Source organism: Chenopodium album, chromosome 13, assembly GCF_948465745.1.
Source record: "Chenopodium album chromosome 13, dcCheAlbu1.1, whole genome shotgun sequence".
In the NCBI taxonomy this organism is placed as follows: Eukaryota; Viridiplantae; Streptophyta; class Magnoliopsida; order Caryophyllales; family Amaranthaceae; genus Chenopodium; species Chenopodium album.
In genome coordinates this window covers 5,298,610-5,359,557 of record NC_137846.1, presented here as the reverse complement: position 1 = coordinate 5,359,557, position 60,948 = coordinate 5,298,610, and the positions used below count along the sequence as shown (strand labels likewise).

Below are 60,948 nucleotides of genomic sequence, written 5' to 3'. Positions count from 1 at the left end.
AAATATCCACGAATTTCTCATGTTGGCCTCGTCATATAATGTTATTTTTGGTTTGTGATCTTATAATCATGATGATTGGTACACTACTTTAGTAGTTGGTAGACATGTTGAAAATATTTTAGAACATAAAAACTCATTGAAACACAATATTTAAATAAACTTTGATACATAGAATCATAGTTTGCAAAATTGATACTTTTTTTTTAGTAGGTAAGGATAACACACCTATTGAACAAAAATCTCTAACATATTTACTTGGCTTAGGTTAAGGAGCAAGACTTCTGGGTAATTGACAAAAGGGTAAAATAATCTTCATCTCCAAGTTACTTATAGTATTTTAAGGTAAAATCTCTATTCCTTACCAATAGGCCAAATATTATTTGGTATAGAATTATCTTTTGCAAAATCCACACAACAACTTGAAAGTTGAAGCATTTTACATATTGATGTCAAAAAAAAAAATAAAAAAAATAGTAATAATAATAATAAAAGAAAAATCCCATTTATTCCATTTGTGAAAAAAATGTGAAATGAATACATAAATTACCTCAATTTTGAAAGTCAATCTCTTTCTATTCCTCAAAAAAGTCAATCTCCTTCTAAAACGAAAAACGAGTCTCCTCACTCATCAGTTTTATTAGGCTTATCTTTTCTATGACTCTTACCATGGAAGCTCCATAGAACCAGAAAACGCTTCATCACTCTCTAATGGCGGCAACTACTTTTATTCAATTCACTCGGATTACGCGCCATTTTCCTGCTGTATCTTCCATACCCACTTCGTTTCTGTCTTCTTCACTCTTCAAACCTCGCCATCTCTCTTTTCGCTCCAAGTCACTCCGCTATTGTCCCCCTTTATCCTTCAATTCCACCAGGAAATTCACTGTTTCAGCGTCTAGTTATGTCGGTGAGTTGTCAATTTCTCTCTCCTCCGTTCCCCTGATACCTAAATGTTCAATTTTCTTCATTTTTGTTTGGGTTTTCATAACGGCATTTTAGCGAACAGTTGGTGTTCATGTTGGGGTTGTTGAGTAGCTGTCGAAAGATTGTATTTTGACTAACAATTCTGGCCTCACACATCTGGGATTTTTCTGGGTTTTTGAATTATGTACTTTGTTGTTTGATTTGGGCATTTCTACGAATTGTTTTGAGTTTATACAGGATTAATGGCAAAATGGTTTAGTATTTATGTATGAACTTAAGCTGAAATTTGATCATTATTATTGGATCTTTTTGGAAATCTGGACTATGCAACTGGTGTTTTGGACTTAGATTTCATGTTGGGAGTTCAATGGAACTTTCATGACTAGGAAGTGAATATAAGTGTTTAGGAACTTAGTTGGCGGCTCGTATTGTGATTTCTTTGTGTGCAAAATGGCACACCCCTGGTTGCAATCTGCATAATTATTACAACCAAGATCAGAATATACCGTGCCTGTCCAATGTTATTGCCAATATTGATGAGTACATCGCAGGAATTCCGATTTTGCACCAAATTTTAATTTCTTTTGTGTGCTCATTGGATAATTTGATCAATATTGATGAGTTACATTTGCTTTTAAAATCAGGTTCTGATTGGTCGATAACTAAAAGAAGTGACCTATCTGGGCAAGCACTTTATCATAGTTAGCTAATTTGATTATCCTACTTGTAGCTGTGGTATAATTGCTCTTATTCTCATACATTCTTATGTTAGGAGACTTTCATCATATTATGACATAAAAATGACATATTTTTCCAGCTTGACTTGACTGTCTAAAAATAATCCCATTATGACTGCCTAATTGGGAGTACATTGATTGAGTACTGGTTTATTATCTTATTTTATTTTTTTATTTTAATCCTGATTCCTTGACTTGGGTGTTCCTGTGAAGCAGCCCATGAAACATACGATGTCATTGTGGTTGGAGGTGGACATGCTGGATGTGAAGCTGCTCTTGCCTCTGCTCGCGTAGGGGCAAAGACTCTACTTCTCACGCTAAACATTGACAGAATTGCATGGCAGGTAAATCTTCTGACACACATAGGATATATCTCTTACTTCTTGGTGTTACTCAACCTCGCCACGGAGAATAAGTAGTTATACAGAAAGTAGATTTTCAATTTGTTTGCCTGTTTAGTCCATTTTCCATCAACTAGTCTCTGTCTTAGTTTTCCATGATTCCATATTTGGAAATTGGAAGTAGCTAGATATTGAAGATACACGACTTTATTCCATTGTAGCATTGAAATTGAAACATAATAATCTCCATATTTTTTTGGAAAATGATTGTAAATCCATTACTCTTGCACCCCGCTTACATTGCATGCTCATAAGCAACCAAATCATGAAAAAGGAAAGCAATAAGTGTACTTAATTGAACATCTTGATGAGAAATGGATTTAAGAATGATTTTAGGTGTAAATGCTATTCAAATACGTATATATCTCTTGTCATATTCTTCCCAGTGCATTTGTATGTTGAAAATTTATTCTCATATAGTCAGGGGGAAACACATTGGTGATGGAGATCAGTATGCCAAATTGCTATGATTATGTTTATTTGAATTAGTGTCTTAAAGATATTTCAGTCTTTTTTCTTCAGACTGGTGTTGATCTTGACTTTGTATAACCTTTCATTGGCTCCCATTTCTTAAACTAGTGATTATTGAGAAGGCTGAGATTGTTGCTTCAGTGTTTTGTTTTCCACTCCCTGTTCACTATACTTTATCTTATTTGGTCAGCAGTAAAGCTAACCAAGAATTTGCATGCAGCCATGCAATCCGGCAGTTGGCGGGCCTGCAAAATCACAACTTGTACATGAAGTGGATGCCCTTGGTGGTGAGATAGGAAAGATTGCTGATAGGTAATATTTGTTTTGAACAGAAATTTAATGGGGGTCTGAGAAAGGGAGACACCACACACTGTTTGCTATTTGATTAAAGACGAAAAACTGATGATGTGATGAAAAACTGTTTACTATGTCCATGACTGCTTTTCTTGCTAATTCCAGCCTATTTGAAATCATATAATGTTTTCATATTAGAAAGAATTTATTGTAATCATACGGTGACAGCTTTATTTTGGGGGAGCCTGTTGTGCTATCTCGTTATATTTTTTTGAGGCATATGTTGTATCTGAATTTCTGTGCTACATCTGTGCTTCTGAAGTTTTGAATTTTGTTGGAAATTGTTTATATGAGTTATCTATCTGTACCATTATCTTTGATGAAGTTTTATGGCTTTTGCTTTACAAAGAGTTTGATGCCTATCTTTTTTTTTGGTTAAAATTTTAGGTGCTATCTGCAAAAACGTGTGCTTAACACATCCAGAGGCCCAGCAGTTCGAGCACTGCGCGCACAAACTGATAAGAGGGAATATGCTATGGAGATGAGGAATGTTGTTGAAAAGTATGCTACTGCTACTAACCTATTCTAAAGGACTTTTTAATTTGCCAGAATATGATGGATTGTGACAACTGAGGACTATGTATTGCCTTTTTTTAAAACTCTTTTTTTTTTTTTTTTTTTTTTTTTTTTTTTTTTTTTTTTTTGTTTGTTTTAAAGTTAGTTACAGAGTACTCTGTATTAACTTATCATTGTGGTTTGTTTAAAATTTAATTCAACCGTCTTTCCTCAGTTGGGATGTTGTCACTTTGATTTATAGAAGTCTGGCTTCTGGCAGAAGATGCAGCTTATAGAATTGTTTTATCCCTCCCCAAGGCTTTTGTTAGAATAATTTGTTGTTCCAGCCAAGTTATAGAGCGTGCATCAATATTGAATAAATTTTGAAAAGTAGATAGGAAATACTCCTCCTGTCTCATTTTACTTGTTACATTTGCTTTTGGCAGAGTTTTTAGGAAGTGAAAACTTTGAGAGAATAAAGGGTGAATTTGTGTGGGTCCTAAGGGCCTGTTCTCATACGATTATTTTCAGTTCAGCTCGACTCAGTTCAGCTCTAATAAGTTTAGTTCAGTTCAGCTCAGCTCAGCTCCTAATTTCCTTCTCTTATAAAATATTCAATTCAGTTCAGCTCAGCTCACTCTGCTCTAATAAGTTAAGTTCAGTTCAGTTCAGAGTTCAGTCTATGAGAACAGGCCCTAACTTTAGATATAATGTAGATTAAAAAAGCTTGCCAAAAATGGGTATTTAGCAAGTAATTTTAGACATTCATATAAGAAATATTTAGGAAGTAAAAAGACATGGAGAGAATAATGCTTTCTAATTGGTATCTCATAGAACATTGGAAGATACGTGCGTAGTTTATGGAGAACATGTAAATATCACATGATTTTTTTTTTTGTGTTGATATTCAATTTAGTTGTATGGTTCCTTATGGCAATTCCTGTTATCAACTAATCATTTTACTTTTGCAGTACGGACAATCTCTCGATTAGAGAGGCTATGGTGACAGAAATCATTGTTGGGAGGAATGATAATGTTGAAGGAGTCCGGACTTTCTTTGGAATGAACTTTTATGCACCTTCTGTTGTTCTTACTACTGGGACATTCATGAGCGGCAAAATATGGGTTGGAAGAACCTCCATGGATGCAGGAAGAGCTGGCGAGTCAGCCTCTGTTGGACTCACTGAAAATCTTCAACATCTTGGATTTGAAACTGATAGGTTGAAAACAGGGACTCCTGCACGTGTAGACACTCGTACTGTAGACTTTTCCAAATTGGAACCCCAACATGGAGATGAAGAGGTTCTGTCATTAAATCTTATGTGTACGTTTAACTGTTGAAGTTTTTGGATGGAAATTTTGATCAACTTTTTTTATTTTTTGGCTCTGATTTGTATGGCATCATGTATATGCAAATCTTGGTAAAGTCTACTTCTATTGTTACAATTGGCACAGGATGAAATTGTACTGATTCTGTAATGGTGATTGAGCAGGTCGGCTGGTTCACCTTTGACCCTGAGCTTCATATTGAAAGAGAACAGATGTGCTGTTATCTGACACGTACAACAAAAAGCACACACACGCTGATCAAGGAAAACCTGCATGAAACTCCAACATATGGTGGGTGGGTCGATGCTAAAGGGCCTAGATATTGCCCTTCTATTGAGGATAAGGTAAATTTTACAACCTAACATTTTCATGCACCACTGCACTCTTATTATTTTACCCCTCTGAAGGAAAAAGTTATCAAGCAAGCACAATTTTCAGAAATGGAAGTTAGTCAATAGATTTAATCTCTTAATCCCTAAATGTTAATGTACAGATCTTCACCTTTATTTTCTTTCTTTTTATGTGAATTGAAACTTTTTAATTTCACAAAGCTTTAGGTAATTTAAGTGTCAGTAAGCTTCTAACTGATGTAGTGAGATTTGCTGAGAATGCTAGAATTGAGATAGTGGCTTTGGTAGCATGCTAATGTTATAGTTGAGCCCTAAAAAGACATCAAGGTCATTCTAGGCAAAGTATGTATTTTTTTTCTTTTTAGCAAAAGTTGTTATTACTTATATGTTGTCTAGAGATATCTTAACAAGAAATACGGTAGTCAGAGGGATCTCACAACTCACAAGAACCACCGATGAAATGGCTTGCTTTGGTACTCCCTTATCTTTGATTTTCTGTATAGTAGGATGTTTGTAGTGTCTACGCCGCATAAAGCCATAAACCCAGTGTCTTGTGCTATTCTTCTGTTTATGGAGGGGAGACTGGTGCATGGATGAAGCCGATGAACTCAGTCTAATCCTGCAAGGAAGTAGTTTTTTTTTTTTTTTTTTTTTTTTTTTTTTTTTTTTTTTTTTTGGGGTACTGTTTCTATAAAGATTTCACCTTATATTCATTCTCTCTGAAATCTTCTTGTATCACTGTTTGGTGCTTCAGATTGTTAGGTTTCAAGACAAGGAGTCACATCAAATTTTTCTTGAACCAGAGGGCCGAACTGTGCCTGAGCTTTATGTACAGGTATTCCGTGTTCTGTTCATGGTTCTGTATTTATTATTTTAACATTATCTTGCTTAGTTGATTGGTTCCTCAGCTGACAGAAATAGTTTAATGCAAGTTCTCTAATTACTTTTTTCTTAATTTTAATCTTATTTTTCTATTATGTTTTTGATCAGCCTTCTCTTCTTTTGAATGGTAATAACGTCATACCTTCTCCCCTGAATTGAAAATACAACGTCAAATTAACATTTGTTTGCAGGGATTCTCAACTGGTTTACCTGAGAGGCTGCAGCTACCGTTGCTGCGAACATTACCTGGACTTCAAAACTGTACGATGCTGAGGCCAGCTTATGCTGTGGAATATGATTATTTGCCTGCTCACCAGTGCTCTAGATCTCTGATGACCAAAAAGATTCAAGGTCTTTTCTTCTCTGGTCAGATTAATGGAACAACCGGCTACGAGGAAGCTGCTGCACAGGTTTAACTTCCCCACGCCCTTATCTTTTCTCTCATTCTATATTACATCAAAGAAGAGTTATATTTATATAAGACTACATGATATCCATAGGAATGGATTGTAATTCCCTGCTCATGTCAGACAAAAGACTCCTTTAAAAGTATCATCAGGAAAAAGCATGATGACAAAGAAGCTAAAAAAACCTCTCTGTTTTCTAGCTTACTGATTTATTTTATAGGACATAGGTATTGTTATTTTCTGGTACAAGTATACTGAAAAGTAGCTGGGAGAATCCTTTGATAATACTCCGTAAGGAGTATTAGCATGTGCAAAAATAATAATATATGATAATTACTCAAAAGAAATATTACTCACATTTAACCCCTTGCACGTCATGGGCCACCAATCTGGCTATCAGGATAAATCCAAGTTCCCTAAAACTGAGCTGTATGTTGTTTACCTTTCTGAAGGGCATCATTTCTGGAGTTAATGCTGCAAGGCATGCTGATGGAAAATCCCTTGTTGTTCTTGAGAGAGAAAGTAGCTATATTGGCACTTTAATTGATGACTTAATCACCAAAGATCTCCGAGAACCTTATCGAGTGTTAACAAGGTACTAGCATTTTAGACTTTCATACATATTGTTTCTAGAAGTCCTAGGAAAGAAATGGGAAATTTTCCTTTTTTCTTCAATTGATTTCTTGATTTCCATGCTCCTTTCAGTCGTTCAGAACACCGATTACTTCTTCGATCTGATAATGCTGATAGCCGTCTTACACCGCTGGGCTATGAAATTGGTTTGATTGATGATAGACGCTGGAAACTATACCAAGATAAGCAATCACGAATTGCGGAGGAGAAAAAACGGCTGAAAACTGTCAGGATTTCCGGTAAGCTTTCTTCTGTCCTTTTTTTTTTTTCTTCTTTTTTTTCTTTTTTTTCTTGAGGGCAGGAAGTTGTGGGTCAAAGTATTCAAAGTAATGGCAAGAGTTTTTTTTAGACATACTTCTCTTGGCATGCTGCATTGCAGTTTCTGAAAGGACTTGTGAACCTTTTAAACAGTTTGACTTGCTATGAGAAAAAGGCATATATAGGAGTTTGTTAAACTGATGCTCACATTTTGAATTGGAGTGTCTTCTCATTTTTTCGGTGCAACACTGACCAGTAGATTTGTCCTCATTTTCTGTAGTAGTGGTTGTTTTTTCTTGTTTCAAATAAATACTTTCCTTTGTTCTACTCTTTTGAGTAACTATGTTTTGCTGATTTCTATTTTGATTTAAAAAGCAGAACTTCTTAATATTAAGAAAAGTTAATATAGAAAAGGTGCTAACTTGGATAATAGAGAGGGTGAGGTTGCCACCTTCCTGGTTATCTCTAAGTTTCTGGTACTTTCTATGTGTGTAGGCGGTGATCTGGCTGCTGATGTTACCCTTTTATCTAATCAACCGGTGAAGGATTCATCAACCTTGGAGAGTCTTCTTAAAAAGCCACATATAGAGTATAGAGTTCTGGATAAGCATGGCTTTGGGAATCAATGCCTATCCAAAATGGAGAAAGAATGCGTAGAAATTGATATTAAATATGAGGGATTCATTATCAGACAGCAACAGCAGCTGCAGCAGGTGAATTCTTGTGTGCTCTTGGCATGTTTGTCTTAACTCTTTATAACCCATGTCTGCTTTATCTGGCTCACATGTCCTCAAGTATGAAATCCCTTCCATTGTCATCCTTGATTTGATCTTTGCTCTATTGTAGATGGTTCATCAACAACACAAACCACTTCCAGTCAATTTAGATTATTACTCAATGACCACTTTGTCTAGGGAGGCACGAGAGAAACTCTCTAAGGTATATACTCTCTTATATGTATAATCTGCAGCATCCGAGAGGGTCAATTCTTTATTATTTAACATCTCTTTGATAATTTTGTGCTTTTTGAACCCTGGAGATGCTTTTCTTGTGTACTTAGTACCCAGCTTATCTCATGGACACAAAACTTGGCAAATTCCATCTCTTTTAACATTGCATTCCTCTAGTGTTGATCAGTGACCTTGTAGTTTGCAATAGAGTATGGGGTGGCATCGTTTAAACATTGATATTGTCAGTTACGTGATTAAATTATTCGCCCTGAATAATCAATTGCATATCATTACCCTCTGTCCCTCCCAATCCCCTCTCTCCCAATTCCCCAAAGGGAAAAAATAAAATAAAAATATGTAGATGTTTTCTCTGCAGTCTGCAATTTATGTTTTGGCCTCACTTTTCAACAATAAAAAAGAAAAATAAAATTATGATGTATGATCTGTAATGTAATTTCTATTGAGGTATATCAATGTTTATTTTCTAATAAATTTTAGCTTCCGATGATAAGACTACTAGAGTTCTTTGAAAGCTTTATTAGATACCCAAATAGCTTAGTTTATTAGATCAAGTCATTTCCGCTTACCATCCCAGTGAATGTTAACTTGAGATGTAACTGGAACTCATTAACAACAGGTTGGTTTGGTGAACATATTAAACCTGTCTATGTTGCAGTAACTTTAAGGTTGTAGGATACCCCTTGTGGCATACTACATTTTGGAATTTTGAAATAAAATAATTGAATTTTGTGAAGCTTTTCCTATATCACCATAGGCTGGAGGCAGGGTCTAGAGAGAGAGAGAGAGAGAGAAGGAATGTTAATGGGTTTTGTGACCATCATGTTTTCTCATCTTGCTTTTTCATGCAGAATGTTATTACAAGTCCTTATATTCAGCAAGATTTGAGCCATGTGTCTGAAATGTTAGTTTTCTTTTTCCTCCTTGCAGGTAAGGCCACAGACCATTGGCCAGGCAAGCAGAGTTGGTGGGGTAAGCCCTGCTGACATCACTGCTCTGATGATCATTCTGGAAACAAACCGAAGGCAAGTTCAGGAACAGAGGAGGCGCCAGATGATGTCTTCTGTCTTAGTTGAGCCTGAGAAGGAAGAATCTTCAGTGGTAGAGGCAATCAGCTCTTAGTATGTGAATCTATATGTTGGAAATGTAACTCTTGGTTATCATGTGGGCACAAGTCTATGTTGCGGTGCTTCAGCATGGTGGGTTGTATGATAAACTATTCCAATTCTTGCCTCTTGGACTGAAATCCATGATGGAAGCTCTTTGGACCTTCATTTCTCTGAAGCAACTGGCTCGGATCAGAGTAAATTCAACACCGGCAAGCAAGAAGAGAAGCTAAAGCATATACAAGGTGATGTGTCTTTTTTATCTAATCCCGAATTAGCTTTGCAATTGCCAATTTTGTTACTCAACTTAGCTGTGATACACTGATGCTAGTATAGTAATATTATATGTTGCTTTGAAGCTGAAGTGCTTATACAGATAGTTCAGCAATTTTTTCCTCTTTGACAACTTAGTTGTAAATACGAACTATTTATTCAGATAATATCCAATTTTGTTCTTCTGAATTGATTTTAGGCTTCTCTTTGTACATTATTGAAACTGCAGATACAATTCAGGCTTTTATATTTTTCTCTCCTGTTAATTTTTATTTTTTTTTAAAAAATTTGGTTAATACCTTGATAACTAAATTTAATTTGTTTCCCACAATAATCTATTTTTTTAATAGACATAAATTTGACGTGACCCAAATAGGCCAGCTCCCGAACCATTAGTTTCCTCTTACGAATATGACCAAAAACGACTTGATTTCCACCTCTAATGTTGGAAATATAGTGGATTGGGCCTAGTAAGGATAGTGGGCTTATTGAAGCTTATCTAATTGGTGGTTGTTATCCAATTAATAAAATTTAAAAATTGGAAACTGGAAACTGCTGTGCTGTGTGATGACCCCATGATGACAAATAAAATAGTTGGCAAAAACTCAAAAACTGATGTTTAATCAAGGCATAAGTCAACAAGCTTTGGTTGGATTGATTTGCTAATCTCTTAATGATCACACCAATTTCTGCCCATATCGTGTTGCCATGTACCCCCATCAACCTCCATTCCATTAAATTATTCATTTTTCCTTCTCTTTCTCCCTCTTTCCTCCTCATTTTCCCTTTGTTTCATACTCTGTACAATGACATTGTTGTTCAACAGATGGGACATGGAATACCTAGAGATGTAGCTTTTATTTTCCACCCCCTGTCCTAAAGTCTAATTATTTTCTTCGCGTAATCCTCGAAAGCTTCCAATGGCAATATCAGAGGATTCGAAGGCCGGGATTTGTTATATATGGGTCATCTCTTCCCTTCTTTTGATCTTCACAGTCTCAGGTGCAGTCTTCTTGGTGCTGTACATGATCCAGCCTGCATACCTCGATACTTCTTTGTACCCCGTTATTGGCGGGTCTCTAGTTTGCTTCCCTTGGTTCTTTTGGTTCCTCACATTGGTTTATCGGATTGTTTCTCGTGCTTGTGGGTTTAGGATGTCTTGTTTTGGTTCCTCTGGTGCTGATGATCACCCTGATGATGCTGTTCCTTCTGGTGTGTCGGCTAGGAATAGTAACGGGGATGGTGTTAGTCCTATTCCAATTGTTAGTACAGGTATTAGTAATGGTGTCGTCGATGGTGGAAATGGTAGCAATGTTGATTTAGAAAATGGGAGTGGGAACGAGAATGAAAACAGAGCGTCTGGGGTGGTTGTACAGCCAGGAAGTCCTAGACGGGTTCATTTTGGAGGGGTAGTAGTTTTAGGTGAGGATGATGGAGGTGTCCCTGAAATCCAGGAAAGTCCTAAATCATTGTCGTCGTTGTCATCATCTTCTTCTTCTCCATTGACGGACAGCAATGAGAGCGAAAAACCTCTGAAATTATACATGGCTTCTTGATCTAAGAAGCTTAAAGAACGATAATTTCATGTTATTGACCATCTGGTTAAAGATCCACATACATTTTGTGAAAGAAGATGCAATACGATCACATGATTCACATCTTCTGAGTTGGCAAGATTTTCTAGTCAAATTAAAGAAGGGAAAATTTGCTGTCAAATTTTACAAAAAAGGAGCATTGGATTTAGTACAATTGAGGGGTGGGAAGAAAGGAAAATTTTGACTCAGAATTTACAAAAAATATACTTCATTGCATACAAGATTAAATTTATACTTCATTGTATATAGATTTGTAAGATGATAGTCACTTTGGCTAATCACATCCATCTACTTGTTTGTATCAGTAGATTTGTATTCCGTAAGAGAGATTCATATACTTGACTACCCGAAAGGTAGTACGAGCTCTATATTTTGATTAGGGTAATATACGAGTATTTTGTTATTGCATTAGGTATTTTGTTCATGTTAATTTCTGTATATTTTCTAGACTCGTAAGCACTCTGTGTTGCCCTCATATTAGTTTTTACGGCTAAAGAAAGGAGCGGTTTTTGAATTAGAAATCTCAATTTTAAATATGGAGTGATTTTTTTAAAAGAGAAATCATCGAAGGAGATATGAAATTGAAATGAAAATAATTTTTGAACTCAAATCTAGATTCTAGAAATTTAGCCAGTCTTCCAAGTTCAAACACAAGTGCGTGTGATTTTACTTGCAATCATATTGAAGTTCATGGTTTATGAGAATGTGAAACAACCAGCACAATTTCAAACATTTTTATATTTTGGTAAATATGTCAATCTCACAAAGTCACAATAGCTCATTAAAAAAAAAAAAAAAAAAAAAAAAAAACAACTATACAAGTATTAATTGTATTATTGCCTTGTAAAACATATTTGTTTTTTTTTAACCTCTATCCCATTCTTTTTATTTGGCTTATACTCCCTCCGTCATTGTTTTTTATGGCTAATTTTTAGTCCCAAATTGATAATTCCATTTGCTTTTTTCAAGTATCATTAATATCAATTTTTTACCAAAATTTCCTCCAATTTGCAACAATATTTGTACAAATTTAACTTTCTCATGTAAATTTGTTTTTCCACATACTTTTATTACTTTCTCTCTCTACTTTTTTGCATACTCAATGTAAATTTATCTTTATAATGTACTTTTACTACTTTTATTTATATTTATTAATTTCCGTGAAAAATGCCCATAAGTGATTATCAATAAGAGACGGAGGGAATGTATGTTTTTGTACAGTTTTCAAATGTATATATTTTAACATTCGTATTTTATTGTGAAAAATTTTAAAAATTGATATTTTAAAGAAAATAAGGTTTCTCCGAGATATTATTTTTAGGAACCACATATTATGAGAATTCACCTTCAAAGAAACAATAAATATAAACACATGCCTTCTCACACCTATAATAAAATTTTCATTCTCACATTTCAAACCCTTCGTTGAAACATGAAAAGATTAAATAAAAACACTTGATGATCTCATTGTTAATGTCATACACATTTCTTCCACAACCTCCTAACCATACTATTTAATTTCATACTCAATTTCCATTTATCGACAAACAGAAAAAATAAGGGTCTTTCTCTTCAGCTTAAAGCTTGTTCTCTTCAGCTTACTTTCAGTTCAATTCAGTTCCGTTCCTAATTTTCTTTTCTCATAAAATATTCAGTTCAATTCAGCTCCAATCAGTTCAGTTCAGTAAATTAGAACAAGCCCTTGATTTCAGTACAGTTCAGCTCCAATTAGTTCAGTTCCTAATTTCCTTCTCTCAAAAACAATTCATTTCAGCTCTATTCAGTTCAGTTCAATTCAATTCAGTTTCAATCAGTTCAGTTCAGTTCAGTTCAATTCAGTTCAGTATTCAGAACAGAGAATCTAAAGTTCAACAAGGCGTATTCTATCCTTTCATGTCCCAAAAAAAAAAAACCATAGTATTTTAGAAAATATAATTAATTTTTTCCAAAAAAAAAATAAATTAGAACGGTTGCCATAAATAAAATAAAAGATAAAGTGACGTCAACTCTAGCTGAGAAAGTCAACGATTTAAGCATTCCCACTCCGTATATAAATTCTTGTACTAGTTCACTAGTTGTATAAACAACATAAACCTTAAAAAAACAAAAATCAGTAGAAAAAAGGGAATGGCAGGGTTATTTGACAAGCAAGCAGATTTGTATGTACAAGGAAGGCCAAATTACCCAAAAGAATGGTATTCTTTGTTGGCTGATCGAACTTCTCACCATTCTTTGGCTTGGGATGTTGGTACGGCAATGGTCAAGCTGCTATCTCTGTAATGTCTCTCTTTCTCTTTCTTTCTTCTCTATGTTACATTCTTTTTTTACTCGTATATTAATATAGTTAGGTCTGTCTAATTCGTGTTAGATTTTACTTGTAATGGTTATGACGTAGTCGAGATTTAATCTGTTGTGTAGTACATTCGTTTACTTGATTCTTATGGTGTAGATCAGTAGATCTAGAATTGTTATAAATTATTCTTAAATTAAATTAGTAAGGTAAGATACCGAGAATCCCAGATATTAGGCATGCATGTCTTTAGTGAGGCATTAGCTAATTGTCATTTGTCAAGTAGTCAAAAAACTTTCAATGCATGTCTTAATATATATCTTTTATTTTAATACAATGTATGTCCATTTTCATTTACATGTTCTTTGCTTTATAATCCTTTTCCTTATAATTCGTGTAATTAATAGATGTTAAATTTAGCAATTCAAAAAAAAAAAAAGGAAAAAAGGAAAAGTGTTAAGTTTAGATGAAAACGGATATACTCCAGTTGTAATTGGAGAGCCTTGTGGGATCAAATTCCATTAAAGATACTTTGGGTGGGAATTCCTTACCTTGTGACCTTATTCCCCAATTTAGTGAGAGGTTTCGGTTCATTAGAACATTTCTTTTTATCTAAAATATGGAGTAACATTTATAGTTTCAAAATTTTCAATAATTAGCTTGTACAATTAGACAATTACAACTTCATTTTAAGAATAGGCTTTTTAATTAAGCTTTACTTTTTACCATTTGTGAAGGTTGCCGAATATTACAATCAAGTGATCGCAACAGACATAAGTGAACCCCAAATCAATCGGGCCATCCATCATCCTCGGGTCAAGTACATTCACACACCAACCTCTTTAAGTAACAATGACCTCATCTCCTTAATTGGACCGGAAGGCTCAGTCAATTTAATCACGGTAGCCCAAGCGGTCCATTGGTTCGATCTTCCTAACTTTTACTCTATAGTGAACCGGTTATTAAAAAAACCTGGAGAAATATTCACGGTTTGGGGTTACAAGGATGTCACAGTGAGCCCCACATTTGATTCAATTATGAACCAATTTCATAAGACGACCCTACCATATTGGGACCCGAAACTACGATACGTGTTAGATGGGTATAAAACGCTGTCATTTCCCTTCGAAGATGTTGGGCTTGGGAGTGAGGGGCGTCCTATGGAATTGGACATACCTAAAACGATGTCGTTTGAGGGGTTCTTGGTGATGTTGAAGTCTTGGTCAGCTATTACAACGGCTAAAGAAAAAGGGGTGGATTTGTTGAATGAGAGTGTGGTTAATGACTTAATGACTGCATGGGGTGGGTCCCAGCTGGTTAAACCTGTGGTTTGTAAGGTTTTCATGATTGCTGGCAAAGTTTGGGGTTAATTTCATATTCGTAAATCTTATGGTGAAAACTGGTACAACACTAATCCAGAGTCCGTATAATGTTTTAGTGTTGTAGAAAATAAGCTTGTTCTTTTATAGTGTATTACGAGCATTGTGTACTTTCTTGTATCTTGAATAACATGCAATTAATCAATTCTACCTACTCTTGAGTCTTGACTCATGTTGGAAACAAGTAAATATGAGTTATTTTTTACTAGACCTATTCTTGACTCGTGTGGGAAACAAGTAAATATGAGTTATTTTTTACTAGACCTATTCTCGACTCATGTGGGAAACAAGTAAATTAGTAAATACTTCATCTGTTTTTTTTTAGGTGACACCTTTTTATTATCACGCTTGTCAACACATGTTTTTAACGATTAATATCTCTAATTATCAAAATAGTAAAATTATAAAAAGTGAATATTAATAAAATATACATTGAAATGATTCAAACAAGATCCCGCATGATTATGTTTTATCGTATCTATAAACCACAAAAGCTAGTCAAAACGTGCTGTGTGAATAGTGTAGAGTCAAACTGTATCAACTAAAAAAAACGGAGGAAGTATGAGTCATGCATATTTTGGGCCTTTTGGCGGAATGTGCTCCACCCGGATAGTGGTTCCAAGGCCGAAGGAGAATCCATAGGTGATGGGCTTGGATGCCTTGAGTAGTTGGGCTTGACTAGATCCGATCCATGCCTTAGCCCTACTTCCTACATTGGTGAATAATAAACAATGAGATAATACCTACAATTAAGCATTGAATTTTTATTTTTTTATTTTTATATTTTTTTTTGACAAAAGCATTAAATATATTAATAAGAAAAAAAAAAACACTGAATTTTTACAAATTAACAGAAGATTATTCTAGAAGATGAGGACACTAGACAAATTGATAGAAGATTGTGTTTAAGAGTGTTTACATTGCCATGCTAAACATGCAAATTCAATCGTGCAATTATATTATTTTCTTTTCTTTTTTTTTTTTTTTTTTTTTTTTTTTTTTTTTTTTTTATGAAAAGCAATTATATTATTTTCTGATAAGAACATATATTGTTTTAAAGGTAAAATAAAGGTAAAAGACAGAAAATATACTTCATATTATAATAAAGTATCAAGGACCAACTAATTATGAACGTTCACCTTTATTTAAAGATAATTGAGAATAAAAACACGTTTAAAATAAAAAGTAAAGATGTTTTCTTAGCAAATATTATTATTATCCTGATTCTCACAATGTAAATCTTTTTATTGGATACAAATTTTTTTTTTTAGCGTGCTGTTTCATATCTATTATGTTTTTTATTGGGTTATTACTACAAGGGGTAGCTTAATTGTCAAGTTTATAGAATTTTCCCTATCTAAGGATAATTTTAGTCATTTTTATTACAATGTGCTATAATTCCTTAGACTAAGTTGATTAACCAACTTTATATCAACGGATAAATACGTTTATTCTTTAAAAAAAAAAAAAAAACACATTAACCAATTATCTCTTCTTCTATAAATATGTGTTCTGACCATAAGAAACACACATTGTTGTACATAATATAAATACACGTAATAACTCTCTTGCTACCATGGCTATTTACCTTCATCTGATTCTAATTTTCTAGAAGAACCATTATGCGTCCCTAACGATTGTCGAAAACATGTTTTTGTCGTTCCCTTTACAAGAAAAAATAGCTTACAATGGCGATACATTATTAAAGGGGCCAAGGTTTAATTTCTCGACCTTCTGCACAAAAATAGCAATACTCAACCATTACGCTACAACATTTTATTTGTAATTATTAGAAATCATAGTACTTATAATCAACAACTCATATATGTTTAATATATGTTTAGGGCGGCGGGCCCTTACCCGCCCTAACTAAGATCCGCCCATGTCACCATCCTTTTCCATACCGCCTAAGTCATCCAATAGGTTTAATAATGATAAAGCTAATTATATTAAGAAAAGAACTGCGAGGAGGAGTGAGCTTTTGTTTTTATCAAAATTTCCTAGAAAACCAAGAAGTATAGGTTTTACAATTAAAGGATGGGCGAAAAAAAGAACTTCATGGGGCGGTCTTCCCTACTATAATAAGCTCGATAAAGCTATATTAGAATTAATATCAATCCTAGCTAAGCAAACAACCTCCGTGAAGGACCTATTGAATCTATAGTTTTAAAAATAAAATATTAATTTTTATATGTAACAGCTAATTAACCGTTAATTTAGTAAACGCTTATACCTAAATTATCTATCTTCATAGGCTCACAATTTATTGACAGCTAACAGCTAGCCTCACAACTATATTTTTTCGAACACGCCATAAACATATGCATTCTCACACCTATGATAAAACTTCCATTCTCACATTTCAAACGCTTTGTTGGAAAGATTAAATAAATACAAGTAAAAACACTTGATGATCTCACTGTTAATGTCATACACGTTTCTTCCACAACCTTCTAACCATACTATTTCATACTCAATTTCCATTTATTTATGGACAAATATAAATAATGGTAAAACTTTCTAAACTAGAGAAAAAAAATAAGGCCAACAATTAAAAGGATTGATAGACGTGTCGTGTACTCGTGTAGTCATGTTATTAACATCGTATTCTACCCTTCCATGTCCGAAAAAACATAAAAAATCATACACTGTAATTAGTAATTTTGGAAAATATAATAAATTCTATCTAAAATAAACAAAATAAACGGTTGCCATAAATAAAATAAAAGATAAAGTAACGTGGATAAATCTCCACCGTCGGGATCAACTCTAGCTGATAAAGTCAACGATTTAAGCACTCCCACTTCGTATATATAGTAGTAGAGTTGTATATAACAGCATAAACCTTAAGAAAACAAAATTGAAAAAAAAAAAAAGGGAAAGAAAGAAAAAAATGGCAGGGTTATTTGATAAACAAGCTGATTTATATGTAGAAGGAAGGCCAAATTACCCAAAAGAATGGTATTCTTTGTTGGCTGATCGCACTTCTCACCACTCTTTGGCTTGGGATGTTGGTACCGGCAATGGTCAAGCTGCTTTCTCTGTAATGTCTCTCTTTCTCTTTCTTTCTTCTCTATGTCACATTCTTTTTTTTAATTTGTATTTTACTATAGTTGGGTCTATCTAATTCGTGTTAGATCGTACTTGTAAGGGATATGAGTCGTATAGGGTTATGATGTAGTCAGGTTTTAATCTATTGCGTATTACATTCGTTTTCTTGATTCTTATGGTTTAGATCTAGGATTCTTATAAATTATTGTTGAATTAAATTAGTAAGATATGATACTGAAAAATTAGGCACGTCTTTATAGAGACATTGGCTGATTGTCATTTGTCAAGTACCTTCAATGCATGTCTTAATTTTTTTTTTTTTTTTTTAAAAAGTTCAATGTATGTCCGATTTCATATTTACCTGTTCTTTGCTTTAATCCAATTCCTTAATATTCGTGTAATTAGTAGATGTTTGGTATTAAATGAAAACGGATGTACTCCGTTTGTAATTGGAGAGGTTTGCGGGATCAAATTCCATTAGAGACACTTCGGGTGGGAATCCGTAACCTTGTGACCTTTTCCCCAATTCAGTGAGAGATTTCGGCCTGTTAGGACCCTTCTTCTTATCTAAATAACATTTATTGTTTCAAATTTTTTAATTATTAGCTTGTATAATTAAACAATTTCAACTTCATTAAGAATAGGCTTTTTAATTACCTCCTTTTACCATTTGTGAAGGTTGCCGAATATTACAATCAAGTGATAGCAACAGACATAAGTGAACCCCAAATCAACCGGGCCATCCAGCATCCTCGGGTCAAGTACATCCACACACCAACCTCTTTAAGTAACAATGACCTCATCTCCTTAATTGGACCGGAAGGCTCGGTCGATTTAATCACGGTAGCCCAAGCGGTCTATTGGTTCGATCTTCCTAACTTTTACTCTATAGTGAACCGGTTATTAAAAAAACGCGGAGGAATATTCGCGGTTTGGTGTTACAATGATGTCATAGTGAGCCCTACATTCGATCCAATTATGGACCGATTTCATAAGACGACCCTACCATATTGGGACCCTAAGATTCAATACGTGTTTGATGGGTATAAAACGCTGCCGTTTCCCTTTGAAGATGTTGGGCTAGGGAGTGAGGGGCGTCCTATGGAATTGGACATACCTAAAACGATGTCGTTTGAGGGGTTCTTGGGGATGTTGAAGTCTTGGTCAGCTATTACAATGGCTAAAGAAAAAGGGGTGGATTTGTTGAATGAGAGTGTGGTTAATGTCTTAATGACTGCATGGGGTGGGTCCAAGTTGGTAAAACCTGTGGTTTACAAGGCTTTCATGATTGCAGGCAAACTTCGGGGTTAATTTCATATGCGTAAATATTATGTTGAAATCGTTGTAATGACAACTGGTACAACACTAATACATACAGTAGTCCGTATAGTGTTTTAATATAATATTAGTGTATTACGAGCATTATTGTACTTTTTTATATCTTGAATAACATGCAGTTCATCAATTCTACCTAGGAAACTTAATCAAAAATAACTAGACCTATTCTTGAATCATGTAGGAAACAAGTAAATATGAGTTATGCCGATTTTGGGCCTTTTGGCGGACTGTGCTCCACCCGGATCGCGGTTCCAAGGCCGAAGGAGAATCCATTGGTGATGGGCTTGGATGCCTTGAGTGGTTGGGCTTGACTAGATCCAATCCACGCCTGAGCCTACTTCCTACATTGGTGAAAAATAAACAATGAGATAAATATGTACAATTAAGTATTAAATACATTAATAATAAAATAAAAACTAAATTTTTACAAATTAACAGAAGATTATTCTAGAAGATGAGGACACTAGACAAATTGATAGAAGATTGTTTTAAGAGTGTTTACATTTGCCATGCTAAACGTGCAAATTCATTCGTGCAATTATATTATTTTCTGATAAGAACATATATTGTTTTAATTTTATCATAAACTAAAATAAAATAAAGGTAAAAGACAGAAAATATGCTTCGTATTAATATATTAAAGTAAAGTATTAAGGACCAACTAATTATGAAAGTTTTTTTAAATTTATTAATTTATTAAAAAAATTATGAAAGTTTTTCCCGTTCAAAAAAAAAAAAAAAAAAAAAAGAATTATGAAAGTTTTCCTTTAAAGATAATTAAGAATAAAAAAAAACACGTTTAAAATAAAAAGTAAAGATGTTTTTTTAGCAATTATTATTATTATTATTATTATTATTATTATCCTGAATTCCTGATTCTCACAATGTAAATCTTTTTATTGGATATAATTTTTTTACGTGATGTTTCATATCTATTATGTTTTTTATTGGGTTATTACTACAACTACAAGGGGTAGCTTAATTGTCAAGTTTATAGACTTTTCCGTATTTAAGGATAATTTTACTCATTTTACAATGTGCTATAATTCCATCCTTAGTTTAAATTAATTAACCAACTTTATATCTGATAGAGTATAAAACATATTCCTGAAGCTAATGGTTGAGGCCCAGGAATATGTTATATACTCTATCAATATCAACGGATAAATAATGTTTATTCTCTTATTAAAAAAAAAAAACATTAACCGATTATTCTCTTCCACTATAAATATGTTTTCTGACCATAAAAAAAACATACATACACGTCATAACTCTCTTGCTAGCATGGCTATTACTAAACAAGATCTACTCTATCAAGATGATGGTTTTGACCCTGCAAACTACTATTTTTCGGGTTTTGAAAGGTTTGAAGAAATATCATTAGTAACTAATTATTTACCTTCTTCCGAATCCAATTTTCTAGAAGAACCATTATGCGTCCCTAACGATTGTTTATGGGATTTACCAACATATAACCCGACTAATCTCGAAAAATCGATAACATTGCCTAGTTTTCAAGACGAAAACATGTTTTTGTCGTTCCCTTTACAAGAGCAAAGTGATTTCTTATTCTCATCACCATCCTTTTCCATATCGCCCAAGTCATCCAATAGGTTTAATAATGATGAAACTAATTATATTAAGAAAAGAACTACGAGGAGGATTGAGCTTTTGTTTTTATCAAAATTTCCTAGAAAATCAAGAAGTAAAGGTTTTAAATTCAAAGGATGGGCCAAAAAAAGAACTTCATGGGGTGGTCTTCCTTACTATAATAAGCTCGATAAATCTATACTAGAATTAATATCAGTCCTAAGCAAACAACCTCGGAGTTGCCTTCATTGTCAAGCTACGAAAACTCCACAATGGCGTGAAGGACCTATGGGGCGAGGAACATTGTGTAATGCTTGTGGAGTTCGGTTTAAAAAGGCGGGTACGTTACTGCCTGAATATCGGCCGGTTGCAAGCCCGTCTTTTAATAGGGTGCTACATTCAAATTATCACAAGAAAGTGGTTAGCATGAGAACCACCAAGGAACAGTTTGGTTGAAAATTTGAACTTTAATCTTTTTTTTTTTTTTTTTTTTAACGATAATAACAAATACATTCTAATTTATTATTTTGATTAGTTTTTATGGTAATAGCAAATACATTCTAATTTATTCTTTTTGTATTGGTTAATTAATTAATTAATTATGATAAATTTGTTTGTTTACAAGTGAGGTTTTAATTTATGGGATTTTACCTATCTACTATAGATGGATATAGCCGTAATTTATGGGATTTTATTTCCTTAATTATGAAGTTGTAATTAATGGGATTTTATTTCCTTAATAAAATTTCTTAAATTATTATTTGATTTTGACAATAGGTAGTTGAAATTTTCATGAATTTTAATTGACATAGAAAGTAACCAAACAATTATACAAGTTTTAAAGCCCCATGATTCTCCATATTTTCCATTTTATTTTATCAACCATACAAAGGGGAGAATTATTATTACTCGTACTACGTATATTTTTTTTTGTTTTTTTTTTTGAACGGGACTCGTACTACGTATATGTTATTCAAGAAACGATAAACTTTTTGGGCGACTCTAAAAAAGTGACAATTTTGGCTATTTTGCCATAAAAAGAAGACCAAATTATGTATAGTCCTGTACTCCTGTTCGTCAACCCACACAAAAGCGCTACCCGTCAAATTTTTGTTTTAAATTTGCAAAGTGATTTCATATACTGATATATGTACATATTTCCCAGAATTCCAGATTACAGTGTAAACCCACAAAATTAGTGCAAATTGCTTTGACTCCCACAATTTGCCTCCAAGTTCGGACACCAAAATGGGGCTCAGCTAAGTTGGCACTAATTTTATCTAAAGATTTGATTGTATTGTTATAAATCCAATAATCCATGTGGGTATAGAATAAAGGTTTAATCTTTATAATATTGGTGATGTTTGAAGCATGCCCAGATATTCAGTTTTGGAATTTAGCTAGAAAATGGCTGTTGATTTGGTATGCCCACCACCTGTTTGATCTTATTCCTCAGTGAATCTTCATACATTTGCTCAATTGCTATGATTTAATAAATTAATTTATGGTGTTGCTGTAAATCCAGTAAAGGAGCTATGTATGATTATGGAGAAATACGTCTATGTTAATATTCGATATTAATCAATCTCAAACACATGAACAATAAAAATTAAAACTGAATTAGATAGTGGTTTTGAGTTTGTTGGTTTTTGTTTATATGTGATATTCATGAGATTGATCAGTATCGGATATTATCTTAGACTTTGTTCGTGTCTCGTATGATCACATCAAGTTATCAACAAGGTGAAGCTTGTTTTTTGCTTGAATGTTCTTGTGGTGATCACAGCATAATCATCAGTGCTTAAACTTTTTAAAGGTGAAGCTTTTATATAGAGGGAAAAAAAAAGAAGATGTGTAAAGAAGAAGCTCAATTAAAATGCACTAGCTAAGGAATTGAATAAGACTACTAGACTAGTACTAATAAATAAATTAAAAGTAAAGACAGCATTTTTTATGAGTGGGTTTCGTATTCATATTCTTGGCCACCAATAATCCAATTAGTCTTCTAGTGAGTGAGTGCTGCCATATCATATGCCTTTGTGATTTCTTTCTCTCTTTATTAGGGTGACTTTACAGTCTCCTAGATTGGTACATAACACAAACACTTGCCTAATTTAATCTTTTTCATACAGACTTTTGTTTAAATAAAAGATTTCTTACTTTGATTTTGGTATGATATGTGGGTCCCTTGCACTATCCCATAATCATTTTTTCATCATCATCATCATTCTCATATAGTCATATTCACTTATTGTTGATCATGGTTGCCTATTTCTGCTTCTGTTTTTTGGTGAGAGGTTTCAAGAGTCATGGCTGGACCAAGTAAGTTAATCCTTTTTTCTATTACGTTATAATCATATGTTTTGTCTACATCATTGCCCTTTGTAGCTTGTTGTATACCAACAAATCTACATGTTTCTTCTGATTTTGTTGTACTTGCTCCTCTGAGTCATACTGTAATTGTGGGTTCTGCTTGTTCTGGGAAGATATCAGTGTGTTTATTATAGTGTCTGTCTTTCAATTCATTAAGCAGTTGTATTTTATGTAGTCCCCCCCTGAACTTTAACTGAATTGCTATATTTAGAAGAAGATATTTATGCACTTTCTACTTAGGACAAGTTGCCTTATGTTGATCAAACTGTTATTAAATTGCAGCTGTAGTAGCAGACAAGAATTTAGTCTTCACATTTGCTCATCCTTCTTTTACTTTTATATATATATATATATATATCTCATCTATGTATGTTCCTGTTCTACAACTGATAGTGTAGTTCTGCATAATAGCCTGTTTAAGTCTTCTGTTGATGGTATATACTATATATGATTCCACGTTGTACTCTCTGGCCTACTGAAGGTGAAAAAACTCTGTTTGATTGTTTTCAGACAAACGAGGGAGTTGTCGATTCAATATACATGTTTCTAAGAACATTTTGACAAGGATTGTACTTAACTGGTTCTTCTTCGTCTTGCTGCTAAGAAATGGTTCTCCAACTTCAGCTCCTGATGTTGAAGGTATATGTCTACAACTTTTCCTTGTATTTATTCTATGTGCGACTTGGGGATTGAGAGTAGTCGTATTATTGACTTCTTCACTAAACCATTCAAAGGATATTTGGAGCTATCAATTTATTGCTCCATAAGATCAGAAAATTTTGACAATCATTACTGATAATAATCTTTGGTATTAATCGTTTCCCCACATCAACGATGGATGCACTTGTTTACTAAGTCTATGCCCCTTGTTTGTCTGAACTTTAGAAACAGTAAGTCAGTAATACATCTTTAAAAAGTTAGCTGAAATCCTTTTTCTCAAACCAGCTTTTATTGTTAAGCATCTCAAAGATTCCATTTTGACTGCTTAGTGATCCTTTATATTTCAGTGGTTGACAAGTTGGCAATACAGATCACTATCCTCTTGTTTATTGTTATTGCTTATTTAGTTATGTGTCTTCCTATTACTCACCAAATGGAAAAGATATGCTTAAAGATAAGAGGAATTCATTCTCTATGATATACTGCTTAGACATTCTTTGGATATTGTTCATTGTCAATAACTAATTTTACTATAATCAAGTTGTTATTTAGATGAAATAACTAAGCACGGTGAATTTTAGTATGGAACATGCTTGACATTTTTTTCAGAATTATAAGAAACTTAATGCAAGTAGAAAGATGATGGATGCAAGAGAGATATTACCAAAAATCCTCCAAGATTTAATATAGGAGGTGAAAGACCTCAACTCCTAAGGGGGTTTTGATTTACAAAACTCACTAGGCTAACAACTCTATTAAAATTTATAACACTGTGCTTGGATAGCGAGACTAGAGGAAAAAAGAAAAGAAGAGAAAAGGAGGGATGCATCATTCTTTGTTTGGATATATAGGGGGAATGGGAAGGATCTGTTTTCCTTCTTTTAATAAACCAAATCCCTCGAAACATTGGAGTAATATGGAAGGAAAATGGAAAGTCGCCTTTTCCCTCCCCTCACCCCTTTCCCTTCCCTCTTTTTCCTTGCCCTCCTCTTCCCTTCACTATTGTTATCCAAACATAGTTAAGTAACTTGAGCCTTTATTGAGTTTCTATATCAACTCATGTTTCCAACTACTCCCTCTTATAATTGCAGCTAGCGAAGCTTATCATACACATAGAAGTTACTCAAATTCTTGCATGTATTCATCAAACCCTTACAAAATCTCCATGAAAAGAGTTCACTCAAATCCCTAAACAACTCTCAAATCTTATAATCTAATAAGTATGTTTTTTCTAATATGTTGAACAATAAACACAAACTATTAAGGAACTTGGTGTGTTTGGTTGGTCTTTTGGAATGGAATAAAATCCATTTCAATGTTTGGTTGAGCATTATTTTGCTACGGATTCTCATACTTCCTCCATTTCTTTTTAGTTGCTACACTTTCTTATTTTGGAAATTGTTAATTAGTTGTAGTACTTTTCATTTTTTACATTTCTTTCTCTTTATCTCTCCTACCCACATGGTCCCTCTTATTTTTCTCTCAATCTCTCACCTCTTAAAAAAAACGGAGTAAGTACTAGGTATCTAACTCCAGTCTAACTCCTTACAATCTCGTACCTACCTCCACCCCTAAGATTCTAAATCCATTCCAAAATCACACCAACCAAGTTTGACAAAGTATGGGGTTCCCAATCCATACGACCATGGTATGGATTCTCAATCCATTCCATTCCAATATCACAACCTAAGATTCTAAATCCATTCCAATGTCACAGTCACACCAAACAAGTTTGGCAAGAATATGGGGTACCCAATCCATACCACCATGGTATGGGTTCTCAATACTTTCCATTCCGATTTTTTGAACCAAACGACGTCTAAAGGGAATCGACTAAAAAAGCGTAGAGTAAAGTTGTACAATTATGTCTTTTGTATTGCTTAGACTCTTTTGGGACGACAACTAAAGTCATACACCTTTGGAATGAATGAAAATGTTTTTTTTTTTTTTTTTTTTTTTTTTTTTTTTTTTTTTTTTTTATCGTGCTTCAAAGCCAAACATACTTACCCTATAATATCTATACACAAGTAACTAAGCATGATCTTCATGAAAACAGATCATGATCTCATAATTTTTCTCCATTAAAACAATGTATTACAAATTGAATGTACAAAATCTTTTTTGTAAGCAAAACAGTTTGAAAACCAAAAATAAAAGATATTAAAATCCTAAGAGCAACTTGAATGGTTGCTATTGGGAATTGCTTGCAATTTTTATAACTTTCAAGCTACTAACCAAACTGTTGGAGGATAATTCAGTAACTAGCTTGGCCAAACTAATTAGCTTGTAAATATATTGTCCCTAATCATAATATAAATGAATTTAGCATTTTTTTTTAAGAAATTAAATGAAAACTAGCTAACTGATGCAACAAAAATTAGCTAGAAAATTTATAGATAACGAAAATGATGCGAAATTCAAAATAAAAGATAAATGATAAGATAGCTAACCATAGAAATTGATCTAACGTAATCCAAACTAGATTTGACCTCGTATGATGCACAATTTTTTATATATATCATTTTTGTAGATTTGTTGTGATATTTTAATCTTTTAACATTAGTTTTGCTATGCTAATTTTTATGTTATTTTACCTGAATTTAACATAAATTAGGTAAAAAAAATTGCTAGAGTTTTGGATTTTTTGATTAATTTTATTTTATTTTTACTTTTTTTGAACTATCTCCATTATTTTTCTTGGTAGTTAAATAAAAAAAAATTCACAATTTTTTGTTATGGCCTGCTGTACCGTGCGGCAGGGGTTACTCGAGTTACTCGGTCAGGGGTTACTCGAGTTGTCCGGGTTACCAAGTTATTCAGTTAAGGGTTACTTGAGTTACTCCTGACTGAGTAACCCTAATCCCTCGAGTAATTCCTGACCGGACCCCTCGAGTAACCCCTAATCGAACTCCTTAAGTAACCCCTAACCTAATCACTCGAGTAACCCCTGACCGAACTCCTTAAATAACCCCTAACCGAGTAATTTGAGTAACTCCTAATAGAGAAATTCGAGTAACCCATAACCGAGTAACCCTTAAGCGAGTAACTCCAGTAACACTTGATCGAATAACCTCTGATCGAGTAAACCCTCAAGTAACCTTTGACCGAGTGAACCCCTCGAATATCCCATGTCCAAACCCCTCAAGTAACTTCTCACCGAGTAACTCGAGTAACCCCTAACTTAATAACTCGGGTAACATCTGACAAAATAACTCGGGTACACCAAAAAGTTGCTGTAAAAAATTAATATTTTATTATTTGGATAAAACCATTAATATCAAAAGATAATTTTTAGTTTTTAAAATAATTTAAATTCTAGTATCAGAAGATAAATTTAGTTTTTTTGAATGATTTAAATCCTAATCTCAAAAGATAACTTTTATTCTTTTAAATAATTTAAATTTTAATTTCAAAAGATAATTTTAATTTTGGTAAGTAATTTAAAGTTTAATATCAAAAGATACAGAGTGATATTTAGTTTATTAAATATTTTAAATGATAAATCAGTTCGTTTTTTTGTTAGGTGACGAATGATTTTTTTAATTATAAAATAAAACGTAAATATAATTTTTTTATTGTTCTAAACATAAATCTATTTTTTTTAATTTTTATTTTTATTAAAAATAGATATTTTTTTAATAAGAAACCAATAAAAAAAACTGACTATTTTTTTTAGGTAGAGAAAATTGAATTTTATTTTAAGAAATTATCTTCTAAGAAAAAAAAAACCTAAAAAATAACTACCTAAACACATATAATTCAATTAATACTAACGTGAAAAACTGACATGTGTTCTTTGGAGTTATGATATAGTTATTCATGCTTATTTCAAACAAATTCTTTTATCTAAAGTATTTAGCTTAAAACGTACAAAAATATACTCTTTCCGTATTTTAAGTATCTCAATTTGAAAACTTGATCTTGACCAATATAGGTAGTATTGAGATGGCTCATTTTCAATCATAAAAGTGATATTAAAATTCTAAGGATTATATCATTAGCATAACTATATCGTTATAATTAAAAATTGCTATAATTTTTTTAATGTTGAGTAATGCATTTCTCATTTTTTAGGTGAAGCTTTGATTGATTTGTTGAAGGTTTTGAATAATTCCAATCATAAGATTACAGATTGGAATGACTTTTATGTAACTCCTTGCTCAGGCTGGTCTCATGTCACTTGTTTAAGTGGACATGTCACATTCTTGTAAGTTTTTTGAGAAACTTTTATTTAAGCTTTATGGTAATATGAACCCAAACTTATGATGAGATGTTTGTCTTATTTTCATGCAGAAGCCTGAGTTCAAATGGATTTACTGGAACTTTGTCTCCTGATATATGTAAACTCAAGTTCTTGGATAGCTTGTAAGGAAATTTTGTTCTTTTTTTAACTTTATTTACATTCATATCAATCTACAATTGTCAATTTATATGATAGATCGAATTTATCAATTATACCACTAACGCCAATATTTATCATTCATCATTCTTATAGCCATAATATTTTAGAATTTTCATGAACCATATCTTTCTTACTTTCAATTTCAAGAATGATCCTAGAACTCCCTTCATCATTCTTGTAGCCATAATATTCTAGAATTTTCATAAACCATATCTTCTACTTACTTTCAATTTCAAGAATTCTCTAGTGTGTTTTAAGTAACTTGCATGATACAAGTTGGTAGAAAAATCTAGCTAGTTCATAAGTACTAAAGTTGCTTGAGTTTTCTGTAACCTTCTAGAATATGCACAAATACTCCACCTTTACAATAGCCCCAAAAAATTTTGAGCCACACCCAACAAGAGTAACTTAAAAGACTCTTTTATTTTAGAATCATTGTCAAGAATCTAAATGTGAAGAACAAAAGGAACAAAGGGAGTATTAGACAGTAGCATTTCCACGATTAGATTCATCTTGAATTTATTTTTTAATATACTATGAAGGTTGAGATTTTGAGGACCGACACAACAAAAACTTGTAATGACTATGTCAGATTGGCTATATGTACTTACTTCTAGGTTCTGTTTTGCTTCCTGGGCCTTGGCTGTATGATGGATTCTGTTTTCTGTTTTCCCTTAATGTAGTTTATGTTTGGTTCTAACACTTTTATATTATCCTGTCGACTGCTTTCTCCCAACTGTTTTAATGACAATTCAGTGGTTCATGATTGCATGAACGTATGCTGGACATTGTGTCTCATATTATAGCATTTGACCCTACAGGGAGTTGCAGGATAATAGCCTGTCAGGTGCATTACCTGATTGTTTGAGCAGCTTGATGAACTTGCAGACTCTGGATCTCTCCCACAATAGGTTTTCTGGTACTATACCAAGTAGCTGGGCACAGCTCAACAATCTTAAACATCTGTAATCCCCGGCTCATTAGTTAAATTATAACTGATCTTCTTGTAGCCTATAAGACAAACTTCCTCACTGTTGGCTTTCTCTATACAGGGATCTTTCAGAAAATGATTTAAGTGGCACAATCCCATTGCAACTCTATTCAGCTCGAACATTCAAGTAAATACTTAAATGAAACTTGGTCTGTTTGATTTTTTTTTTTTTTTAAATTTTTTTTTTTTTATTTTTAGGTTTTAACTGTTGCAAACTTTTTACATGATTGTATAACCATACAGATGAGTATCCATTTGCTTATTAAATTTGTTGTTCTTTTCAGTAATTTGACACTAAGAAACTATTGAGTATGAATTCTGTAGGCAGCTAATTGCTCCCATTTTTAACTTCTGCCACTGCCTGAGGAAATTCTCTTATTTTCAAGTTTCTCCTTTCTCCAGTTCTTTCAGGAATTTGTTGTGCTTTAAGGCACGTTGCATGGGTGTTATTATTCTAGGTTTGGGCTACTCAGAGCTACATGCTCTACAGTCTACACTAAGTCACTAACTTTCATTCTATATATTCAGTTTTACAGGAACAAACCTTGAATGTGGTACCAGATTTCGGAAACCTTGTGATTCAGGCTCTTCTCTAAAAGGTATAATCTCGTGAATAAGCATTCATTCCCTTATAGTTGCTTATTTATGCATGTATCTAACGTTACAAAACTTACAATGTATCTCTCTAGTTGCAACCAGAAAATCAAAAGTCGAACTTGTTATGATTGCTGCTAGCTCTGGTGCATTCTTCCTTTTGTTATTGGGGGCGGCCTTCACATATCGACGACAGAAACTGCTAAAAATAAAAAATGAAGTATTTGTAGATGTTGCAGGTATATCGCTCTACTTTACTATCTGCTATTATATATCAATCTGATATTTCTTCCATGTATCCTTAGCTGTCTTTATGAATCCAAATTTCTGAATTTATGTTATATGGGCTTAATGTCATGGGAGCATAATTTTCATTATAGACTTTAGCAGCCTGTAAATTTCAGTTCACTATAGGGCTGCCTTTTTGAATTTAAAATTAAGATATTCTCTCTTTCTTAAACTTGGTAAATTCTCCTTTGGCCAAGTGAAAAGGTTTTCATGGCGTGAGATTCAAATTGCATCCAACAATTTTAATGAAAGTAACATCATTGGCCAAGGAGGCTTTGGGAAGGTTTACAAAGGCAAATTGATGGATAATACTGAGGTGGCTGTGAAACGCCTTACAGACTATCATAATCCAGGTGGAGAGGCTGCATTTCTGAGGGAGGTCCAGTTAATAAGTGTTGCCGTTCATAAGAATCTCTTGCGGTTGATTGGATTTTGTACAACAGCATCGGAGAGAATCCTTGTTTACCCATACATGAAAAATCTCAGTGTTGCTTATCGGTTGAGAGGTGGTTATCTTTTTCTGCAAGTACTATGTTCTTTACTGTTTGTTTATTATTTCCAGCTTTACTTAAAAGCTGAAATGAAAATATCTTTTTCCTGGTAGACTTGAAGCCCGGTGAGGAAGGCTTAGACTGGCCAAGGAGAAAAAAGATAGCTTTTGGGACAGCTCATGGCCTGGAATATCTGCACGAGCATTGCAATCCTAAGATCATACACCGTGACCTCAAGGCTGCAAATATTCTTTTAGATGATAATTTTGAAGCCGTACTTGGGGATTTTGGGCTTGCAAAATTAGTGGATGCAAAATTAACTCATGTTACTACTCAAGTACGAGGAACTATGGGTCACATTGCTCCTGAATATTTATCCACAGGGAAATCCTCAGAAAAGACTGATGTATTTGGATATGGTATAACCCTGTTAGAACTCATGACAGGCCAGCGTGCCATAGACTTATCCCGGCTTGAAGAAGAAGAAGATGTGATATTGGTTGATCATGTAAGTTCTTTTCCTTGTTTTCTTTTTGGGAACGTTCTGATCCCAGATATGATCATTGCCAAAGACACGGGTTGACAGCTTTCTGTTAATTTTTTTTTCTTGCTCGTCTGAATTCCAAAGCTGTATTTCTTTTCTTGAACAATAAATGTTCAGTCTGTAACTCGTTAATGGTTTGGTCAAATGCCCTTTAGATCAAGAAGTTATTAAGGGAAAAGAGGCTCCATGATATAGTGGACAGCAACTTGACGGCCTATGATCCTAATGAAGTTGAAAGGATACTCAAGGTAGCATTGCTCTGCACTCAAAATGCGCCTGAGGATCGTCCGAGGATGGCAGAAGTGGTGAAGATGTTGCAAGGAGTAGGCTTGGATGAGAGGTGGGCTGAGTGGGAGACGCTTGAAGAAGCGAGAAATCAAGAGTTGCAATTAACTCTCATGAAGCATCGGCTTGCTTGGATGGATGAATCGATGGATGAGCAGGAAGCCATGCAATTATCAGCAGCAAGATGATTATTAGCCCTTGAAATTTCCTGTTGCATGATTTATGATTTTCCAAACTGTATTTTCCTTGATCTTTTTACCACTGAGAAATGCTTAAATAGGCAATAGTACATAGCCATGCTTAATACGAAGTACAGTAGTTTGTAGTGTGTAGTGTATGAAATATGCGTATAGAAAAGAAACTACAAGTGTGCCATACTACTATATCTGCCGAAACTTCCACAACTATAGGATAATTAATTATATTTTATTTTGTACAGTATTATTATAAATTTGTATGAACAATGTATCTACTTAATATTGCAAGAGTTTTCTTGATTGTATCCACATCCGGATTTTTTTTTTTTTTTTTATCACTCTTTTGATGCAAATATTATGTCTTTTGTGATCAAATAAATACATGTTAGCCATAAAAGTCGACTTACTAAGACTTTTTAAAAACATTAAAATAAAACTTTATACACAATTACACACCGCGGGTTAAAGGATATTATTGTAAATCTCTAACAAAAATTATTCAAATTAAGAATTTATAAACAAAAACCATAATTATTTTTACTTCTAAATATGGCAACATTTTCGGATCATTTGGTTTTAATATAAATTATTTAGTATATCGCTTTAGTTCCTAAGAAATTGAAACCTTAGCTTAACTAATGGACAACAGATTTAGTTATGCTAGTGCTGTCTCCACCAGATATTTAAAGGTCAAATTCTATCTTTTGTTGGTTAGTTTTAAAAACAGTTTACATGCATGCATCTACTTGTCAAAAAAAAAAAAAAAAAAAAAAAAAAATGAAAAAGAGAGAGAAAGAGTAATTAAATTATTGAAGACAAAGGTGCATTAAAGATTGAAAGCTACACCTTTTTTTTTTTTTTTTTTTTTTTGTGAGAAAGAAAAGCTACACTTCTTGGGAGTAAGTAAATTATTAAAATCAACTAGCAATTTGAGTAGATTCTTTGGTTAATTTATTGTTTGGGCATTAATAAAAGAATCATGCCCAAAGTTAAATAGATTCATCAAAGATTTATTATGGGTAAAGTTATGTTTAAGAGATTTATTCTTCAAAGATATGCAAATAGTGGAGGATAAGAACAAAGAAACTAGATCTTATAAATAATTTGTAATCCAACTAGGTGGATTTTAAATCCGATTTAAAGGATTAACATTGAGAAATCAATAATGCAGGATTAAAATTGCTTAAAGATACATCTCGTTCACACCAATATTATTTACGTCTATGGTACAGTGAGCCCTTTGTATCATTAAGCTTTTAACTCCATCTCTATCCACCTTCAAAATAATGCAATGTTGTGACTATTTGGCGACTAAGCTTGTGGATGTCTTGTATCGTCCAATGGAGTGAAATTTGTGGTTCTTGAGTCTTGAACTCTTGACCTCCCCTAAACAATAGAACAAGTTGTTTTGAGTCAAGTACAATATAATTTAAAGCTCACATAAACTTATAAACCAAAGAAAGAAATTTCTAAAAGATGATACAAGTAGACAACCTCACACCTATCACTATCATTCATTTATTCCATATTAAGTTATATAGCCAGCTTCTATTAACATTTATATTAGAATTTTTAGAAATATACATTTCTTTAATAGTGTAACATGGGACGTAGGGCTAAGCAAAACTATCCGAAAAACCGAAAACCCGAAAATCCGCTTCGTAACCGTTTCGAAAATTAGGTATTCGATCCGATAATCATAACGGTTCGGGTACCCGTTTCGATAATATGTTATCGGGTATGGTTATTGGGTATCATTTTAAAATTAACGGTTACCCGATCCGATCCGATAAGCAATTTTTTGTTCTTTTTTTCCTACTTAAATCTATTTTTCCAAAATCTAAACTCTTACTTTTATTCATAATCACTTTATAATATCGATGATTAGTAATATTATTAATAATTTGGTCAAGATCATGTGGTATTGTTATTAATCAGTGTTAAAAGATATCATAATAACTAAATTATTAAGTTTAATTATCATTATTGGATACCTTATTGGATACCCGATAACCGATCCGAAAATCCGGGTACCCGAACTTATTGGTTCGGTTTATGGATATCACTTTTAGTGATATTGGTTATCGGGTATCTGAAGCGTTAGTACTAACGGTACGGATACCCGTCCCATGCTCATCCCTATAGGTAACAAATTAAATGAAACCACAACTTGTTTATAAATTTATAACTAAAGTGTGTGAAAACAATATATGTCCATTAATAGAGTAGTTCATGATCTGGCAATTATCCACCCAATAAAACTTCAATCGTACGAAAATTGATAGAGAAAAGAACGTAAAATTAATTTAATGATATATAATATGACCGATTTATTTTTTCAAGTTATAAAATGGCCACAATTAGTCTTAGGCCCTGTTCATTTCACCTTAAAAAAATAATATTAAGTAAAAATAATTTCAGTTTAGTAAAAATAAGTTCAGTTCGGTAAAATTAATTTCGGTTCAGTAATAATAAGTTTAATTCAGTAAAATTCAGTTTTTTTAAAGAAGAATTATAATAGAAAATCAGTAAAAATAATTTCATTTCAGCAAAAATAATTTCAGTTCAGTTAAATTAATTTAAGTTCAGTAAAAATAATTTAAGTTCAGCAAATATAATTTTGTTTAAGTAAAAATAATTTCAATTCAGCAAAAATAAGGTGAAGTGAACGGGGCCTTAAAATATCTACAATGTAATATAAATTTTGAAAACTTTAATCCAACATAAAATAAATATTTTTTGAGAAACTATAAAATAAGAATAAAAATTACATAAATGAAACTAAAAATCAAAAAAAAAAATATTGATAATACTATTAATAAAGTAATATAATTGATTACTTGAAAAAAAATATCAATTATGAACTATATAATTATTAAAGCATTATGCTAGTCATATTTCAAACGACTATTGTAAAACTTTCAGTTATAATTAATCACAAACAAACCTTCTTCATTAAGAATAAAGTTTGCAACTTTGTGAATGGATGATGCATAGTGCATTCAAATTTTCCATCATATTGATAAAGCAGTCATCTTTCCAAAAATTACAATGTTAATATAGAAATATCCACTGAATAAACTAATTTTGTTGTGTACCCCACTAGTGCTAATAAGGCCCCGTTCTTTAGAGCTGCTCTGTTCAAATCTGCTCTGTTCAAAAGAAATCTGCTCTGCTCTATTTTTAAATAATAATTAATAATAACAATAGTAATTAATATTCTATAATAATAATTAATTTTGCATTGATGATAATAATTTATTATTTTAAATAATTATAATAATTATTAATATTAAAATTAATTATTAATATTAAAATTAATTATAATATTTATTAATATTAATAATAATTAATATTTATTAATCATAATAATAATTAATAATAATAATTATCAATAATAATATTTAATAATTAAAACTATTAAGAATTAATATTTAAAAATAATATTAATTAATAATTTCTAATAATTATAACAATTCTTTCAAATAAATAAATAATAATAATAATAACAATTAATAACAATTTCTTTTTATAAACATTTGATATTAGAATTACAATGTATAGAAACATTTAATGTGGGTATTGATTGTTAGTTCATTGAGTTGAATTATTTTTCAAATCTTTCCATATAATTTAAGAATTAAAAAAAGAGGTTGTTTTCAAGTAGTATTTTGTATATCATTATTATTTTGAGGGTTAAAAATATATGATTAAGACATATTTATAAGTAAAATCATTATTACTCATTAAATCATTTTATTTTAAAATTTTTGTGAAATGAATATAAGTAAATTGTTGTCTTTTATCTTTCTACTATTAACATATGTTAAATATGGTACATATTTATTTATGTTTTCACTCACCTAAATCAATGGTATATGCACTTAATAATAATAATAATAATAATAATAATAATAATAATAATAATAATAATAATAATAATAATAACAACAACAACAACATTAATAATAATAACATTAATAATAATAGTATTACAATAATGTTGAAATCTGCTCTGCTCTGCCTAGAAGCTCTAAAGAACAGGGTCTAACAATATTCAATATTCAAAGTTGGAATCCTTTATCCATCGATTAATTAAAAAAAAAATTCCCCATCAAAAAGAAAAAAAAAATTAATAAGGATCATGATTCATGAACAAATCAGACAAAAATCTAAAGACCATTGAATTTCTATTGAAAAGAAATTGACATGTCAAGGAATTAATATGGATGTTCAAGTTCTTATAAATTTTGTCCATACATGTTAATAATTTATGCTCATGATTTCTCATTAATCTTCATTTCCAATTATTTTTGTCTAATTTAAATCATTGGTATCACTAGTATTAAGGAATCTAGTATATGAAATTAATATATTAACACATATATGGATTAGTTTTTTCTTAACTTATCTATATTCTTCATCGCTTTGTAAAAAAAAAAACAAGATCCATAGCAGTAATTATTTTTGAGAAATTTATTTGTCGTATAAAAGTAATAAAGTAATAGTACAAATTCAATGAAGTCGAGATTATATGAATTCACAAAAATTAATACAACAAATAGGGACCGAAGAAATAATATTTAAGTCGAGATTTATATCTATTAAGTTATTATTACTCATACATGAATATTGTCCATTGCTATAGTAATACTTAAGTTTTTTTGCCAGCACAAGACATAAGTAAGGGTGGCTTTGTGAGCCTTAATTAGGATGAAGAGCACACATACTAATTAAAAAAATACAAATTTGTTTCTTCTTAATTAGCATTCTCATTAATTTAATTACTTATTAAGTGTAAACTTGATATAAGTAATATTTTCTAGCTTTTGATCCACAAATAAAATATTATATGTTCTAGCTTGCTAATGTAGTTAAGTGTACATGTGGAATTATAACCACCGTTTAAAAATCTATTCTTATCCATTCAGAATAGTCTATTATTAGAGATTTAGAGTTGGGTCTTATATAGTGATCTTAAGAATATAATTATGAGTAGTAATTAATTAATCGTCATTGTCATAAAGTTGTTGTTAGCTGGAAACTAAACGTATATAGAAAACAACACCTAGCTAGTACTATACGAAGTGTTTTATATGTCAAATTCAATCACATGCCATAAAAGTATGGACCACTTATTTAGTACTCCATTAGTGTTACACCTTGGTGATTAATTAGTGTTTATATGAATGAGGAAAATAAACTACTCGTCTCTTATAATCATTACTCTACGTATAGGTATCAATTGGATGTTGGTATAATGGTGATTGGTATAGAGGACCTGTGTTCGATCCTCCGCAACAATAATTTGAAGGGGACTAAAACCTAACTATCCAGAACTGATCCCCGAATTGGATTAGCCCAACGGGTAAACCGGGTAGAACATTAAAAAAAAAAAAAATTACTCTACTTATAGGTGCTTTCATCGGCGGCTAATTACCCTAAACTCGATATAAATACTTAAGAGCCAAATTAGAAACTTATCAACTAGATGTTATTAATCGCAAAATTGATCGTTGGCAAATTATGTTTCAAAGATGAGCAATTATACTAAATTGCAATGAAGGGTTTTGATAAAACATTATTGACAAAATGACAAAGATATTATTAACATTCCTTAATTGCATTTCTTGATAATTGAGGGAAGTACGTGATATCTGTAAAAGAGTATATTCCAATTCTCTCAATCTTTACAAATTACAACCATAAAGAATTAATGAGAGTTGAACCCCTAACTATCAAGTCACGTTAGCTATAATTGTCCTCTAAACACTCAATCAAAAGTTTATGTTTATAATTAGTCTCAATGTTGGTTTTATATTCTATCAGAAATCACCTCGTTTATTACTCAAAATATACTAGATATCCCGATTTCATTTTAATATGCATAATTGAATTGAAATCCAGAATTTAAATTTATATTCCCTTCGTTTCTTAATAATCGCAACGCTAAGTGATAAATAATTAATTATATGGATTATAAATTAATTGCATTACATCATGCTAACATCATCTGATGATATCATCAAGCAAGTGGGGTGGGATCACTCTTTCTCAAGACTATATAACAAATTAGCAAATTTAATTAAAATGCTAAAAACACGCTTTTCAAAGAAGAGAGAAAAAACTGAGCTAACTAAAATCACACTCTAAAAAATGAGTTCAGGAAATGGAGGAGGAAATGGTGGCAGCAACTGCCCAAGGCCAGGTGGCAACAACTGCCCAAGGCCAGGTGGCGATTCCTTCTCCAATCTCCCTCGGCCACGTGGCAAGACCAAGAACGACATCATTATGGGTGCTCTTGGAGTAAGCAAGTAATAGCTAGCTTCGATAGTTTTTCCCATGGAATTTGAATAGCTTGCTTGTAATATATTATGTCTATTGTCAAGATGTTTAACAATCTAGCTAGCTAGGTCACCAAGGTGAAAGCCGAGAGTATCTCGAAAAGTAGAGTCATCTACAAGATTTGAAATCGAATCTCATCTTAATCTCCACCTCTTAAAAGTCAGGTAAAAAAAGTTGTACCTAGCTAGGTTGTGCTTTGTTTAGTCCATGTTTAATTACTCAAGCAGTCAAGCACCTTAATTAATTACTAAATAATGTGAAATATAATTTGTGGTATATGGGAAATGATTGGTCAATGTTAGTATTATTTTTTATTGGCTATAGATAATGCCTATATTATTGGGCTTAATGGCCGACTAATTTTTGACCTATTGTTTTCTCATATATATGATATTGTCACTTGATAAACTGTAGTTACTCTATTTTAGAGTTTATTTAATGTGTTCTTGGTGATTAGCTTTGTTCTTCTGTTTTTCATAATGAGCAATGAGTTTACATAATACTACGTATAATTGTTTCTGCTATCTAGGCAAATTGAAGCAATTGAACAAAATCAAATAAATGCACATATTTAGTTCTTTGTATATATAATTGTATATACATTATGTTCCATCAACTTTAATGCTTTCTATCCACTTACTAAAAGGTGAAGCTATTTAAACCATATTTAAACTAAGTAATTCCTTGTACTAGATAGAGGGAAAAATAATTGGTTTTTTTTTATTTTATTTTTTTAACTAATTGGTTTTTTTGGGGGAAAATAATTGGCATAGAGGGAAAAATAACCCTAAAAAGGTCCATCTAATTAAATTGATAAGTGATAATAATGTCTTTGAAAAAACAAAACTAGCAAATATAAAACCAATTAGTTAGTACTGTAAGGATTTTTCTAACCAATGCAACTATCTCAAAATATAAATTAAAAAAATATCCTTTTTCCTCCCTTATAATAAATACTTTGTACATTCTTTTCTCATAAAAACAAGAATATTAATTCAGCTTATCATTCAATTTTTAGGGGTTCTTTTAATATTGGAGGCTTGGAGAAAGTTTTATTTAGGGTTAACTTGCAAACATTTGTGATAAATATTGTAATTAACAAGTAGACGTAGATTAGATACAAAGTATATATTAGAGTGAAAATAGTAGATATTATGTTGGAGTGAAGAGAGCGGTAAGAATAATGGAATAGACGAGATTTGATCTCAGATCTTAAATATCACTTCTTTTTACTCCTTAATACAATTTATCTTTCTTATTCAGATAATATAATAAAATAATAATAGTACACTAATAATGAAGAGGGTGATCAAATTTAGACTTTTTTGAATCAGCTCAAAGCCTACACTCAATTTAGAGGTTCGGGACAAAAATGCTACGGTCGGACTCCTCTTTGAGTCTTTGCTCTTATCCATTGAAATCTCATTTATATAACAACTCCATAGTAAAATTTAGTAAGTAGATTTACCTAAATTGATGAGTGATAAGGACATGTTTCTACAATGAGACAATATAATTGATAAATTAATCAACACTCGTGCACTAGAATATAGGGGCTTGTCCACATTGGGTCACAACAGCTCCAGTCTTGTCACAACAACAAAATTAATTGTTACAATGTTGAGACAAATGAATTTTGTTTGCGTTCAAAATTGTTTATTTTGGTAGGTTCTCTTTGGATTTTCATTGTATTTTTGAGATTCATTTTATTATCAACGTACAACCACTACAATTTTATAGGATAATTTATTAGAAATATTAATAATTAAAGTTTGTGTATTATTACGTGTGAAGATTTTAGTAGTTGTATTGTAATCTATTTCGATCAGAAAAAGAGGTGAAGCACATGCTCGTTATAAATTTTTGGCCCACAAATTGTTTCATAGACTAGACAAATCAAGAGATAATAAATGCCTATAACTATTGATATATCTATGTCCCTCAAAAAAAAAAAAAAATCTATGTCAAAATCAATATCAATCATACACTAAATTTCACCATGATCAATCAATACATTTCATCAAATAAAAGATGAAAATAGTATAATTGTATTACAACATTACTATCCTTCTAAGAAAATCTATCATTTAAAAAAAATTATTGGGTGGGGAGTCGTATTTTAAGTTCTTAACTAAAAACTAACTAAATCAAATAAAGTGAGAAAGGCTGAAAGACACCAAAGACCCACAGTTAAAAAGTCTTAAAACTCACTAGCTTCTGCCCGCCACTAAATCTAATATATATATAAAGGGGAGTTTTTTCCCGAGTTTTTAGAGAGCCACGTATAATCTAATTTTCTTAGTGCGCCACGTAGGAGTATAAATCTTAGTATTAGCCAATTAAATAAGAGATTATTATAATCTTTTATAATTAAATAATTCAAACGCCACGTAAGCAAAATTGGCAAATGAGATTTTTAAATTTTTTCCCGAGTTTTTAGAGAGCCACGTAGGATCTAATTTTCTTAGTGTGCCACGTAGGATTATAAATCTTAGTATTAGCCAATTAAATAAGAGATTATTATAATCTTTTATAATTAAATAATTCAAATGCCACGTAAGCAAAATTGACAAATGAGATTTTTAAATTTAAATTAATTAAATATAAAATATTATCTTTAGATATTAGGAATTTTATCTAGATATATAACCAATTTTAGCACATAAATTAAAAAAAAAAAAAAAAATTCAAACAAACCGTGCATTGCACGGGTTTCATCTAGTTATTTTATAAAGAAATGAATTTTGACGTTCAATAGTCTTTATCTTCACAAAAAGTTCTAATGAGAAATATGAAATCCATGCGTGCAAAAATTTTGGTGAAACCAAAAAATCCATAACAAAATAGAAATTTAGTAAATTATAAAACTTATATATAATATTCACTTATTACTTTTTTTAGGGAAATATTATGCAATGTAGCCCGTTGATAGTCTCACCAATATTTGGCTCCCATACACTGTTGTACCAATCCTCCAATATATATTTTCGAAATATTAAATTTTCATAATTTTTTTCAAACATATGCATAAAATAACTACACTTGAAATTTATATAGCAAACTGCATATACTCCTATATTGACTACAGTAATCATGTGTTTTCTATTTACTTGTGCCAAAAAATAAATAAAAAGGGTGATCTTCCGCAAAATATAAGGTATTCTTTTGGTATAAGGTGTTAGAACTAAAAAAGAGCTTTCAAACTTCAAAAAAAAAAAAAAGGAGAAAAACAAAGGACTGCTAATGAAGATTAGTCGTCATGAAGTGTAAAAACAAAGGACAATATCTAGCCTTCATTAACACCAAAAGGATACTGAGGGATGAGAATCACGGAGCAACAATGAAATGAATGTAACTTGGTTAGGATTTATTTTTTGCTTTACATGAAGTGTTTCAAATTAGGGTTACATACTTACATTGTGAAAATCATCTCCCACCAACCTTCTTAGTGAGATTAGTTTCAGAGCTATGGTTAATTAATCTGGGTCTACTTGGCCAAAAATTAATGATGCCTAACGCATACTCTCTCTCGATTATCCCCCTCGCCTTCTTCTAAAAAGTTGAAGGACAAAGGCTAGCTTGCATGAGGATTAATGCCTTAACTAATGTACAATATTAGCTAGGGTGCCAACTATTGGCTAACAATAGAATCTCTGCTAGCCTGAATCCTTTGCCGCTTGTACACGCACTTGTATGTGGATTGGTTCTTATCTGATCCATCCATCACTGTCTTACAGTTTTTGCTTGCTTGAACCCTCCGCCGCTTGTACACACACTTGAATGTGGTCTGGTTCTTGTCTGATACATCCATTTCTGTTTCTTTTCCAGAAGCTTCAGGTTTCCCTCTTCTCTTGTACTGTATATTGAACCTATCTTTTGGGTGAAATTCCTGCAGCAAGAAAGGAAAAGAATACATTTTAAGGCCATGCAAGAACATGAAGAAGTTTATTTGCCATGGGGCTAAAGAGATGGACAAAATTCTAGATAAGAGATGATTAAAACAGGTATCTCAGTCCAACAACATATACAGAATAACAAAGAGAGATCCCTACAAAAAAGGGGAGGGGGTAATTGGAAATTTTGGGTGTCTTAAGGAGAGAGTATTTTGCTGAGTTGAAAATACCAGCACTTGCATCACTCCCCCTCCTTGACATATTCGGCATCTGTTTGGTTTCTAAAGGAGAAAATAATACTGGTGGTGTTGATCCCTTCTTTACAAATATTGGGCTTCGCAGCCAATCAGCAAGTGAAACTCCCAAAAGGGTGACTGCTTTTTCATTAAAAAAGAATGTAAATGTCACATTCCACCACATGCCTTACCGTTCTAACTTTCCTCCATCCCCCCCCCCCCCCCCCCTCTCTCTCTCTCTCTCTCTCTCTCTCTCTCATTTATTTCTCTATAAGAAAACCATAAAGGTAGAAATTAATTTCTGCTTAGGCAGCCAAGGCTTTCCAAAATTACTCTATCAGAGAAATACAAAGGATTGGGCTAACTTGTAGCTCTAAATTTCTGTCTTTTCAGAAGGAGCTGACTAGCTGAGGACATCTTGTGCTTCTTGATTTACATCTACATCGACTGGTGCAGTGCTAATAACATATCTTCATTTACGCAAAACTGAAGTTTAATACAGCTGAAATACCTTATCCAGAGAAGGATACAACTAAATTCAAAATGCTTTCATTCAAAACAGTAACAGCAGTGTTCTCCTTAGAAGGTGTGTTTGAGACATGGCTTCTAAATTGAAGTCTTAAAAAAAATGTCAAAGTACAAGTGAAATGAAATATTTTAGATCTAAGCTACATAATTTTGAATAAAATTCAAGTTCTAAACCCCATCTCAAGCTAAAGAACATTTTTGTTGGAGGAACCTAAGTTCTTGATACACTTAAAGTGATGTGGACGGGGCAGTCATGCCATTAATATATCAAGAGAGGTAGATCAACTCTAATAAAACAAATTAATATCAAAATATTTAAATAATTACTCCTAAAATTAAAACAAGTCACCTTGGTCTCCCAAAAAATTATTAAGAGGATTGTTTCTTACAACATTTTGCTATTATGGTGAAGATTAGCCAAAAAAAAAAAATGAAGATTCGCAGTCTAAAAATGTAATTCATTAACAGAGCCCCTTGGGGCTTGAAGGGGGGGGTGGGGGGGGGGGGGTGGGGGGGAAGAGGGGACATAATTCCTGTTTTGCTTTAACGAATAGCTAGTTATATCATCACATGATAATCATGAGAAATAGATAAGTAAAGCTAGAGAATTATCACAAGAAAAAGATGTATTTCCAGAGTTTGAGGAAGAACCTGTCTGGGTCCAGTCCTTTCCAGCTTTCTTGTTGCTTCCAAAGAATCTACACAGTACATACCAAACAAAGACAAGCTCAATTTCAACTGAAAGATAAAAATCCATGTAATATATTTGAACTAACTTGGAATATAATATAGGAAGATGTGCCGCATATGATTGTCATGTCAATTTCAAGCTTAGGAAATATAGTGTTTGGTAAATTAATATTTTAGAGTTTTGCAATGAAGATAACAGATAAATATAAATTTATCATAGCAAGTAAATTAATATAGGGCTTATCATTTGAAAATTAAGCCTAAGATTTTACACATAATCCCAAAAAATATAGTCTTCATACCAAGATACATGTATAGTCCCCATACCACGATTTTACACATAATCCGAAAAAATATAGTCCTCATACCAAGTAATTTACATGTATAGTCCTCATACCAAGTAAGATTTTACACATAATCCGAAAAAATATAGTACTCATACCAAGTAAGATTAGACCTAGCAATTATTACCTAGACCCGATGACCCGACCCGAATGACCTGATCCATACCCGACCCGAAAATGGAGTTGACCCAACACCCGAACTGACCCGACCCGATTGTACCCGACCTAAAGTTGATTCGAAGTGTTTGACCCGAACAGACCCGACGCCCAAAACGTCCCGAATTAAAATTACCTTATAATTGAATTAAAAATATCTGATGCCAAAAATGACTCCATTTGTTCATTTCTCAGCTCTAACCCAAGCTCATAAATTGAATTGATAGTTCATATTGTAACTAACAAAATACTACCTCCGTTACATATTAGTTACAACTTTCAGCTCGACACGAATTTTAAGACAAAATTTCATAATGGTAGATTAATAAATTAAAGAATAGATAATTAAGGCAGGAGAGAGAAAATGAAGGTAATTAATCAATGAGTAACCACCACCAACAGCACCGAGCCCACCACTGTAGCTGAATAGCAGCCACCCGGAAACCACCCACCTCACACCGTGAAATCACCCCATCTCAACTCGAACCACCCTGAAACCACCCACACACACCCGAACAACCGTAAAACCACTCCCTCTCCACCTAAACGACCACAAAACCACCTTTTCCTAGCCCAAACCTCTCTAAAACTACCCCCTCTCAACTTAAACCACCTTGAAATCGCACCCTCTCAGCCAAAACCAACCCAAAACAACCACCGTCACTCACCCCCAAAGATTGTGTCTACTAGTGGCTTAAAATTCACCATATTTAAGCATAGATTTGAGGGTTTTGAGAGGAGATCATCGGTTTTTGAAGGAATAGGTGGGTTTCGTAAGTTATTTCGTGGGTTTCGTGGGTTTTTTCAAAAATTCGTGGGGGTTCGTTGGTTTATTCAGCAAATTCTTTGGCTTCTTCAACAAATTTTTGGGTTTGGTGGGTTTTTCCAGCAAATTTGTGGGTTTGGTGGGTCAAATTCATGGGTTTTTTTCAAGCAAATTCATGGATTACATCACAGAACAAGTGTGAGGATTTGTTGGGTTAGATCGAGGAAGGAGAGAGAAATTCATGGAGAAAGAAGATGAACCCAGATGAACAAGGGTTTTGAAATTTCCCCAAATCTGAAAATAGCAATGAATTGGTTAGGTTCACTGAATGAGGTTGGTTGATGAGTAAATTTGGTCGGGATCATTTAATTAATGATGTTGGATAAATGGTTTAATCTAATCAGATTATGTTATGTAATTGATATAATGAATTTTTAAGTAAGGATAAAGTAGTAATTTTATAGGAAAAAATTTACCAAAAAAAGAAAGAAATAGAAAGTTGCAACTATTGTGTACCACCCCTAGCTAGCAAAAGTTGCAACTAATATGTAACGGAGGTAGTATAAAATTATTGATTTGAGCTTGATCCACAAATGGAAAAACACGATCATGACTTGACCAAAATTTGACCTGAACATACTCGACCCGAAAATAGTATTGACCCGAACATACCCGACCCGATATTGACCCGACTCAAACTCGACCCGATACTTGACCCGAGTCAGACCCAAAACCCAAATTGACCCGACCCGAATGTTAGCTGACCCGAAATGACCCATCTGCCAGGTCTAAGTAAGATACACATATCATATGGCTATCCAACCAAGTATTTTTTAAAAAAAAAATTAAATCTTCATTATTTACCTTGTGTATAGCACGAGTTTAAAGCTAGTAGAAAATAAAGTGTCAAATATAGCAATGAAAAGCTAATGACAAAGTTAAAACATCTGAAGACTTCAACTGCATTAAATCATTAATGCAATATGCTATTTGCTATGCCTTTTATTTTCAGCTAGCTACTTACCTAATGGAGTCGTTCTTCTGGGAATTTTCTGAAACATAGTAGTTCCCTTAAAAAGAACAAATGGATACCCCAACAATTCTCTCCTTAAAAGTGCTGGCATCTCTGCAAAACCAAATGACGAAACCCAGGTATCACTCAGCTGAGCTATAGCTGGCAAGACCAATCTTTCAACACCCATTTCAACAAGCATCTGCAAAACAAGAGAAAGGTACTTGCCATTGAACACTTAATAAATTCACAAGTAAAAGAAAATTAACTGACTGACACAAAAAATAACAAGAGCACCAAAATATAAAAATAAAAAGAAACTCCAAGCCAAAGCCAAATGTCTCAAATAAGTACTCTGTAATTATTTAACCATTAACACATTATGTAATTACTCCGTAGCAGTAAGAAAAGCAATATTGTTAATATAAACTACCTTCTCCAACTCTTCCACAAGAAGCCGGCACATACCCTTTCGACGATACTTGAAAGGTGTAGCTACAAGTGGCATCTCCGCCACTTTCTGACCATGAATTCTGAAAGCAAAACACAAGTACCGAATTCAAAATGAATGATCGGTCATTTTATTAAATATTCAGAACATAAAAACACTTAATAATCCAACTCGGTTACCTGATAGTAGCAACACAAACAAGCTCCTTGCCATTAACCAAAGCTATTACATAAAACCCATGGAAATCCAGTCTCCTGAATTTTGACCTATAAATAAGAAAAGTCATCAAAAAGTGAGTATATGTCCATAGGAATCAAGAGATGTCTGCATTTTGACTAAACAGACCAATCACAAGACTTCAAAATGCTCAACCTTAAATTTCCCAATTTAAGCAATGCAGTTTAGCAATATTGTGTCATAGTGCCATCACCCACCACTGATAATACTATTGGGTCCTGCTAACCATAAAACAATATCCTCAATGTACGTGATATCCTTAAACACTATCATGCCAATTTATACATACTGTTCTATTAGGCAGTTACCTTAACAATATTATACAAACCTGAGACAGAATAGCACAGCCAACTTCATAGATAATATGTGATCCCACAGGGAAAGTGCATCAATGACAAGAAAAAGAAGACCAAAAGAAACCCAGAAAAGTTGAGAGTTTCATATTTTTATGCAGCGCAATTCATTTATATCATCAGTGTGATGGATTGGCTTAAGCAAATTCATCAGATAAAAACAGTTAAAATGCAACAGCCTTGAACCTTGCTGTCAGTCCATGTTTGTTGTCCTGGTACTGGTTATCAATCTTGATAGAAAACTATTTTAACAGCTCTTACCAAACAATTATGTAAGAGAAAAACATTAGGTGCATGTTAAAAGATTTAACTATTTTTTTTTTTTTTTTTTTTCTGTTTTCCAAAAGAAGGCTAGCTCCCAACTGACTCAAGACTACAAGTAAAACAAGGAAAGGGTTTAGATCTCTTAACCATACTAACACAAGAACTATATCGGAGAATGGGGGTACAACTTTCATGACTTGCTATGGGATACAAATATGGGGATTCTAGCCATAAGATGATCAGCGTTTGTTCCTTTTCGCTTCTTGGACCTGCAAAAACAATACCTGGAATAAAGATTACCTTTCTTAATCTTCTCCCATGACACATGCGGCCTACTATGTTTCCTCGTCACGGAGAACTTGAAGGTAGTGGGTGTTAGGATGGACTGCACCTAGTCAGGTTCAAAAGTCATGGGGTCATCTTCATTGGATCCAACGGATTCCACTTCAACAAGGTCAGTGGTAGAATAGTCTCTCGCTGGACCTTCACTTCCATTCTATGAACCTTCATCGCTATTATGAGTTAGGTCTAAAGACATAGGCTCATCTAACTTCTCAACGACAATATTGTAGGATTTTCCAGACCCAACAACATTATTGACCACTTCTAGACTAGGAGGGGGCATGACCTTTTTCTTTTTGAACTTCTTGTTGCGTCTCCTCCTACTTGGACTCATCTTCTTAATAGGCATGGACAAGGAATTTGAGCCTTTGGAATCCGTATCCTTGTAAATTTTTGAATGCCTATCTTGAGTAGCCTGTCCTTCATTCATAGAGTCACTGAAGAGACTCAAAGTCCTCCCGTGCTTTAGATTCGAATAGGACAAAGAGGAAGTCTTAAGGAACTTGTTTCTTTTCATTCCATTAGAGAAACAATGGATTTTTTCAAGATCCATGACTTGTCATGATTCTTGGTCGTTTAGGGGGCACTTTGAACCAACTTCCTCATTTTCCAAAGGAGCATACACATTGTGCGTATGGATGGGGCTTTGTACCCTCTGTCTTGCTATCAGAGGATTACTGTGGTCATTGCTATGAGAAACTAGGCCTTACACTAGACTTTTCTAAGGCCTTACACTAGACTCGCCATTGACTCACTGATTTTTCCGCTTTTTGTTGTAGTCCCATGACAAAATTTTCAGCACCCCTCTTGCCAAGGGTATTGCTTGCCTCACAACTTAGGCCCTTCACTTTCTACAGTTCACAGGATATCCTAATTATTAGGCTCCGACCTAGCTACCTTGCCAAGGTCCTCATAAGCCTTTTTCAATTGGTTAAGCTTGATTTCTGCTAAAGCCCTTCCGTAAAGAGCTTTACAATTGCTACTATCAAAATCGATGACTAAGGAGCAAAATTCTGTAGTTTGTTCATAATCATGAGCCTTTAAGGCACAAGCTGCGAGATTCAATTCCAAAGCAATAGCAAGACTCCATAGAAAAGCACAATCTTCCTCATTCCTAGGTAAACCAAAGCACAAAATTTCAACCCTCAAGCATAGATAAACTCACCATGTTTAATGTTTATAGCACAAGTCACCCTCGTCCTTTAAACTATTGGCTTGATTAAAGATATTTCAAGGGCAGTTATTAGTAGCGGTGTCAAAACCACGCCCGGCCCGACCCGATCAGAAACCGATCCAAAATATATCCAATTCAGATTTGGACTTGCGTTTACATAATAATTTAGTATGACTCAACTTTAAAAATTGACCTGACCCGATCCGACCTCCTCAAACCCAATCCGATCATCCGAATTGACACCTCTAGTTATTAGTAGCAAAGTTCACAATACTTCCATCATATTCGACATTCAAGTGAGTAAACATAAAGGCATTAAGCCATTGAGTAAAGGCTGACAATCCATAATACACCAAAAGTCAAGACTTTAAAAAAAACACAAGAAGAGGCAAAGCATAGTAGGAGGAGGAAAAGTATCCTTCTTTAAGATTTTTTTTTTTTTTTTTTTGTTAGAAGAAACTAAGAAACCAGTAGAACAAGGACAACTCAAGCAATCCCGAAAGGGGAAAACCTCCACCGGCGAAAGGACTAGAAAGAGACTACCACGATCTACCGCTTAGGGCAGTAAAAAGTAAAGGTCGCAGCTACTGGGGGGAAGCAGCAAGGTAGTGGTCGGTGCAGCACCACCATGAGAATCATCCACGAAACATAGAGGGAAAAGCTGGGTGCGGCGAGATAGTGGTTGGTACCTTGGTGGGGCTTGACGACCCGTCAGATTCTGCGGTTGGGGAAGACTAGTATATGAAAACAGGGGCTCGTTTTGGTGGTTTTGGGATTCCCAAAAAACGCGCGTGGTGGGGCGCGTTCTTTATGGGGCGTGACTTTTTCTTTTCTGTCGTGCAAAACATAGATTTAACTATTCAAGACATGAGGATTAAACAAAATATGAGCAGTTCTTAGCATTTTTTGGTAACAGAGATTAATAACACATCCATCATGAGAAAAAAGATGAGATCAACTTTGTACAGATTGTCATCAGTAGACAGTTTGAGCTCTGGATGAACAGGTAAAATGAAGCCAGACTATTCAGTATCTGCATTCGTAATCAATGTCCAGCAAGTTGCATTAGGAAGATCGATTATCTAGTATCTTGGTATATGATTTCAAGTGTTAAATAATGGAAATTTCAATTGACAAGAATGAAAACGAGTTTAATTACAAAGGACAAGGAGTAATCTTACAACAAGGAAAATAATGGCCCAGCCACACTCAAAAAAAAAAAAAAAACAAAAAAAAAAGGCTCTCAAAATACCCCCATTGAGAAGAACCAACAGAAAGAAAGCTAAAGTACTCTTTTAATTTCAGACAGACACACAATTAAAAGGAAAGACACCAATGGATTTTTGTGGATATAGCTTCCCATCATCAAGATTTTTGGTTCCTACTTCTAGGCTTCTGGCTGGAGTCAAGCATTAGGTTTTAGGCGATTCTCATGTCACAATTTTCTAGTTAAATTGCTATGACGGTTCTTTTTCCTTGTACCTCTTTTTGTATTTGGGTGACAACACCCTGGTGTCTATCTCGTATATTTCTTTATCATTTATCAAATAATCCCTTTGTTTCTTTTTTATGATCATAATTTGACTATGCACGTTTGCCATTGCATATCTTTGACCATTAATACATCTAATTATGTACAAGCAAACATTATTATTATTCTAAAAAAAATCATTAAGACAAATTAAACAAGACCTCACATAATTCTACTTATATATTGGGACTAATTTAAAGAATTTCATAAAATTGTGAATAGTTGCAAGATTTTTAATAAGAATGTCAAAAAGAAGAGGGAGCATAATTGCATAAATGTCTAGAAATATTTGGTTTTTAAAAAATATATCATGGACTTAGGAAAAAGTCCTCCATATTCTTTAGCAACTGTTCTACAGCTCTTCATCAAGGTCCAAATAGGAAACTAATAAACAGAATAGTATATACTCGTCATGATACAGCAATATACATGGAAAAATATCCTGATCCTCCCACAGGAAAATGGCCCTTCAATGTCTTCACTCTTCAGATTAACCATAAATGCTATTTAGTGACCATGACAAACCAATAGCAACTGTGCTTACAATGTTAAAATTTTCACTATCTAATACTGCTTGCAGGCAATCAATTTTTTAATTAAATGTAAGTAATTACAAATAGGGAAGGTTTATGTAGGAACTTATGTACTCCCTCCGTCCTTATAAACTTGACAGTGGACATACTTAAAGTTTTTGCACAACTTTGACCTTGGTTTTTTTAATTATCTATTTGATAACAAGTTTAAAATATATACTTCCTCTTTTTTTATTATTGCACCATACAAGTTTGGTACAATTATTTTGGTAGTGGGAAAAATGAAGAGAGAGAAAGGTAAAAATACAAAAGTATCCATGTGATGTAACATAGACTATATAATAAGTGCGAAAAAAGTAAGGGTATGTTGGGTATTTGCAGAGTGAACATAGATATTTTTTGTCCTAAAATAAAAATGGTGCAATATTTGTGAAATTTCCTTAAAAGGTAAGTGGTGCAATATTAAAAGAACGGAGGAAGTATATTTTTTGACAGTATACATAAATACAAATCCAACACCTTACATACTAACATTTTTTTTAAGTAAAAAGATGGTCAAAGTAAAGCTAAAAGTCAAAGTGTGTCTAGTAAATAGGGGCAAGACTGCAAGAGGGGGTATAAGAGGTAGGAAGGAAGGAATAAAAAAACTATCAGGCATAAAGTTCATGGACCATGCATGAAATAATGAAGATGTTGTGCCATTTCACTAAAGCCAGCTAGAAGCAAAACACCTTAAGAGATTCATCTAAAACCCAACGTGCCAAAAGCCTTAAATGTCAAAGCAAACAGAAAAGAAAGTATCCTAAGTTTCCTAGCAGACTCAACATATAATTCCAATTAACAATTAAAATAGAAAATCCTAGCAGCGTGAAAATATTAAAACTGGATAACACAGCTACTAAAGGGAAAAAAGGAATAAAGGAGTCTCACCCAGAATTGTAAACAATATCAGCAACTAGATCCCTCCCAGTGTGGGGCTCAAGTATAGGTTCGAAGCACTCATGAAAAACATTTAGAGCTTGAGACACCGGAACGATAGGATGAACTCGTTCATTGTGTACGTTACAATCATTTCTTCTAGATCTTGTAATAGTCCAGGTTAAGCCTTCCATCGTTGTTGGATTTGAAATTTGCAAGAGTTCATGAAGACGAGCACATATCTCAAAACAGCTTCTGCTACAGAATTTGTCAAGGAATGAGTCATCAGAGACTGATGCTCCTGCTTTGTTAAGGCAAGCCACGTGATCTACAAAGCAAACATAAACTATGGTTAAGGAACGGAAAGTTAAGCTATACAACAATATGGATGACTGAGACATTGATTCGAAGGCAGAAACAAACATTGGCGGCTGCATTGGTAACACACTTGAGTAAATAGTTGATCCCCATTGGCAGAATGTTCCAAGCCACATAAGCCACATTGACAAGATGGGCAAAATGATTCTCCGTCAGGAATTTCCTGAAATGGCCACAATAAAATGTATCTGTAAGTTAAATTCTTGATGCATTGAGTTCAAATCTTGTACTCAGCTAAAGCAGTTCAGAACTTCAGAATCAAAACAACAGGAAAGCATAGAAGGTCACCTGTAATATCACTTATTAACCATATAGTCAGATCTAGGGAATTGTATCAAGCAAGAAAATACAACTACTACCAGTCCTCTGCCAGAGTAGAAAAATAAAAATACCTAAAAGTGGTCATGACTCTTACACAGAACATTAGTACTGATAACACATTTATTGGTACTTTTGATTTAGACAACCTCATCAAGTCAAACTCCTAACTTGCTTATTCTATACGACTGAAAATACAAAATGATTGATGTAAAAGAAATTATTATTATAAAAATTAAGAGAGAGAGAGAGAGAGAAGCTGTCAGGTAAATTCCACCAAAAGCATGCTATCAGAGTATCAGCCCAAGGTTGGATGAATGAAGAAGGCCTTTGAAAAAAAGAAGACACTCAACTCAGAAGCTAAGAGTACCTTGACAGGTATACAGGCTGTTCTAGAGTGTAAAAAACATTTAGCTACTAATCCTCTACTTTACAATCCTTTACTATGGACCAAAAATAGAATAGGAGTTTTTTCCTGCTGCTGACTTCCAAGCTTCTTATTTGGAAAGCCATAAATTACTAAGGAAAACAGGGATAATTAAAGAAGCAATTGGAATCATTGAAGCTCTAGTATTACCGCTGCATACCAGTTTTTCAATGTAATGTTTTTCTATACCTACAACTTCAGGTTATCAATTGGCTAATTGGCATAAGACTACACCTCGTCATAATATTAAAGTAACTAAAGAAGACATGCTTAAACCTAGGAACCTAGCTTATATAGTGAAGTCTGGAACACTTTAATATTTGTAAAACTGTATCCACTTTTGCATCCTAATTTAATTTTGCACCACATTAAGAAAATGATTTTACATAAATAAATAGGATAAAAGTAAAACAAGTTATCTTTTGCGCCAACCCAAACCACAAAAGACACATAGATAGTAGGAGGACATGAATCAAACAGAATAAACGGCTGATTGCTGAAGTCGTTCTTTAATTAGGTACATAATTCAAAAAATGGAAGCTTCACCTGAAGGTCAATGCAGGTCAAATGGTACGAAGACAAGCAATGATCACAATGAAGTAATTCGCCTCCATGCTGACAGATTAAGCAAACTGAGTCATGGCATCTACCCTTCCTAACCTTCTGCTTACGAGGACTATCTAAAGTTTCTTGATGTTCAGACTCTTGACAAGAAGTTGTGACAGGTTGAATCCCTTTGCAACCACTGCCCAATAGACTGGCTTCTTTTTGTTTATATTTTGATACCTCCAGTTCCTTCTGCAATGTGGGTTTAGATATAACGCTAGCCTCCTGAGTCTTCCTTGGATATAATTTTTTGATCCTCTTGGGACTTCTTTTCTTCCCAATGCTGCGTCTAGAAATTCTGATCCGTCTCTCTTTTCTATGAACGGAATATCTCGTACTAATGCCAACCTTCTTTTGCTTTAATAACATCACTTCTCTCCTATTGTAAACGGGATTATTATCTTGAAACTGTAAGGGCACTGAATCAAGCACATGCCTTGTTAATCTGGAGTCACAGCTTTTGTGTCGTCCTAATTTATTACCACGTAGTGGGGAAGGCATCAGTTTCCTAGGTGTCAATTTGTCTTCAGCCAACTGCCATTTCTTTCTAAAACAAACATTTGGAGACATATTTATATTTAAATTCTTTTCAGACATGCTAAGATTTACAGAGGGAGCACCATCATTTTGAGAGGTCCTCATGAGATGAACTCCTTTTTTTAGAACTCTGGCATTTGCCAGACTACAGATCTGACTAGGAACCTGTTCAGTCTCACTATTGTCACTAGCCTTTGAAACCTCAATATTTAAGGAAGCATCAGCAGTTGCCGGTTGACTTCGCATGCAGTCACCATCAGTCATATAGCCTCTATTGTCTGCAACAGCAATCAAGGAATCCTCCGCTTCACTCAGACACATACGCCTTGTTCTTACCCTAAGACTAAGTTCTTTATCCTTTCGTTTCTGCATTGACCTAGTTAGGACAGAAGCATCTACAAAGCTCACACGAGACCTCTTGGTTCTGCCTTTTCTTTTCTTCACTGCGTGTATCTGAGTATTAGTAGGAAAAGAAACCTTTCTTCCTGGTTTAGTAGTCATGTTATAGATAACTTCCATAAAGTATTCTTTCCACACACAATATGCACCACATGTCCACTCTGATATCATCTTCTGAAAACCATAATTTACTTTCAAGCGGGACCAAACACGCCTAACAAAATGGAATACATGTTTGTCTATTTTGTGCTCCTTGACTAGATCCACCAACTTCCAAACACCCCTTTCTCTCCATTGACCAGTAAATTCATCCCAATCAGAAGTGACACGCAAATCAGTCAATTTGAATGCACGTTCATCACCTTCATCAGGGAAATAAACACGCCGCTCCTTAGCACCCTCATCACAATCAAAAATCACTCCCTCCCACCATGCTTCCTTAAACATAACATCAACACAGACTCCAAAAGTTAACTTTGCATCTGAAGCACTCATAATTCTTGGAAGAGGAGGTATGGGTCTTATACGACCACGGTAATTAAATTTGACACAAGGACGCTGGTAAAGACCCTCAATTGCCCCGGTGACAGGTATTGACTCTAAGAGCTTGGAACTTCCTGATTCGCACAGCAATTCATCATATTCAACCTTGCGACATGAGTCTAAGACACCAACAACTACTCCAGGGTGCCATGACCCCCCCAAACCTTCCTCAAGTTGCCGCACCTAACAACCACAAGAAAATAAACATTTCAAATCATCAGTTACAGCTCTTAGACGTGCATTTCTAATTCAATCTACTGGAAATTATGATATATCCACCAACAACTAAATTATTATCTGAATTTCAAAGCATAACTAAAATCAAAGACTCAAAAAATAATTCCCATCACATAGAAAAGATAGAAGAGTTAAAAAAAAAATAGATATACAACAAAAAACCATAGAGTGCTATAAATTACTGATTATCAGAAAACTGCAAATATAAATGTGAAGACATGCAGAAAAGGGAAGGCATAAAAGTTTCATCCAAATCAACAGTGGAAGTACAAAACATGAAATCATTCACATACTGTTAAACTGGACTTACTGGACATTGACATATACTCCATTCATCCATATGACAATTGAATAAGCAGCAACGAAATATGAGGGGATAGGTATAAACTTTGGCCCCTAAACCCACAATGAACAAAGGAAACATTTCCTTTATATCTTTCGTAAGATGATTGTACTATTCCCCGCCTACTAAAAAACTGTCATCAATCAACAAACACATCCTTACTTTACTACCCTAACTCACTATATCAAACTGTGGAAGTGAAATGTTCGCCAATCAGTTACCCTAACAATCTAGCCCCACCCCCCCCCCCCCCTCCTCCAATCTTTACTTTCACAGTTTCGCTTACAAAATTTGTTACCAACATAACAACAATCGCAACATTTATCAAGATTTCGTGTCCCAAATTGAAATTTATACACGAAATTGCTTTGAATAATGCACAGCAAACCTAAATTTTTTTCCTCTTCTATACATAAACCCTTTAACGGAAATTAATTGCTCGATTCGACACTAATCTACACTAAAACCCTAAATTGAATCAACATATAACATAACTTCGACTACCACCGAGCGAAAATATACTACCAATTTCAATCAATTAACCAATTCCAAAACAAATTCAAACTAAAAAATTTCAAAAAAATCTAAGAAAATACGGCATTGTTTCATCACTCAAATCGATCGACTGGCAATGTTAACAGATTCAAATCACATAATTTAAAATATATATATATATATATATATATATATATATATATATATATATATATATATCAAAACGAAGATTGCGAAATCGGAAACTCGAGTACATCAAACACTAACCTCAACTTTCTGGCGCAACAGCAATTTCCGCGCATTCATCTGGAGAGAGAAAATTAGGTGACGAACTCGAAAAATTGGGGGAAATTCGAAATTTGAGATTTTGGGAAATTAAAATATTGAGTGAAGTTCTGGAAAATTTAGTACGTTAGGGCTTCTGTTAACGAACGTATGAATGACGTGTGCTTGAATTTTGTACTTTTTTTTTCGTTTTAAATACAAGTAATTTTTGGCCCTTTTAATTTCTATTTTTGCGCTCTTTATGTTTTCCAAGAATTTTAAATTGAATAAATTTGTGTTTTATTTGGGGTCATATCCACTTTTTGGTAGGTTGCTTTATTTGTTGTCTAGTGTCTACACTTTAATGTTTGTTCGTGTAATGAATGAAAAAAAAAAAAAAAAACATGAAAGATTTGCAAGATTGATTGTATATGTGGCTATGTTGATTTTTGGTATAAATACAGTTCCAAACAAGTGAAATAAAGTATTTCCGTATTACATTGTGCACTCCAAAGTATAATATGCATCTGAGGACTAGTTTTTGTTTTTTTTTTTTTTTTGGTGCATTATATTTGCATATCCTTTCACTTTGAGGTGTATTTTTTTTGTGCTTTGACCTATATAAGATTAAATTTTGTATTGCTCTACTGACTAGCTCTATATGCACACGTCGTATGGTGGTTGATGTATGAAAGTTTAATACTAGTATTTATGTGATTTTGACCTATGACTTTAATTTATAAGACATCTAGTACTCCTATTTAATGTGTTTAGTTTAAAATCAAGTTAAAGTTAGTAACATGTGTAGGGGAGAATAAATAACTAAATAATAATAATAATAAAAAAAAAAGTAAAGGAGAACAAATGAATTGAATTGGTGTTATATGTAATAATTAGCATCAATTCAATGCACGGGTTGTTACATGGGTTAATTATTTTCATATATAGGTGTGCTTTTCGAAAGTTGAAACTTTTGATATTACTAGGGCAGCTAACGCGCGCGATGTGCGCGAATAGCTAGTCATATCTAGTTACTCTTTCAGCTTGGTCTTAAAATCACAAATTTAGTTATTGGCAAAATTAGTGACAAAAAAATACGTACACAACTATGTTTATGAGTATAAATATCCAAGACAACTAACATTAATGCATGAAAGCAAATAAGTACGTAATTAAATATTTCAGAGTGTATAATTGTCCAAATACTATTCATTAAAAAAACTTGTACATATTAATGAGGGTATATATGTAAATGCACATTTTAAAGGGTATAATTGGCATTACACTATTCATAAGAATGACAAAAAATATGTACACAACTATGTTTATGAGTATACTAGGGGAGCCCACGCGCGTGATGCGCGCGGTATAGCTAGCCTTCGTGAGAGAATTAATGTATTTGAACCTCATAGTTTACGGACTTTTAGTTGTTGTTGCATTATACTTGTATTAGATCGATCAATAGAGATTATTTATATATTTATTGTAGAAGCACGTTTGTGTTACAATTATTTATTTTGAAAATGATTATAATATAACTAACCAATGTATTACTATATAAAAAGGCAATAAAAGCTATTAAATCGTTCCATGACTACAATAAGAGTGTTATGGTCATATGGAGAGGTTTGTGTAATTGTCTCCAACAAGTCAATTGAAAGTGTGAATGTGGTAATTTATTTTCAAAAACACCCTTTTTTAGAGATGGTTGTGGGCTCAAAAGTGCTTTAATGTAACACTTGCTTAAGGATTAAAATGATTAATCATGACTAAGCCTAGTCACTATGGTTTACCATGGCTGACTATGTATGGTATAAAATCCCTCATATATTTCCAAGTAATATTGTGAGTTGTGTTTTGTCATAGTTTCTGAAGGGAAAAGCACAAGGTTATGTACAATTGAAACTTTTAAAAAGCTATAAATAAATTTCAAAGGTACTAAACCCTGTACATTAATATAAACTAGTCTTTTGGTCCGTTCAATGCACGGGTTATAAACGTAGGTTATTTTTATATGTATGTATGCTTTTCAATAGTTGAAACTACAAAGTTATTGTTTCATGACTATTGAGATGGTTGAAGCTGTGAATACTGAAAACTTATAAGATAAAAAAAGAGCGAGGGTAGAATTGTGGAAGAAGACAAAGGACTTTTGTTAGGTATATTGTATATATACATGAATATTGTGAGTTATGAAATATCATATTAGTTTAAGCTAAGTATTTTAAGTTTAAGAGATAAAAAGACTATTTTTATTATACTTCATATGTTTATGTAATGTATACTATTAATTCAACTTTATTTTATCATTGTGGAAATGAAACACTTCATTTTCTGCAAGTTACGGAATACATAAAGACTTTAACATTACGTCATACATTTAATTTATTTTTAATATTAAAAAGGCAAGGGAAGTGACATGTGGCATATGAGTGAGTTGTGAGGACATCTGGCAATGTGGCATATGAGTAAGTTGTAAAGACATGTGGCAATGTGGCATATGAGTAAGTTGTGAAGACATGTGGCATATGAATGATTGTGGTTTGTATTTTTAAATACTAAGTATAGATTAATATATTTACCTGCAAGTAGATAATCTTTAGACCATGTACTGGAGGAGATAACATATACAATAAATGAGCTATTTAACTAATGATGTATGAGTACATCTTAACTATTCCCTATAATCATAATTAAACAATAAGCTTCCTGGGATAAAAATCGAGACAATGACACAAGAACTAAAGCAAAATACATCTTCAAACAACCTATTATCAAATGCATAAGGCTATAGTACTTCTTCTTTGAGACATAATTATACGCCATAGAACGCTCATCAAAATACCGAACTCTGGAGAAAGCCATTGTAGCTGCATTCAAGGAGATAGCAACATCTACCACTTCAGCAAGGTGAAGAGGAGGGGACCCACATACATTATTTCTGCTATTTCATATCAACCAAGCAATTGTTCAATCTCGGTATTGTTGATCATCTTCAAACACCACTCGAGCTCGTTAAGCACATTTCCTATATTGCATTCATCCGTCAACTACCAATCTTAAGCTCTCCCAAACTCTAATTGAATATGGGTGTCTCCAAATAGCATGCATATTCACCTCTTCTTATGTTTTTGCAACATAAACAATAAGATTGCACAAACTTTACATTTCCTTCCAGCAGGTTCATTTAGATCACTTAAATTAGGGGTGTTCATTCGGTTTTCGGTTTGGATTTAGTCCAAATCCGATCCAATCCGAAATATAATTCGGTTTTCAATTTTCCAATCCGATCCGATCCGAATTTCTCTCTTGATCCAATCCGATCCAATCCGAATTAAAATTCGGTTATTTGGATCCGATCCGAAAATCCGAATTATAATACATTATTTTTTAGCATCTAATACGATCATAAAAATAAAGTTTTAATATAAATAAAAGTCTTTAAAATCATGATTAAAATAAATCAAGCCATTAATTAATTAATATAAAGTCTCCCTAATTTATTTTATGTAAAAGTAACTATTTGCCCTAAACTTCAAAAAACATATTTACACAAGCTTAATTTTACAATTCGGTTTTCGGTTTGGATTGGATCCAACTAGAGTCAATCCGATCCAATCCGAAAATCCGAATTTTCAAAAAATCTCAATCCGATCCGATCCGATTTAAAGTTTGGATCCGATCCGAATTGATAATTCGGTTTGGATTGGATTGGATTTCGGTTTTTATCCGAATTATGGACACCCCTAACTTAAATCACGTTTCCAAGATTTTATCATTCCTTATCATATTTCATCTTTGCTCCAAATTGCATTTCAACTCATAAAAATTGAATAAACTACCAAGGTCATACAACCATCCAAACCCGATTCGTAAATGGGTGTTCAAATTAACTACTGCAAAATCACATTTCAGAGATTGAACTACTCTTGCTAATAGCATGACTGTAAAACACCGTGGGATTTAAATGTCAAAAATTACAAGAGATATCTAAATATTTGGGATTTTTTCAGTTATCAAAAACCATAAATTAAGACCCAACCCAATAAAGAATTAGACACGAGAAAAAAAATGATGCATTGTATTACTACTACTACTATTTTCTCTCTCCTCTACAACAAAACTAAACTATTTACCAGTCGGTGTTTATAGTGAATAATAACAATACTATAGAACTAAAAACACCAAAGGCCACCAAATTAACTCATCTAATATTAGATATTAAACAAAACTGGCAGATAATCGCTTTTCCTCTTTTTGAAATTAGTTTCATGCATTTTTCCACTAAGATACACAATACTCTTACAAGTAAGAAACACAAACTTGGTTCTATCTTTCTTATTCTGAAAGAAAATTCAGCAGGTTTTAGAGTTGGAGTTCTTATTTATTGCCAACTGTCATATCTCCTAATCAGACAATAATTAATTTACAGTGTAACAAGAACAAGCTTGAAGCAGAAACTAACAATCGCGGGGACTGGGGGAATCAAGAAACTAACATCTCCTTCAGACAAGGGAACAACAATACCGTAACAAGAACAAGCTTGAAGCTTGGATAATCAATAATTTGCAGATTTGGCAAAGCCGAAAAACCAAAAATCAAAACCAACATCAGAATTTAAAATGAAAATTCAACCGATTTATATCAACATTTCATTTTAACAAATACATTCTGCAAACCAAAAAACATTTTGATTGTTCATTTCGTTGAGCACGATTCATTGCTTGAATGTGTGCATGATTTCAAAAATAGTTACCAAACCTCAATTTTCGAGACATGCCAATATCATTAATCAAGATTATAAACAATATTCACCAAATAATAACCACAAAAAGTCAACCTAGTAAAAATAAAGCATAACAATTAAACAACTCTCAATACATAAATTAAGCAAAATCAAGCGAAGATTACAAGTTTCTAACAATCCACTCACCATTTGCGGAAGCAGAATAGCGGCGGTAGGTGGTGACCG

At 33.1% G+C, this 60,948-nt stretch overlaps 4 protein-coding genes and 1 pseudogene across 6 annotated transcripts; 4 read left to right on the top strand and 1 right to left on the bottom strand.

The window, feature by feature from the left end:
* Window positions 1–592: 592 nt before the first annotated feature.
* Window positions 593–9,786, top strand: LOC145574369 (uncharacterized). Of its 2 annotated transcripts, none has more exons than XM_081632140.1 (13): window positions 593–907; window positions 1,878–2,005; window positions 2,754–2,845; window positions 3,275–3,388; window positions 4,354–4,684; window positions 4,876–5,055; window positions 5,816–5,896; window positions 6,135–6,353; window positions 6,803–6,945; window positions 7,056–7,222; window positions 7,737–7,954; window positions 8,088–8,180; window positions 9,140–9,786. In XM_081632140.1, exons 1-13 carry the CDS (start codon window positions 709–711, stop codon window positions 9,329–9,331), a joined length of 2,157 nt encoding a protein of 718 aa, XP_081488266.1. In that variant the 5' UTR covers window positions 593–708; the 3' UTR covers window positions 9,332–9,786. The 2 variants fall into 2 exon arrangements, with proteins under 2 accessions (XP_081488266.1, XP_081488265.1); XM_081632139.1 differs by having other exon boundaries at window positions 1,875–2,005.
* Window positions 9,787–13,256: 3,470 nt separating this feature from the next.
* Window positions 13,257–14,843, top strand: LOC145575083 (uncharacterized; annotated as a pseudogene).
* Window positions 14,844–17,713: 2,870 nt separating this feature from the next.
* Window positions 17,714–19,367, top strand: LOC145576073 (uncharacterized). Its single transcript, XM_081633861.1, has 2 exons — window positions 17,714–17,895; window positions 18,582–19,367. The coding sequence occupies exons 1-2, from the start codon at window positions 17,746–17,748 to the stop codon at window positions 19,212–19,214; spliced, it is 783 nt and encodes a 260-aa protein (XP_081489987.1). The 5' UTR covers window positions 17,714–17,745; the 3' UTR covers window positions 19,215–19,367.
* A 3,386-nt stretch (window positions 19,368–22,753) lies between these two features.
* Window positions 22,754–31,965, top strand: LOC145574367 (putative LRR receptor-like serine/threonine-protein kinase At5g63710). The gene is made up of 11 exons (XM_081632137.1): window positions 22,754–23,153; window positions 23,715–23,843; window positions 27,939–28,071; window positions 28,158–28,229; window positions 29,088–29,231; window positions 29,319–29,384; window positions 29,786–29,856; window positions 29,947–30,090; window positions 30,337–30,645; window positions 30,744–31,138; window positions 31,330–31,965. Exons 1-11 carry the CDS (start codon window positions 23,141–23,143, stop codon window positions 31,645–31,647), a joined length of 1,794 nt encoding a protein of 597 aa, XP_081488263.1. The 5' UTR covers window positions 22,754–23,140; the 3' UTR covers window positions 31,648–31,965.
* Window positions 31,966–41,342: 9,377 nt separating this feature from the next.
* LOC145574366 (uncharacterized) lies at window positions 41,343–56,176 on the bottom strand. Of its 2 annotated transcripts, XM_081632136.1 has the most exons (9): window positions 55,980–56,176; window positions 53,099–54,820; window positions 51,853–51,970; window positions 51,442–51,757; window positions 46,257–46,343; window positions 46,060–46,159; window positions 45,639–45,828; window positions 43,310–43,356; window positions 41,343–41,890 (listed from the first exon to the last, which is right to left on the bottom strand). In XM_081632136.1, the coding sequence occupies exons 1-9, from the start codon at window positions 56,016–56,018 to the stop codon at window positions 41,633–41,635; spliced, it is 2,877 nt and encodes a 958-aa protein (XP_081488262.1). In that variant the 5' UTR covers window positions 56,019–56,176; the 3' UTR covers window positions 41,343–41,632. The 2 variants fall into 2 exon arrangements, 1 of the variants encoding a protein (XP_081488262.1); XR_014098048.1 differs by lacking the exon at window positions 41,343–41,890 and having other exon boundaries at window positions 43,308–43,356; window positions 45,639–45,740.
* Between the last annotated feature and the right edge of the window lie 4,772 nt (window positions 56,177–60,948).

Bases quoted from the DNA above. Each gene is read 5' to 3' on its own strand.
- LOC145574366 (XM_081632136.1), bottom strand. From the start codon at position 56,018: ATGAATGCGCGGAAATTGCTGTTGCGCCAGAAAGTTGAG. The intron at 43,357-45,638 runs GTAAGTAGCTAG...TGTACTGTGTAG, and splicing joins CAGAAGAACGACTCCATTAG to ATTCTTTGGAAGCAACAAGA. The intron at 41,891-43,309 runs GTTCTTCCTCAA...TTCTTGCTGCAG, and splicing joins AAAGGACTGGACCCAGACAG to GAATTTCACCCAAAAGATAG.
- LOC145574369 (XM_081632139.1), top strand. From the start codon at position 709: ATGGCGGCAACTACTTTTATTCAATTCACTCGGATTACGCGCCATTTT. The intron at 7,955-8,087 runs GTGAATTCTTGT...GCTCTATTGTAG, and splicing joins AGCAACAGCAGCTGCAGCAG to ATGGTTCATCAACAACACAA. The intron at 8,181-9,139 runs GTATATACTCTC...TCCTCCTTGCAG, and splicing joins CACGAGAGAAACTCTCTAAG to GTAAGGCCACAGACCATTGG.
- LOC145576073 (XM_081633861.1), top strand. From the start codon at position 17,746: ATGGCAGGGTTATTTGATAAACAAGCTGATTTATATGTAGAAGGAAGG. The intron at 17,896-18,581 runs GTAATGTCTCTC...CCATTTGTGAAG, and splicing joins ATGGTCAAGCTGCTTTCTCT to GTTGCCGAATATTACAATCA.
- LOC145574367 (XM_081632137.1), top strand. The intron at 29,857-29,946 runs GTATAATCTCGT...GTATCTCTCTAG, and splicing joins TTCAGGCTCTTCTCTAAAAG to TTGCAACCAGAAAATCAAAA. The intron at 30,091-30,336 runs GTATATCGCTCT...CCTTTGGCCAAG, and splicing joins AGTATTTGTAGATGTTGCAG to TGAAAAGGTTTTCATGGCGT.